Raw genomic sequence first — 72,089 nt, forward strand, 5'->3', positions numbered from 1 at the left:
ATTCACCCACGGCAGAAAAAAGAAAAGGGGGAAAAAAAAAAGAGTCCCAAATACACATCTTTTTAGCTGACTCTTGTACTAGGAAAGCACTGTTACATTATTTTTAAATGGGAGTTTACCTAACTATATCAGGAAAAATCTCCTTCTGGAGTGGAGGGAGGGGGTGTGCGTGTGTGGGGGGGGGCGGGAGGGGCGGGACGGCAGGGATACGCAGGGAATGGTGGTGATAAGCATTTTCCAAATTAGGAAACAGATATGCTTTTCTTCTTACTCGCTTACATAACTGATCTATTTTAGAAGACAACACTGGAAAACTGAAATGAAATACAAATCTCATGATTTTACTACTTTGTGAGCAAAGACACCAGCAAGTAACTCTTGAAGGAAAAGAGTGGAGAGTTCCCCACCCCATCCGAATCCCGCCGAGGAGGTGGTGGGGAGGTGGGCGGGGCGGGGGGGGGTCCGGCGGGGCTGTTTTGCAAGATTTCCCTTTTCTCCATCTGAGTCGGCTGGGCTGGGTGAGTCAGAGACCAAAGTCCACATTTTAGAAAATGAATGAAGAAGAAAGAGAGCCTAATTTTCCTCTCCTCTGAATTTAAAGAGCGGTTGCCTGGGAGTGCGTGTCCTCTTTTGCTGGCACAGAATGTCTAAAGTGGGACCTGTCCTAAAGCCTAGGATTGTTTTGCTCCAGACTTCCTGATTCAGAGGGAAACTGTGCACACAAAGGCCAGAGAGGCAGTTCAGCCTCTTACATAAATAAGTTACATAAATGAGAACCAGTTATGTAAATGTATAAACCAGCAAACATGAATTATAGCCATTCACAAATGCCAAGGAGAGCAAAGCAAGATTCCCTCCCATGCTCCATAGCCACCCCTCCCCCCAACCCCCCCACTGTCCTAATTGTACCATTTTTTTTTTTCCACCCCAGAATCAAGCGGTGATTGTCACATCAGGGAAAGGAGTGCCCAAGGACAAATGGTACTTCTTTGTTTCTGAACCATGCATTTTACTTTTGGAGACATGCCTTAAAACTTGACTTGAACTACTTGCTAAGAAATTTGTGCATGTCTATCAAAGATCAATATCTTATGTACTCCTAAACACGTTCAGAATTAACTATTTATGGTACAAGGCACTGTGATGGAAACATCTCTCAAGAGTTAATGTAATGGTATTATATCTGCATATGTGTTGTGCCGCTTGCTGTGGTTTCAAATTTCAAAGGAGCATCGAGACTTAGTCAAGGAAAGTAGTAATTTAGGAGGTTAGGGCTAGGTTTAAGGTGATGCTGGTAAATGAATTCAAATATTCCCCCCCCCCCCCCAATGATTAGAGCTTTGTCCTAGTCTTGGACCCAGTAAATCTCTTATCTTTTCTAAAGTAACACAATTTGCTCATTGCATAGTAACTAAAGCAATTTTGAGCCTAATGGTCTGTTTCGAATTATAAGGGAGATTAATTAAAAGTTAGCAAATTTCAGACAGAGCAAACTCAAGTTAACATTCCACTCACCAGTTTTTCTTTTGAAAATCCGTGTGTACTGTTTCTAATACAATAGTGTGATGCTTTACATGTAGGTATTCTGAACCCCCTGTAATATTGCTGTGTGGTTTGGGGCAAGTAGTTTTCTCCTTGGGGGCCGTTGTTCCTAATCTTTGAAATGAAGTTAAGTTACTTTTGTGTCCTGCATTTGTCTATAAATATTTTATTATACCGAGAGCCTTAAACTCAGCGCATCAAGTTTAAGGGAAATCTAATCCATCACACAACAAGTGGATCTGTTATTTCTTTTGACTGCACAACAGCAGACCCTGTGTGGGTGGGCGGGTCAGGGTGGTGAAATAAGCTCGGGGCAAATTATCGATTCTGGTGTTCTCGCTTTTAAAACGCTAGATCCAGATCTGAGCCAATGGCGGGGCAGTGACGGGCGGTGGCGAGTAGAGCTGACACCTCGAGAACCTGTGGGTGTCCTCACTCGTGCTGGAGGGGGGCGTGGGGGGGCGATGGCGCAGAATTTTAATTAGGCGATTCAGCTGTCACTTGCCCTCTAGGGATTCCCCTGGGAACCGTGGGGGGGGGGGGGAGGGGTGCTGTTCCTTAAGCTGATTAATTCTGGACTGAAGTCAGAATCGAGCCAGTCGCGGTGACTATCCTGAGGCCTCGGCTTCTGCAAAGTGCGCCAGCGATTTGGGTCAGAAGTTTGGGTCGGAAATCACGAAGCGGCAGGTTCCGCCGGGCCGGGAGGGGGCGGGTCCCCATTCAGCCGGGCGGGTGTGTCTCGGGGAGCGTGGACCAGCGGGACCACAGTTCCCGGAGGCCGCGCGTCCGGCCGCGGGGCGCTCACGACCCAGGATTTAGGGGCGGGGGGAAGACCCTGACAGGTAGGGGTGCTCGGGGGGAAGTTGCGGCGGGCGGGGGAGGGGGCGCGGGGACCGGGGGGGGGGGCGGAGGGCGCGTCTCTCTCGGGCTTTGTTCGCGACCGGGCCAGGCCCAGCTCCGAGAAGCCAATTAGATCCCCGCTGGGGGATCATCTGACTCCGCGTCCCTCGCCAGGAGGGGCTTCGGCGGGGCGGGGCGCGGCCGCCGGCTCCTGCGGGACCCGGCGGCGGGCGCTGCGGGGGAGTCCCGGGCTCGGCCGCCAGGCTCCGCCCCGCGGGGCTTCCCGGGCGCGCGCCGCCCCGCCGTGTCCGCGCGCCACGCCCCCCTGCTCGCGGGCCGCGTGCGGAGCCGCGCGCCCCGGAGGCTCGGGGACCGTGGCGGGCGGCGGCGGCGGCGGCGGCGGGCGGAGCAGCAGCAGCCCTCGCGGGCCATGTCTTCTCCGGCCGTGGCGAGGAACTCCGCGGGAGCGAGCCGGGCGACGGGTCCCCGGCCGCGGAGCCGGAGCCGCTTCTGGGAAGTGGGCGGCGGCGGCGGCGGCGGCCGCGGCGAGCGGCTGGAGCGCGCGGCCGCCGAGTCGGAGCGCTGGGAGCTGCTGCTCCGCCGGGGCGAACTGCTGGCGCTGGGCGGCCACCTGAAGGCAGCGCTGGAGGCGTACGCGGCGGCGCTGCGCCGCGGGGCCCCGGTCAGGCCCGAGTGCCTGGGCACCCTGGTGGACTGCCTGGTGTTCAACTACCGGCTCCGCCACGGGCTGGGCTGGAGCGCGCCGGCGGCCGCGGCGGAGCCGGGCGCGGGCGGGCTGCTCAGCTGCTCGGGCTGCCGGGGCTTCCTGAGCGAGCCGGTGACCGTGCCCTGCGGCCACAGCTACTGCCGCCGCTGCCTGCGCCGGGAGCTCCGCGCCCGCTGCCGCCTGTGCCGCGACCGGCTGCCGCCCGCCGCCGCCGCCGCCGAGGCGAGCGCCCCGCGGCCGCCGCCTCTGGCCGCCGCCATCGCCGCGTCGAGCTTCCGCACCAGCGTCGTGCTCAACCACCTGGCCGAGAAGTGGTTCCCGGGCCAGCGGGAGCGAGCCCGGGCCGCCGGCCGGCTCGGGGAGCTGCTGCACCAGGGCCGCTACCGGGAGGCCCTGGCCGCCGCCTGCGAGGCGCTGCGAGCAGGTGACGGCGCGGGATGCGGCGCGCGGGCCCGGCCCACCTCCCCCTCCCCCTCCCCCACCCCGCACCCGCGGCCCCGTCCGCGTCCCGCCACGCGCGACGCCCCCCGCCCTCCGCGGCTCGCCGCCGGGCGCCCGCGACCCCACCCCGGGACGCCGCCCGGGCGGCGGGGCTCGGGGTCCTCGACGGGCCGGGAAGGGGGGCGGCGCCCCGGGGTGCTTCGGTCACAATGGGGATCGCCCTTGGAGCCGGCGGTGACGCGGCGCGGGGAGGGGCGCCCCGGCGCGGGGTTCCCCCCGCTTTGAGGCCCCAGCCGCGGGCGGGCGGGAGCACCTGGAGCCGGGAGCGGGTGGCCCGGGCGAGCGAGGTGGGCAGCAGCGGCGCGGGCGCGGGTGGGAGTCGGGTGGCCCGAGCACCGCTCGCCGCCGCTTCCTCTTTCCGGGAAGGGGCCGCTCTCGGGGGGATCCGCCGCGGGGAAACTCCAGCCCGGGAAGGGGTTCGAGGATCGCCCCCCCCCCCCGCCGCTCCTCCCCGCCCCCCCTCCCCGAGCCGAGCCTCAAGGCGTGCAACGTCTCCCGACGTCTCCCATAAAAGTCACCGGGGCAATTGGAAGCGGCGGGAGGGCGGAATTGCATAAGCGGGGGGTGGGGGGGCGTTGTGTAACGGGTGACGTCCGGTGGGCGTGGCGGGAGCGCGGCGCCCGCACCCCGCGGGTCCCCGCGCCGCGCTCGGGGCTCGGAACTGCCCCGGGAGGTGCTGGGCTCTGCCCCGCGCCGGCCCGGCCCGCTGGGGCGCCACGCGCGCGCGGGTTGGTTTAACCTGCCCGTTTCGAATCGCGCTCCTGGCATCTGCGGTCGGGCGCTCACTTTCGAATGCCCCGGGTGCCCGGGGAAGGCAGGGCGGATCGGAGTTTTAGTCTTGATCCTGCCCTTGGGCCCGGGCCTTTGGAGAGGGGCTTTTAGCAGTGCCCCGGCGCCCCCCTCCCCCAGTTCATATCAGTTTGGGTCTCCTTGCCTACAAGTAACCCTTTGGTCCTAAGATGCTTTTTTTTTTTTTTTGAAAAAAAAAGACAGAGAAGCAGCATTGCCCAAACTCAAACTCTGGACCACGAGAAGCTGGATTTTCTTTCTTAGATCCGCGTTTCTCAACCGGGGGATTGTATTGCCCTTCTCCCCGCCGGTCTGGAACAATATCTGGAGACGTTTTTGGTTGGCACCCCCGTGGGGGTGGTTGCTAGTACATCTTGTGGGTAGAGGCCAGGGAAGCTGCTGAACGCCGTCCAATGCACAGGACAGTCGCCCACACAGTTATCAGGCTCCAAACGTCAGTAGTGGCCCTGTCACACGCCCGCGATAAATAAGCGGTCTATCAAGATGAGTGTGTTGCCATGGAATAATACTTGAGAAGAATCAAGGAAATGTCTAAAATAGAAACTGATGTTAGGTGTTAAGTAAATTTATGATCTCACTAACAAAGTCTCTTCTTGAGCTCTTTCATCCTAAGTGCTTAGTCATTTCCATCTAGTGACTATTGTTATTTAATAGAGGTAGGGTTGAAATCACAAACCAGGCATTTTTCATATCCTTTCAGTATCTGTGTGCGGAGGAGGCAGTTATAAAATGGACGTGAATGATCGCCCGGAGCAAAAGAGAACTTGGAAATAAAAAATTTTGGTACAGACAACTCTGGGTAATTCAAGTACCAGTAGGGAAGCCTGACTTGGCTGTGGCTTGTACCTTAGCTATGACCTAATTCTAAACCCATCTTCAAGGTAGGGCTGTGAAGTGACTTACCCAGGGCCAGGCAGCTAGAAGACTCCAGTTCTAAAGGTTGGAGGAATCAGTCTTGTCTTTCTCACTCACCCACTGAAGAGAACAGATTTTCAAGGAAGCTTTTTTTTTTTTTAAAAAAAAACTTAGAATAAAGGATTAAATTTACGAGAAGGCTTGAATAAGATGAATTACCATGGACTCAAGTTATTTGACCTTTGAAATTGTACTTTTCATAAGAATTCGGGGTGTAATCTGTGGACGAAGAACAGTGATTTTGCTCATTAGAGTCTACCTTGGGCTGGAGGGATAGCACAGCGGTAGGGCATTTGCCTTGCAAGCAGCTGACATGGCCGACCCGAGTTTGATTCCTCCGCTCCTCTCGGACAGCCTGGCAAGCTACCGAGAGCCTGGCAAGCTACCCGTAATGTATTCGATATGCCAAACACAGTAACAACAAAGTCTCCAATGGAGACGTTACTGGGCCCGCTCGAGCAAATCAATGAACAACGGGAGGACAGTGACAGAGTCTACCTTAACATTTCATAACCAATAATCTTTTTTGTGTGTGTGAGAGGAGAAGGGTTGGGCCACATCCCCAAGGCCAGGGATCACTCCTGGCAGTGCTCAGGGGATACTTTGTGGTACCATCAATGGGGTCCACTGCCTGCAAGGCAAGTAAGTGTCTTACCCCTGTTATCTCTCTGGCCCAGTGACCAGTAATTTTCTAATTAAGGAAGATTCTTGATATTATGTTGAAGATTTTATTATCTTTATTAGGAAAAGAAAAAACCCAAAATAGGCTTTCTGTATTTTCAGTTGGCATAGACAGCACATGGGAGTTGAGCTACTTTAATCAGCTTTTGCAGATCTAGAACCCAAGTCTTCCAATTTCTGGTTCATTAACCCATTTCTCCTCATTTTTAGGTTTTTAAAAAATACATAAATTCCCATACTGGAAAATGGGTCTAGTACTAATGAGGATAGTTCTTTTTAATTCCTTCAATTTGTAGTGCAAAGCAGGAGGGGAGTATTACATATTTATAAATTGAAAGGCATGCATAAAAATAACATAAGTACACTCAAATCTATAGGTAGCCAATAACTTTTGAGAGTTTGCTAGGCATTTGAAATGTTTTTTTATGTAATTGTACAACTATAGTTCTCAATGATGCTTTCATTATTGTTGACACGAAAAAACCTTCACTGTAATTTCTTCATATGATTCTTAAAATGAAACAAGTAAATACTATTAGCTAGAAAAATAGATCTAGTCTACAGTTAGCCCACACACATCCAAATTTATCCCTGTCAACAAGAAAGGAAAGCTTGGAAACCTTTGCCAAAACCAGAAGTTTCCCATTGAGATTACATAAGTTTCTGTTGAATTGAAATATATTTAGATAACATTTAATCCATTGATCTTTTGGTATTAACTTTCAGATGTTTCATAACTTTCTGTCTTTTTAGTATTTAAAGGTATTATGTAAAAGTCTTTTCTGTATTGAATCTTGAGTCTATTGAAATTATCCCACTTTGCCGTTTCCCTTTTATTTTTAATGAGTTTTTACACTGTTTTGCTGCCTCCCTGTGTACAACCCCCTTCCCGCAACGAAGACAACAGAACAACCTATTTAATTTATAGGTTGAACTGGTATAAAAAATAAAGGTTAGGAGGGGAGAACATTTTATTTAAAATAGTTCATTAGAAAAGAATGGTCTTGTCATTAATTATATAGTTTGGACTCTTACCAGGTATTTCTGCATTCATCCTGTCATTTGATCTTCATGAAGAATACTGTGGAATACTATTTTCCTCGGAAGTTAATGAAGGGAACTGGTTTTGCCTTTGATTTTAGATATTAAAATTGAAGAGAAAGGTGCATTGTGACCTAATGCTTAAAGCCAGGCATCCTGGCCGCTGAATGTGTGTGTGTTGACTGAATATGGATTCCACTGCTGCTCCATCTTCTGTTTAGGTTTTCTTGCTTGCAAAGTAAAAGTACCTACCACATAGTTAGAGCAATAAGAACAACCTCTTAGGCCTGTTGTGAGAATTATGTGAATCCAAACAGGTAAAGTGCTTTGAGTGGTACAGAGTAAATGCCCAATAATTATCAAGCTATTGAAAATGTAAAAGTTGTGCTACAGCCAGAAGATTTAGCTAGAATTGAAATCTTAACCATATAATTTTAAGTCCCAGTCTTTACTTTCTACGACACTAATAATGTATATTACCAAAGATAGGTTAAATCCTGATTTTAGCCCCACAAGTTAGTAACACTTTTGCGTAAGCTAAATAAATGAGATTATGTACTTCTGCAAAGTTTCGATTAAAAAGAGTACTCAAATTATATGTGAATACCAAAACCATTTAAAGAAAACTGGTGGTAGGGTTTTTAATATGTTCAACTCAACAAGGTTAACGTGAAGAGTTGTGAATCTAATTACTAAAAATTTATTTCCTAACTTATTCCAAAGAAAGAATTTGAAAGGTAAACATTGACATTTATTTAATTTTACAGTTTGCAAGATATTTTCACTTCTGTTATTGTAACTGACCCTTGTAAAGATCCTGTGAGATAGGAGGGCAAATATTAGGACTTCTAATGAATAGATGAAGAGCACCAAGAATTCTAAATAAATTTTTAAGGGGCTCCCGGAAAGCCAAGAGCCAGCTAGGTGACTTGGGGACTCACCTAGTCCCCAAGTCAGACTGGGAGTTCAGACTGGGAGCTTGTGCCTACAAAGCGTTCTCTGGGCTCCAGCCCTCTCTCTCCCTGGGGGACTTTGACGATAAGTAACCAGGTCAGAAATGAGAGTTAGAAACTCACAGCTAAGTGTAAAGTTGATTTTAGCTGTCACATAAAAGATATTGTAATATCAGCATCAGTAACAATAAGTGCATTTCTGTGAGTGTGTGTTCAGGCAGAGGACTGTTACTGTGTCCTATTCTCATGGCAGCCCTAAGATGTAGCCATCATCATGTGGCAGGTGAGGAGACAGGGGTTCAGAATTAGGATCAGAAGTCAGGCCTCTGGAATCTAGCAGTCACGCTCCTAGTTACTAGATCAGAGTAGTATTTGAGCTTCATTAACCAGTCAATAATTAGTGGCTTTTCGTTTAACATGCTAACCAAGCCCACAACATGTACGTTGAAGTAATCAAAGCAAAATAAGAGCAGAAAAAAAGTTGCTCTTTTGAAATTCCTGAGCTTCCTCAGTATTTTTTTTCCAGGCGGGGCGGGACAGGGGCGTGGGGGGTGTGGAGGTGTTTGGGCCATACCTGACTCAAGGATTACTCCTGGAGATGCTTGGGTACCATTTGTGGTGCTGAGGATCAAAGCCAGGTCACGTGTGCCCAGGACCAGTGCCTAATCCTCACAGTCCTGCTGTCTTTGTGGCCCTCAAAACAGGAAAGCGCAACTCTGGTGAATGCTTGCACCTCCACTCAGGAAGGCCTTGGGTAGCTCAAAATTAGTGTTCTCAGGTGGATGGGATTTTCTTTCAATTAATAAAAAAGCAAAAGTGCAAACAGCCCATAACTGTAGGTTCTAGGGGAGAAAACAGGAGCATGAATTGAGGAGTGTGAGGAGACAGGATCTTAATAAATTTCTTGTAGTTCAGCAAATATTTGTGAAAGCCAGGATTTGAGGACAGAAAAACAGGAAATAAAGGAGGAGCTCAGAAATAGATTTCAAAATTAACTGCTCTGAACACTGACTGGCCACATTCTAACACTTAAATTGTGCTCCCATTTAAAATTCACAATTTAAAAATTGGCTGAGCCCCGATCTAAGTACTTTGCATATGTTAACTTTCATCTCAGGTAACCTGTTAAAATGCCGAGCAGCAAGCACGCGGGAGCCAGACTGTCTGAGGGTCTGAGGGAGAATCGTGAATTCTCCTCTTACTAGTTTGATCTTGGCAAAGTTACTTTAAACTCTGCTCGGTTTCCTTGTCGATAAAAGTGTGGATGGTGTTAGACCCACGGAGGGCTATTCCAAAGGTCACCTGACAGTACTTAGTGATTTTTAAAACAATAAAATCCTTGACATTAGAGCTGAGTGACTGAGGTACAGAGGTGTTGAATAATTGGCCTCAGGTCACAGGAAGTAGAGGACCCAAAAACTGAACCCCGGGAGTATGACTTCCAGCCACAAATGGAAGGTAAATCAACTTCAGGCCATGAATTGAACTCAGGGGTATGACTCCTGGGGATGGGGAGTGGAGGGGAAGATCTTGGGAGTGGGGAGCTGAGGTAAGAAAACTTGACCCAGATGAGAGAGGTAGGTAGTGTGTAGGTAGGGGTAGGTAGAGGTAGGTCGTGTGATGATGGTGGGAGCAGGAGGTAGGCAGTGGGAACTGGTCTAGGGGAGGCGGGATCCTACTCGCTAGCTATTAGTTGGGTCTTCAGGGGGGAGACTGATCAGGAATAGGAGGTAGACTGGAGGGATGGGCAGGAGCCAGCATGGAAGAAACGGTGTTTTGTTTGTAGGTGGGAAGACCACAGGCAGGGGAAAGCTGAAGGCAGGAAAGATGAGTTAGCAAAGCTTACTTCAGTAGCATTACAGAGGCTTGGGGTGTGTGCGATGTCTAGGAGTTGGACAAGCGTGGGCAGACTTGAGAAACAGAACTGATAAAGTTGAAAGCTTGCTTGGGGGTCACTGAGATAATACTTTTTCTGGGCATTGAACAGTTTAGAAGTTTGATGAAACTGAATTTAGACTAAAAAAAATCAGGATGGAGCCTGAGCTGTAATACAGCAGGTAAGGTACTTATCAGCCACACATCCAACCGGGGTTCAATCTCTGGCACCCATATGGTCCCCCAAGCCCACCAGAAGTGATCCTGAGCACAGCTGGATATAGCCCTCAAACAGAATCAACAGTATCAGTGATTAAAGTCTGGGAGTTAAATCGGGTCTAGTACCATAGACCCAGATCACATCTTTTAACTCCTCTTCAGTACATGGAGTCTGTGTCAGGCATTGGCTAGGCACATTGGCTTACCTGACTGATGGAAGGGTGGGACTCGTCCACCCCTCAGGGGACACTAAGCCTAGAATAGATACTGTTGCTCCTTCAGACCCAAGACAATGACAGCCTAGGCTGATTGCTCTTTTTCACAGATGTCTTTTGCAAATGCTTCCGATGACTCAGAAGGGCCCCATTTGATTCATTTTGACCTCTCCCCCCTTTTTAAAAATAAAAGCCACAGGGGCTGGAGCAATAGCACAGTAGGTGGGGTGGTTGGTTGCCTTGCATGGGGCTGACCCTGGTTCGATTCCCAGCATCCCATATGGTCCCCTGAGCACTGCCTAGAGTAATTTCTGAGTGCAGAGCCAGGTGCGACCCAAAAGGCAAAAAAGTGAAAAATAAAAGCCACAGTCCAGAAGTGCTTGGTTGCTGGGGAGCACTGCTCCATGTGGCTGTGAGAGCCTGAGGGTTTGGTGCTTTCCGATGGTGCTGTGACCACGGGAGCTCTGGCCAGCTGCACTGTGTCGGGCGCAAGTGGGAGAGCAGGTGTGTATGATGCCCAAGCATTATCCCTGGGTCCATGCAGTTCCTTTTAAGCATTAAACGTCTGGAGTAAAAAAGTCAGGTGACTTGTGTTTTTCCCCTCCTAATATCCCATCGATGTCTGAAATTCTCAATGAATTTTAGGGAATTGGGGAGCAGAGGCTTAAAATATGACCATCTTATCACCACTATTCAGGGTATATTTCCCCTGTTCCTGTAGACACTAACTTTTTTGGTTTTGCTTTGGGGACATGGCTGGTGATGCTCTCGGCTCACTCCAGGCAGGGCTGGGGATTGAACCCAGGTCAGCTGTGTGCATGGCAAGTGCCTTGCCTGCTGTACTCACTCGGGCCCCTTCATTAACTTCTAAGGCTCCTCCTCCACCCTCTTTTGGGGGAGTCTCAATGACTTGATTGTTTCTGCATTGAGGAGGAGAGAGGATAGTGTCCTTTTTCACTTGGTGGTGGTGGAGACATTTGGTATAGATGGGCTGAATCTTCACACTCCCTTCAGTGTACCATAAAAATGACACTAATCCACAGCTGCTGTACTCACTGGTTCTGAATGGGTGCTGTGACAGGTGTGACACTGGGGGGAACTTGTGAGAGACAAAACCAGAAACAACCAGAAAGCCCAGTGTGGGGGGCGGGGGCAGGAGGAGAATGGGCTGGAGGAGAGGGAGACTGGCTGTCAGGGATGCTCCTGGAAGAACCCCAGCCGTGGGTGGAGAGGTGCCTGTCACGTCTAGAGCTACACACTTTTCTACCTTGAGGGTTTTCTCCCATTTGGGGTGGGAGCGGATTTCCCTGGGGCAGTTCAGTGTTCCCATGCCAGGGCCCTAGGGCATGGTCTGCACTGGGCGTTGCTCAGGGGGTGGAACTGAGGCAGGTTTTGTGTAGAGGTTTGCGCCTTAATGGACATCTCGTGCCCCTACAGCGTAAGGGTTTGGATTTGATGCCCGTAACTAACTACTCTTGGACGGTCCTACAATGCTGCTCTCCATTTTCTCATTTCCACGTGTGCTTACATGTTGCTATTTCACAGCACAATAGGCATTTCTCATTAGATTGTAAGTTCCTCAAAGGTAGGGGTAGTCATGGTTGAACACCTGTGAGCTCTACCATCTACCTTTGTACTAGGACTTTTAATTTTTTTTTCAAAGACTTTTTGAGTTTTTTGTTTGTTTGGGGGCCACACCCAGCGATTGTCAGAGCGTACTCCTGGCTCTGCTCACGGATCGCTCCTGGCAGGCTCAGGGAAGATGGGAATATGGCAGGCACTTTTTCTTTTTTCCTATTAGACACGGTGGTTTTACAGTACTGTTACAATAGGGCATCATACATACCATTTTACTTCCTTTCAGTACCCAGTTCTTGTGAGGATTTTTTATTTTTTGCTTTTTGGGTCACACCCGGCAATGCACAGGGGTTACTCCTGGTTCTGCACTCAGGAATTACTCCTGGCGGTGCTCAGGGGACCATATGGGGTGCTGGGAATCGAACTTCGGTCGGCCGCGTGCAAGGCAAATGCCCTACTCGCTGTGCTATTGCTCCAGCCCTTGTGAGGATTTTTTAAGGCAGGGTTTCTTTGTGTGTGTGTTGGGGGTGAGGGCTAGGGTGGCCACACCCAGCGGTGCTCAGGGGTTATTTTGACTCTGCACTCAAGAATTATTTCTGGCAGTGCTCTGGGGGGACTGACCATATGGGGTGCTGGGAATTAAACCCAGGTTGGCCCTGTGCAAGGACCTGGTGTCCTCTGGACTGTCGCTCCAATCCCAAAGGCTTTTTAATTTTATAGAACTTTCAGTTTCTCCTGTGTGTTTGTTCAAATATGATTTCCAGTTGCTTTAGAATAGAAGACAAAAGAGAACAATATTCTTTGTCTTTTTATTTAGAGAGTAAACATTTCTATGAAATACTAATTTTATTCTTTATTAATTTTCATTGGTATAAATTTTAAGAAGCAGAGTAAATCCAATTCTCAATTATCAGCAGATGACAACAGGCCAACAGGCCTTCCTAATTGTTGAATCACCTACGGGAAAGAAATAATTTAAAAACAGACTAAACTGGGGTATTACTCAAAGGTTTTATGTATTTATATGTATTTAAAGAAGGCTTTACATGTCTTGATGCTCTCCTCATAATGAATATTCTATAAGCATGCAATTTTACAGCTTCAAAGAACACAAGAGTCAATCTTATAAAAGTACTGAAAATTAGTTTGTTGCTTAGTCTAGTTCTTAGACTCTGTATACCTGTAGTAATTGCATGTAGGTGACCTAGCCACGTGTAGGCAGTTCTTAATGCCATTGGATTGTGATTTGGTTTCTTATGTAAAGATGTAGTAGATAGTGAGGTTACGAACATGGGTTTTTCCTTTCAGAAATATTTGAATGTAAATCTGTTTTGGAGCGATCCAATAGCATTCTTGCTAATGGCAGACATTAATTTTTGACCTCTTATAAATGCTGACTCTTACTAACCCATTTTCTCCAGAATCAGGACCATACCAATTAGGGCCTCAATTAGTCTTCTTTTTACCCTGGGAATTCTGTGTGCATACAGTTGTTTGTGAAGATTTGGAAATTAGAGAATAAAAGTTAAGATTTGTAATATAAAGACAGTTGCTAAGACTGGTATCATTAACTTTGTAAAATGCCGTATTTTGAGAAAATATTTTTAAAAATGTTTTTTTTTTTTAACTTTGGAGGCTTCCCAAGTGGTGCAAGAGCTTCTGAGGGCCACTTCCGTGATGTTTGGCTAACCATGCCAGATGGCCAAAAACTAAGTCCCAAGAGTAGGGTGCAGCTTGGGCCCTGAGGTGCTAGGGACCACCAGGCAGGGTCACTCCAGTAGTGCTCGGCCTTCAGGGCTCCATCGGGGGATGGAGGGAGGCCATGTGGTGCTAGGGATAGACTCCCCAGTATAATCTCCCCAGCTCCCAAACCTTATTTTTCAGGGGAGATTGTTTGTATTACGAAAATAGCTTCATTATATTGTTGTTGTAAACTTATTGTTGTTGTTGTTTTCTCAATCTAGGGACCAAATTCAGTCTCAGTACCCATATCCAGTTCCTGAGCCATTAGGGCTGTGTCCAGCAGTGTTGGGGTCGTGTGTTGTAAGGGATTGAACTCTGGGCTCTCACATGCTACTCTTGTGCCCTACCACTGGGACCCTGTTCTTGGACCTAGAAACTATTTTTTATAAGTGTCTCTTGTAATGATGTAGAGAAGATAAAATGTGTAATCGTGTTGTGCGTGCAGTGTTTGGTTTTCAGCTTTTACTTGAGGGATTATTGAGTCAGTGTAAAGTCAGTAGGATGTAGTTTGTGGATTATATGCAGTGCCCTTCTAAAAAATACTGAAATTTGTGTCAAATATTTCTTTCAGAGCCCAGCGACCTGACTCTGAAAATTTACAGAGCGGAATCATATGCTGGTCTCCAAGAGTTTAAAGCAGCTGTTGAGGATTTGAATGCAGTTCTCTTTCAACTGCCAAATTGGCCTGAGGTGAATTTATTGTCCTACATTTGCGTAAATTTTAATGTTTAAACTGTAGGGAACATTGTATGTTCAGTTATGGTTAAGGTTCTTAACAGAATAGATTGCTTTTCAGTTCAAAATATATTGAGCTGTAGAAATCTTAAGTTCAGTGTTTTAACCAATTGAACCCCTTGTGACAAGTTTTTAAATTATAACTTTACTTCTTAGGACTTAATAAGAACCTGAACTTAAGGGACAGAAGGAGTATTATACAAAGTTTCCTTCAAGAGACATGCTTGGCCGTGTTGTGAAGATGAACCCGGACTGGCCATAAATGGGAGAGGTTTATTAAAGGAGAGCCAGGAGGTCCTAGAGGTTGGGAAGGGGATGAGATGTTGCAGCAAGATGCAGATGAGATAGTGGCATCGGGGGTTGCCTTATTCATAGCACTGTAGCACTGTCCTCCCATTGTTCATCCATTTGCTCACCAGACCCAGTAGCATCTCCATTGTGAGAGTTGTTGTTACTGTATTTGGCATATCGAATACGTCACGGGAAGCTTGCTAGGCTTTGCCGTGCAGGGGAGATACTCTCGGTAGCTTGCCGGGCTCTCCGAGAGCGGCAGAGGAATCGAACCCGGGTCAGCCGGGTCAGCTGAGTGCAAGGCAAACACCCTACCCACTGTGCTATCGCTCCAGCCCTGCTTTATTCATAGTTGCTTAAAAAGACTAGAGATCCATATATAATAAATCCTACATTTCCGAATTCTCCCTTTTTCTTTTTTCAAATTGATAGAGCAAATCAGTCTGTCTCCATACATGTCTTTAAACCAGAATCTATTTTTTTTTTTTTTTTGCTTTTTGGGTCACACCTGGGGATGCTTAGGGATTACTCCTGGCTTTACACTCAGGAATCACTCCTGGCGGTGCTCAGGAGACCATACGGGATGCTGGGAATCAAACCCAGCTCAGCCGCGTGCAAAGCAAATGCCCTACCCGCTGTGCTATCGCTCCAGCCCCCCAGGATCTATTTTTTATGTAACTTTTTCTTCTGTTGAAAGCAGCATAGTAAGACTTTTAACATTAAATAAGATGGCCTGGGATGTGGTTCAAGTGGTTAAGTACGTGTCATTGTTGAGCAAGACCCTGGGTTCTACCCTAAGTACTGCATTTCTTCCCCCAAGCACCCTGCCAGTAGCCTTGGAATAGTGATGAGTTGGCCTACACAGTCACAGTAGAAATAAAAATGGGCTTAAAAATATTAATAAAGAAAGTGATATAGATTTCATGATGACATTACTGGTTAGAACTAAACCAGTTTTATTGTATTCCCGTGTGTGTGTGTGTGTGTGTGTGTGTGTGTGTGTGTGTGTGTGTCTGGTGCCATGATTGAACCCAGGGTCTCAAGCATATAAGCAGGTCCTATAATGCTGAGTTACATCCTTGAACACTACAAGGCAAAATCTGTCTTAAGAGTAAGAGGGGGTGGGGGGGAGGCGGGTCCTTGGGACGCTTGTGTAGGGAAGTGGGCTCCCTGGTGATAGATGTAGTGTTGGAATGATGTACATATGAAACGTAAAATTGACAGTATTGTAAAGCCCAACAGTATTGACAGTATTGTAAATACACAACGTTAAAACTGTTAAAAAGGGAAAAAAACCTCTGGACTTAGTGACATGATGCAATTTGAAATGTGGTTTTAAAGTGATCTTCTAGACCTCAGGAACCCCTTACGTGCTTCTTTGGGGGTATGCCTTTAAAACATGAGAGTTCAGACTCCCCAGGGAATCATAACGAGCATTTCTGAATTGACCATTTATTTTTCTGGTATTGATTATTTTAAGAACAATTGTATCAATAATAGTTGCATGCATGTACTTTTTTGCTTAAAGGTCTACTTCAGGAAAGGAAAAGTACTCCACGAGGCTGGCTTCTTAGGTGATGCCTTACAACTCTTTCTTCAGTGCTTAGCCCTTGATGAAGATTTTGCACCTGCAAAGCTAGAGGTAGAAAAGGTCGGTCTTTACTTCTGGGTCAAGAACCACTTTTAATTCTCATGGGTATCTTGTTTTTCTAGTAAATTTATTTTCCCTTTAATAAAAAAAGAAAAAAGTCGTTTATTATAAATAGCTTAAGGTAAGTCTGAGATACACGTCTTTTTAAAAATATGCTCATTAGAAAGTTGAAATAAGAATATATGGAGTACGTTGGTCAAATTTACTAGTGATTTGACAAGTGATTTTCAAGTTCATGTATTTAGTGTATGGACTTCTTACTGAAAATCAGAACAAATCATTCACAGATTTAAGTGTTATTTGTGCTAAGTTAAATTTAGATGTTCCCTAATAGTTTGTTTGATCCAAGACAGACTAATCATTCTTAATTAAACATGGTGTCATGATGTTCCTGCTTAGGAATTTTTATTGACTTTCTTCTCCTTTCATTTAAAGTCTAAACTTTGCTTGCTATCTATGATTGCCAATGTACACACACACACACACGCACACACACAAAGATATACCCTGATATAATTGTAATACCCAGGCACTATACTGTCTTCAGTAACCTCAAAACACCTATGTTACTACCTTATTTTGGTATTTCTTAAACTTTTTAAAAAATTTTTTTGCTCAGAATCACCTTTGGTGCATAGTATGATCCTAGGCTTAGCACAGGCCTTTGGAATCAGAATCTCTGGAATTGGGGCATTGTTTAACAGGCACCCCAGCAGAATCTTAGGCACCCTGATATATGAGAATGTTGAATTTTTTCTCATATCCCTAATTTTTTCTTTTTTCATCCTTGTGTGATGTATATGCATACATGCTCCCAAGCCCCCGGATAGTGCTCAGGGACCTCTGGTGCCCATTCCTGATCATACGCAGCCAAATGGACTGATGGCCCCATTCTTGGATTGGCCATGGGGTGTTGTCAGGCCAGTGGTACTGAGGGACGTAGGCACACATTTTACAGTGCTTGGAGACCTCTTGGGCTGCACCCGATTGTGCTAAGGGTAGCAAGGGGTCATGTGGTGTAGCGATTGAACTTGGGTCTCTGCATCAAACTCCTGACCATTTGTCAGTGTTCTTGCATTTTTTTTCTTTTTTCTTTTTTTTTTTTTTTGCTTTCTACTCCGGCTTTGCACTCAGGAATCACTCCTGGCAGTGCTCAGGGGACCATATGGGACACTGGGAATCGAACCCAGGTCGGTTGCGTGCAAGGCAAACGCCCTACCCTCTGTGCTATCACTCCAGCCCCTCAGCAGTGTCCTTGTCCCTCTGATGTCTTAGAATCCAGCTAATATTGGCACATCCTCCTGAGAGATGTGTTTGCGTGTATATCCTAGCCACTAATTTAACCAAAAGAAGTTGCTGTTGTTTTTCATGAGTCTTCTCTCTTCATGTTGTTTCCCTTGTGCTATTGCACATGTTTGAAAGTCACATTTTTGCATTTTCCTTGCTGCTGGATAGCCTTAATTTTTCTGAAAATAATGTTTTGGTTCACAAGGTGAGGTAAATGCAAAACAACTGGTGATTTGCGATACTTGCCTTTGGTAAATTGTGGTATTATTTTCTTTTTTAAATCTAATATAATACATAGATTTTTAGAATTTTGAGAAGTTGCACATCATGGTGCCTGCACCCCAGTCAGGATTTAGAGTATTTCCAATAACCAGGAGGAGTTTCCTTCTGATCCTCATGGGACGCCTCTGTCTGCATCCACGGGCAGTTGCTGTCCGAATTTCTATCACAGAGTCGTCTTGCCTAGTCTAGAAAATTAGAGATAAGGGATCATGTAAAATGTGTTCTTTTGTATCAGTTTTCTTTTCCTGCTTAAACATACTATTTTTGAGATGCAGCTCTCTAAAATAAGTAATTTTTATTTTTCACTGATAACTAAATTTTCCAGCAGATGAACATACCACGCTTTGTAGTTGATAGTGATTTTAATTTGCAGTGATTGAACATTCTTGTAGAATTCATTTTATAGACATGTTTTATGTCTGTTTGGATTCTGTGGGTGTGTGTCAAGTAGAATTTTTTTAAAATCAGATAATATGAAGACAAGCACATGTTTTTAAACGTTTGTTCACTAAATGGGGTATTGCTTGAATTCCAGCAGGGATGCTTACTTGCCTTTTTATTTTCATGTTGATGATTCATGAATAATTCTAGTTTTTTGTGTATATGAGAGATAGTATGGTTGAAAAACCAAATCTCTAAATTTAGACTTGAAGAAATACTCATTAAAATGTACATATTAATAAAGTTTATTTGACATCCTCCTCCAATTTGATTTCCTCTCATTTCCGTTTATACTTCGTGTATCTTAACTTCCTTGGTTTGAGAGTTTTCTATATATTCTTTTGCTGCTGTTGTTTTTGGTTTTGAGCTGCACCCAGCGATACTCAAGGATAACTTCTATCTCCGGACCCAGGAATGACTCCTGGTTGTGCTTGGGGTGCTGGGGATTGAGCCCAGGTCAGCCGTGTGCAAGACAGTCCTTGCCTTTGGTAAATTGTGGTATCGTTTTTTTAAAAATCTAATATAATACACGGATATTGAGTTTGGAGAAACTGTACACCCTGGTACATGCACCCCAGTCAAGATGTCCGCAGCACTGTTTTCTACATATTCTTGATAGAAGCATCCAAAAATTTGCAAACTACAGACGCCTGCAAGTTTTAACTCCCAACTGTGTGGGGAGCTTCTGGTTGGTGCTCCCAGCCCAGTGCTGGGCAGCAGCGACTGGGGATTAGTTGGTTAGTGGGAAGCAAAATGCAGTGTCATTATATGGAATTTTAGAGACTTGTACTTAGAATTCACATGAGCACTAAGTTCAGCCTTAAAATATTCATTGAGGTGAAGATAGGTAAATTATCGTAGGTTCAAATTTTCTTTCTCTTACCATCTCCTCTTTATATGATCTTTTTGTTAAAAAGTCACCCTCTACCAGGGTACATTCCCAGTCCACCAGTTTAATTATTGTCGGGGCTGCCTTTTGAATAATTTTTCTGAGGAGAATTTAGCCTCACCTTGGTTTTGCAAAGCTCTTTAATCCACTTGGCAGTTCTGCTCATCATGTCACTTAGTTCCTTTCCTACTCCTTATAAACAGTGTCTGCTGCCCATTTTCTAAAAACTTTTAAATGTTAAATGTAGATAATTATTCTTTTTGGGGTTGCTGTTGTTTTGGAACCACACCTGACAGTCCTCAGGGCTTACTCCTGGCTCTGTGCTCAGGGATCATTCTTGGGATTCAGCCCAGCTTGGTCACATGCAAGGTGAGTGCCCTATTTGCTGCTGTACTATGTCTCCAGCTCCAAGATAGTGTCTCATAATTTCTTCTTATTTCTTACAGATTTTATGTGATTTACTATCACCTGAAAACGTCAAAGAAGGCCTGAAGGACTCTTCCTGGAGTTCATTATCGTGTATTAAAAACAAACCTTGTGGCTTTCCTTCAGTAATGGAAGAGTCGAACTCTCCGAGTGAACTTAACCCAGAGCAGGTAAAGGTGGGTATAGTTTAGCGTATCTGTTTCCTTGGAGGTGAAGGTTCTTCACTTTCCTTGTTTCAAGGACTTAGAATCGCTGAGGTGCTTTTAACCTGTCAGGTCTTCTCTTCGTAGGATTTTGTCTGTTGCTTTTTGTTTTTATGCTAAAACAGTTTATGGAAAATATTTGTTCATTAAAATTTTAAGATGCCTGAGTGTCAGAAAATTTTCAGTCTCTTAGAAAATGTAGAACAGTTTATTTATTTTAGTTTTCTTTGAGTAGGAGCAACTATATTGGGCTAATTGCTTAAACCTCATTATAACATAAACCAGCTTTATAGGCTGGGTTATATAAATGCTGTCCAAAATTTAACTTGCCAGAGTTTTAATATTAGAATTTGGTGATGTTAAATGAACAATAAATATTGTGAGACATTGAAAACTCATTTTGGTTTATTCTTGTCACGCAATGAAGACTTGTTAAGTACATTTTTGTTTATTGTACTTTTGTAGAATGAAGAAATACTAGAGGTCACATCAGAGCCTGTCAAAGGAAGCTTAAACCGTGCTCTGTCAGCACAGGCTATAAATTCAACAGAAATGCCTGCCAAAGAGGATTGTCTAAAAAGAGTGTCCTCAGAACCTTTGCTCTCTGTTCAAGAAAAAGGTGCCCTGCTCAAGAGAAAGCTGTCTCTTGTTGAACAGGATATGATTATGAATGAAGATGGAAGAAATAAGCTTAAAAAGCAAGGAGGTAACAATTTTGCTCTTACCATTTAAATTATATTTACATATTTAGAATGGTCTTCATTTTTTTTTTTATTTCTAGAGGAGAAAACCTTGTTTTTTTTTTGTTTTAATAGAAACTCCCAAGGAACCCTGTACATTTTCACTATCTGATGGTGATATTCCTGAAGAATTAATAGATGTCTCAGATTTTGAGTGTTCTCTCTGCATGAGGTAAGTGTACATACTTTCATAAAAGGAATAAACTCTAAGCTGTAGATTAGGTAAAAGCATTAATAAGCTATGTACACTAACAATACAGGAGTAAAAAGTTAAAGAAATTTTACTCCTTGGGTTACTTTTTATAAATTGGACAAAGTTACAAAAAGTTTCTTTTTTAGAAAGTAGGGTCAGTATTTTCATAGTTTATATCAGTTGTTTTAAGAATCAGTGATTTAAATATAAAAAGTGTCTGGGGAGTTGTAAAAGACCGTAAAGTTTCTGTGTAATGTTATTGAAACATACACATTATTTTAGATTTAAATGTGCATTTCTTCATGGTTTGTTTTTTATGTATCGTGACTGCCTCAATTGGTCCAACTAATATTGGTATTCCCATAAAGGATTCTAATTGTGTATTGTATGTGTGCGACTTCTCTTTTTTATGTATCGTAACTATGAGATTCTATTTACTCATTAGCTAAGGATTTCATTAAGGAATTATCTGCTTAAAATTCTAGAAGGTTTGAAGGAACATTTTTCATTTCCATAAGTTGTAGTGAGTCAAAGGAAAGTGTAAGTAAGAGCTGGCCACACTTGGCTGGCCAGTACTTGCCATTTTCCCTAGTGAGTTCCTTTCCACGGAGCCTAGGCTGTTTCATCTCTGGAAGGATCCAGTTAGAACAGATCATTTTTAAAGTACCTGTACTTCCCATGGTAACTCTAGGAAATTCAGAAGAATCATGTTTCAGGAAAGAGAATGCCAGTCAAAAATTAATTTTTTCTATACTGTTTGCATATTACATATTAGATTAACACTAATGTTTTTTTAGAATCCAGCTATAAGTTTTACTGGATTTTTTTTTTTTGGTATTTTGGCCACACCTGGCAGTGCCCAGGGCTTTTTCTTGGCTCTGTGCTCGGAGGTCACTCCTGTTAGTTTGAGGGACCATACCTGGTGCTGGGGATCAAACCTGGGTCAGCCACAGGCAAGGCAAGTCCCCTACTCGCTGTTCTATCTCTCTATTAAGTCTTACTATTTTTTCATGCTTTTTTTGCCCGGGGGGGGGGGGGTGTGATGAGGGGACATACCCAGTTGTGCTCAGGGATTACATCTGACTCTGCATCAGGAATCACTCCTCGTGAGCTCTGGGGACCATATGAGGAAACAGAGGTCAAACCCAGGTCAGCCCTGTGGAAGGAAACTGCACTGTACTGTCCCTCCTGTTGTTCATTGATTTGCTGGCGTGGGCCCAGTAACGTCTCCATTGTGAGACTTGTTGTTACTGTGTTTGGCATATCGAATACATCACAGGTAGCTTGCCAGGCTTTGCCGTGCAGACTAGATACTCTCGGTAGCTTGCTGGGCTCTCCGAGAGGGCGGAGGAATTAACCCAGGGCGGTCGGGTTGGCTGTGCGCAAGGCAAGTGCTCTCCCGCTGTGCTGTGGAAGGAAAGTGCCTTAATATGCTGTACATCTCTCCAGTCCCTCGTCATGATTTTTAAATGAATATAGTAGAGTAAGGCTCTTATGCACTTAGCAAGAAAGCTAATTTTAAAAAGAGGATAAAATAGGAATTGATATGCTGGTAGCTATTAGTGATAAATTTTACGCTTCTTTTTGCATCAAGTATTTGAAATTGGTGCGTAGCTTAAATTTTGTGCACATCTTATTTTGGGCTATTCGGAGTTCTTAAGTGGTAAGTGATGATAGTATCAGTGCAGTTCTAGGCGCGAGGGTCCTTCTGTTGCTGAAGGACTTTCAGATGTTCAGGAGCGTAGGATCGTGTCCGTCACAGTCCTTTCCGTCTTCTCATGCATCCATCTCCTCTCTCCTGTAATAGAGATGATTCTTAGAGCTCAGTGATTTGTTTAGCTTTTTCCAGTGGAGTTTTTTCAGTGTGGAGGCTAACATGTACTTTGATTGGTTTCAGGTTGTTCTTTGAGCCAGTAACAACCCCTTGTGGACATTCATTCTGTAAGAACTGTCTTGAACGTTGCTTAGACCATACACCATATTGTCCCCTCTGCAAAGAAAGCCTGAAAGAGGTAAACCTTTGTGTCCTGTTCTGTTTATTGCTCTTATGTGTGACAGCATGGCTTGATTTCTCTTTATTTGTAGAAATAAGTGATCATCCTATTCAGTGTGGATTGCCTTTTATGTGCTGAGTGACCTAAGTGTAATAATTCATTAGCCATATGTCAGTGTTGGAGAAAAATGCTTCCCAAGTGAGAACTGGAGATTAAGTGCCCTGTATTTAACAATTTTAACCAAGAGATATGTTGTGGAGAGAAAGAGTTTCAGTTTTAATATTTTTGGGAAACCTTAACTGCCTTTTCTCCCACCCTCAGTAACAGGCCAGATTTCAGGCCTATTCCCATCCCTTTTACATCTAGAGCGACATTCCAGCTAGACTTTCTGCATCGGAAATACTCTGCGTCTACGCTGTCTCTTGACATGGCGACCTCTCATCACGTGTTGCTGTTAAGCACCTGAAATGTGGCCAGCGTGACTGAAATACTGTAATCTTCATTTTTATTAGTGTTAGTTTAAGTTCCAGTAGGTTACCATGACTAGTAGCTTTCATCAGTCAGCAAAGCAATAGAGAGTGGAGGAATGGAAAGGGGAGATTGGGAGGGACACTTCGTCCCGTGGCCCTTCCCAGCACTCATTACCTGAGAGGGTGATAATGCATCTTAGGTGCATGCCACCCCCAGCCCTCTGCATGACTCCTGCTGACGGAGAGCCACAGGAGGACGCCAGAGCCTCCGTCCCGGTCCCAACCGCGTGGAGCATTTCAGTCTGGGAAAGTGATTCTGTCTCTGGTGGCTCACTGGACATCTTAAAGATAAAGGTTTTTCCCAGATATGAATGAAAAATTACAAAATGTTTTACTAATGATCTATACAGGGTTATCTTCTATGTAGAAAACGCAACTCTACAGATAACGTAATAGTATATACGAATGGTGAACATTTAACATGGGTCTTATGTACAGTTAATAAATTACACTCAAATCTCTCTACAAATATTCAGACCTAGGAGGTAAATGATACTCTCATCTTAAAGTGTTTGTTACATTTTCAACTCATTACTTAGTGTTTTTATTTGAAGTTCTCTTTCCTGTGAATCCAGGGTTTTTAGATACAGGAATTTTTATAACGTTCAGATTAATAATTAGATACATTGCTCTAAATTTGAAGATGCTCATCTTGAAAATGCCTGAAGGTTGAAGAGGGGGAGATACATTATTTTAAAATATATTATTTAAAAAGAACTCTCCTGGGTTCTGACTCTGAAGATACCCTGTAAGATATACTTGGTAAATTCTAAGTTTATATTAAAAAATTGATAACAAAGTTTCACACTTGTCATTTTATTTTGTTCATTTTTCATTTTAATATCTCATAAAGCTATGATTTTTTTCATAGCAGCATAATAGTCCAATAATTTAAACATTTTCCTATTGTTGGGTATGTAAGTTGTTTTGTTCTCTCTCTCTCTTTTTTTTAAATATACCATACTTTGCATCCGTGACTACTAGGATAAATTCCTGGGAGGTGAACTACTGGATCAAAGGCCATGTATTTACAAAACTATGAAAACCAATTGCTATACTTCTTATTTCCCCCAGAAACAGAGTATAAGTTAGATTTCTGTTGATAGTGAAAGGTTATATTTTTCCAAATTTAACATATGAATATTAACTTTTAAAACATCTTACTATATAGAAAATGGTAATAAAATTATTTTTAAAATATCTAATGTAATTTGATTAGTTTTAGAATAAACTGTACATTAATATGTATATGTATTGTCTGCCTCTTATCTAGTCTCAAGCCCAATGATTCTCAGTGTGTTCCCCAACCAGCAACCTCTGGATTGCTGGGAGCTTGTTAGATAAATGAATTCTCATACCCTACTCCAGATCCACTAAATCAGAATTCTGGGGTAGGACTCAGCAGTCTGCATTTTCCATGTTCTGAGACATGTCGAAAGTGAAGAGCGCTGCTAGAATCAATTTCTCAGCCCCTGACATTTGTTACTCTTATTTATTTTTATTGCATAATGATAAAACCCTTGTTACTAGATTTCAATTTAAAGGATGGCTCCTTTTAATTTTATTTGTGATTGTCTCCCAAGAGTTTTTCCTCATTACTTTTTATTAAGTAAATACATAGTGGAACTTTTTTTTCTTTTTGTCCAAAGTTCTGTGGACACTCTGACCTAGCCCCTGGCCATGTGCTCCGTTCTGTTTAGTAGCAGAGAGATACTCCATGCCTGTCTATGTCACAGGACAGGCTGTGGTAAATGCCTCGCATATGGTAAAGGCAGTCAAGTATGGGGTTCTTGGGAGACGGAGGTATAATTAAGGGAGGCCTTATGAGAAAGATGAAATTGGCAGTAGACATTGAAGGAGGCATTGAGAGAGAGGGAATGAGGGATGCAGTTGGAATAGAAAATGGCACAGTGGCACAAGGGTATTGAGAGAGGGACATGTGTATCTTTTTATGTCGAATCAGGTAGTGGATCGTTCCTATAGGGTAAGCGGCAGCCACTGCAAAGGCTCAGAGGGCTCCAAGGCCAGAGGGAGGGACTATTACTTGGAGCCTCTGTCACTGAAATCGGAAACCAGAAGAATAGACAAACTTTTTCCCTTTTTCTTCTTATTATTTTGTTTTGTTTTGTTTTGGGGTCACACCCAGTGGTGTTTAGGATTTAATCCAGGCATTGCCCTCAGGGATCACCCCAGGTAGGGCTCCGGGGACCATATGGGATACTGGGGTTTCTGGGGATCTAAGCCAGGGCAGGAGCAGAAACTGATGGTACAGTGGGTGGGGCGCTGACCTGCATGCAGGGCAAGTGTCCCACCCACCGTATTATCGCTCCAACCCCAGTTGATGTACCAAAGGCCCTCCCGTTGATCATCGATTTGCTCGAGCGGGCCCAGTAACGTCTCCATTGGAGACTTTGTTGTTACTGTGTCTGTCATATTGAATTTAAACCTTTCTTAAATAAGGCAAATACATTGGTTTATTTGTTGCTTACCTTAAGTCTGTTTCTTAGCTAAAAGGCCGGTTTCGGGCACCTGTGAGCTGTCAGATAGAAACTGACCTTTGTAGCATGGACGAGAACAGGGCAAGACTGACTCTGACTATAAAGGGTTTGTGATACTAGCAGGACCCGGGGCTTCTCTCTGGTGCCAATTCAAGTTCCAGCCATGGGTTTTTTTGCTCTTGAGCAAAGCCTCAGATAGGTTGACCTGTCTAGCATCATCCATTGTAATGCTCCCCTTCATTAATTCAGTTGATTCAGAATGGATTGTATAAATATGTAATAAAGGCTTTCATATATCAGTTAAACTGTTTTACCTGTTTTATGCTGTAGGAAGAAAAACTACTGGAATGTAAAATAATATTGTCTTTTAGTATCTAGCAGATAGGAGGTACTGTGTCACACAGCTGTTGGAAGAATTAATAGTGAAGTATCTGCCTGATGAGCTGTCTGAGAGAAAAAAAATATATGATGAAGAAACTGCTGAACTCTCACAGTAAGTTTCTTCTCATAAAAATGAACATAATCAAATTATGAACTACCATCCCTTAAAATAGAAAGGGGGAAAAAAACCTCACAGCAGGCTGGATCCTACTTGTGGTTCCTCTTAGTCTAGCCAGAGCCTTAATTTCAGTAAATGTTGGTCAGCTTTCTTTCGTCTTCAACACAGGAAGTTTTGAAAGTTCACTTGGGCGGGGGATGTGACCCAGTGGTAGAACACATGCCTAGCGAGTGTGAGACACCGGTTTGATACCCCACACCATCACCTAGGAAAAAATCAGTTTAGTCATTTCAGGTGTTGTATTGGGAGTTATCAATCAGCTCTTTGTAGTGAAGCAGAATTCAGGGTGGTAGAGGGATTCCTGCAGTGACGTCAGGCAGGACAACGTGGAGCTGGAGAATGAAACTGGTACCTGCGTGCTGGAGCCGCAGCCTCAGGTATTCGGACGGGAGCAGAGTTGAGGACCTGAGCGGGAAACGGGGCTGCGGGGGTTGAGACCTGAAGCCTGAGACCAAACTGGATGACTTGAAGGGCCGGATTCTCAACTAATGAGAGTGGACTGATCGTCGCATTGATTTAGTGTCAGGAACTTGGGAAAGCTGGAGGGACTGTCGACTTCAGCTACGCAGTCCTCTAGGAAGAGCACGTAGTGGGGCTGGGGCTACAGAGGAGCTTGGACTCGGTTTTGTTGTTTCTGGATGTCTTTGTTTTTGTGTGGTTTTCCTATTCCTTTCTTTTCCCTCTTGTCTCCCTTTTCACCGCTCAAGTCTTTTTTTTTTTTTGGTAGATTTTTGACTTCTTAATTTCTGTTCTTTCACTTTTACCTGAATACATTACACAACAAAATTGTAATTTTTATAGTTTCTATTATTTTTCAAAATTTAAATGGAATATTTTCTGTTGATCATTTCCTAAGAAAAAAATGAACCATGAACCGTGCTTGCAGACATTTTTTTTTCCCCATACGTGTTCATGTTTTCATTTGGCCAGTGGCCTTCTAGAGAAAAAAATTATCCGATACTCTTATTACAGAAATTGCTCTTTGATCCAAAGGCTTGACTGTTGTGTCACTTTTTGGATAGAAAATATTCTGATGTGAGTATTATGAATCTGATTAGTACTGAGAAACACCGAATGTAAGCCACAGATACACTTTTCAAATTTTAATGGCATGAGAAGGTTCTTGTCCCGTGTCCCTGTTTCCCTCCCCCAGCACACACAGACGCACACAAACACACACACGAGAGGCAGATGCATGCAGATAGAATAGCAGTGTGAGGGGAACCGAGTTGTGCTGAGTTCCAGCGGACTGCTGCAGGTTCATTTTTGGCAGAACGGTCGGCTTTTCCTGTGGCTATTTTGCTAATTAATACAATGTTGGGGGGCCAGAGTATAGTCCAGCAGGTCGGGCATTTGCAGTGCACTCAGCATGGCATCCCATGTGGACCCCCCAAGCACAGCCAGGAGTGATTCTTTTTTTTTTGTGAACATAATTTATTGTTACTTTATTTATTGTTACTTACCACCTTTTAAAAAAATTCCCTGTACATGATTATTACCATAATGAAATCCACGTACAAAATAAAATGTAATATAATTTGCTCGAGCGGGCCCAGTAACATCTCCATTGGAGACTTTCTTGTTACTGTGTCTGGCATATCGAATACTCTCGGTAGCTTGCCGGGCTCTCCGAGAGGGGCGGAGGAATCGAACTCGGGTCGGCCATGTTGGCCGCTTGTAAGGCGAACGCCCTACCCGCTGTGCTATCGCTCCACTTTAGATTCCTGAGTTGAAAACTTATATGCATAAATGAGAATAAGCATTTTATTATAGTGTATCAAATGATTTTAGTTTTACATTTTATTTACATAGGCCAAAATCATAAGATAATCACAAATTGGTTCTTACTGATTTATTCTTGAGCACAGAGGAAGTAATCCCTGAGCAGAGCCAGGTAGGGCCACCCCAAAACCAAAACTGATAAAACAAATAGCACTGTTGGTTTTTTGTTTACTTTATAAGTGCTCAATTACGGACTCTAGCCCATAATGTAGTCACACTTTTAAAAGGAGTGATATTTAAACCTCTAAACACTTTCCTTATTCAATATTTTATATAAGTAGTTTGTGGTTTTCTTGAAGAAAAACTAGAAAATACAAATGGAATAGGGTGGAAAGAAGTTGATAACACAAAGGAGATCACTGTTGAATTTGGATGTGTAGCATCGTAGCACTGTTCTCCTGTTGTTCATCGATTTGCTCGAGCAGGCACCAGTAATGTCTCCATTGTGAGACTTGTTACTGTTTTTAGTATATTGGACACGCCACAGGGAGCTAGCCAGGCTCTCCGAGAGGGACGGAGGAATCGAACCTGGGTCGGCCGTGTACAAGGCAAATGCCCTGCCCGCTGTGCTATGGCTCCATGGATGTGTATCCTTCTAAGTTTTAAAATGCATACATATATTTTAAACAAAGATGGGATCATTCTTTTGTTCTATAATCTCTTTTTTCTTGTAACTATGAATTTTTCCTAAGTCACTATGCATTCATCGTCTTTTAATGGAAACATAATAATATCTCATGTAATGATTCATTTCATCAATACCCTCTTTTTGCTTCTAAGTTTTGGCCACTACAGTTCACATTCTTAAAACTCTAGCTGTGATTTCTAAAAGTGAGCCTGCTGCTTCAAATATGAACATTTGAGAAGCTTTTGGATGCACACAGTCCAATTCTTCGTTTGGCTATGCTATTTCCAGCTCCCCACTCCCCACCACCACTACCCCCAGCCTCACATTGCCAGCTTTTCTCCTTCCCCTTGTCCAAAATGGGCATTCCTTTTGTCTTTATTTCCTGCCTCTCTGGAAATAAAAAAATTGTGGGATCATTTTAATAGGAATGTATCATTTATCTGAGAAAGTGATGTAAAGGTGTTTTTTTTTTCTGTAGTGTATTTGAAAATGTGTAGTGCCAAGAATTTTGGTAATTTGCCTTTTGTATGTTGTGGGAGACGATTTTAATATTACCTAAGAATAATTATTAATTAAATATATTAACTCATAAGTACTTTAAATAGATTTTTAATAGGAAACACTCGCAGTAATCCTTGCCTTTTGATTGGTATATTTGGCTCTCTGTGATAATCTGGTTTCTAAAATTCACATTTACGCAAAAATAAGATCACTGATACAGTTTTAGTATTAATAATACATTAATACTAATGAAGGGCATTAATGAAGAGGGTGTTAATTGTTTTTTTTCCCACGAATAAAAATCACCTTAGAGCTAATTCCTTTTTGTTTCATGTTAATTTAATGTTGCAAACATACCTCAGTTTTGCTGTACCTTTCATTATATAATAGTAAAACCTTTTTCTTCTTCAGCTTGACCAAGAATGTTCCAATATTTGTTTGCACTATGGCCTACCCCACTGTGCCTTGTCCTCTTCATGTATTTGAGCCAAGATATAGACTGATGATTCGAAGAAGTATACAAACTGGAACTAAGCAGTTCGGGATGTGTGTCAGTGATACACAAAATAGGTAGGATTTTGTGTGCATAAATATTTTAATATTGGAATTCACTTTGATTGTGGGTTAGCTTGCATTCTTGCTGCAACTGTGATACTAATCAGAGTCTTTCCTTTAGTTTTGCAGATTACGGTTGTATGTTACAAATTAGAAATGTACATTTCTTACCTGATGGAAGGTCTGTGGTTGACACAGTTGGAGGAAAGCGATTTCGGGTTTTACGAAGAGGAATGAAAGATGGATATTGCACTGCGGACATTGAATATCTGGAAGATATTAAGGTATTAAGACATTCTCTTTCAGCACACATTGGAGTCATTTGTCCCAGGCATTGTACAGGCACACTGGATATTATTTTTCAGATACATAAATCGATTTCTTCCTATTAGAGAGCCTCATTGATAGATTCAGTAATAAATTCCAAGTTACTTTTTAAAAGTCTAGTTCTTTATAACTATGAGTTCCAAGAGCGCTTAGGAGAACAGACCTTGCTCTTAATTCTACAGATTGAAATGAACTGGCCCCTGGCCAGGATGGATGGATACGTGTGCATCTTGTAGGAACGAAGCAGTAGCACTTGAATCAATTGACTTTCCATCCCGTTAGAGTTACAAAGCCTGCTCCTAATACCAGCCCTTTTAAAAATGATATGACTAGTTGGTTAAATTTGATTCAAGGAAAGCACATAAAATCCTTTAAAATTATACTCTATAGAAAGGCCTGCCAAAGAGGATAAAATCGATAGTTGAGTGCTATGTTCAAAGTCTAAGATGCCACCTGTGTAAAGCACTATTGAGTATACTTGCTGGTGATAACCTGGCTGAGGATTATAAAAACTGTAGACAGTGTTAAAATGGTCCTTTTAAAGTGTCCTGTACCTAATTTATTGCCTGCAGTCATTTTATTGTCCCAGGAGAAAAGTGCCGTAAATATCAAATTAAAGCTTATTTCTTCTGGAAGTACACAGTTAAACAGATTTTATACTATCACTTCTTTATTGATCTAATTTGAACTTTCATTTCAGTCACCTTCTTGGCATTAGGTATTTCTGAAAATCATAACTTTTGAGTTTTCACAGCTTCAGGAAATCACAGGTGTGGGAATTGAGATGCAGATGTGTTCATTAACTTTGTCCAAGTGTCTGTCCTATAGGAAGCATGATAAAAATAATTGCATCAACTTTCTGATTCCATGTTCTATCCTTTATCATCCTGCTTTTTGAGTCCATGCTAATCATGCTTGATTACCCTGACTAATGCCTGTCTTGTTTCACTGTGGAAAGATTCTGTGGAAATACCTTTCTTTCTGTATTGTGCCAGATGTGTCAGAGGGGTTGACATTTTCAGTTGATATAAACTAAGCCTATTTCAGTTTTATGTTCCAAATTCATATATCAGATTTGTGACAATTTTTCGAATATAGCTAAATATTACTATATACATATAAGCAAGGCAATAGAACAGCATATTGAAAGCATTATGAATTTTGTTTGGAAAACTGTCTTCTTTGTCTTGGTGGTCTTACAAATGTCTGATAATTTTTCTGACTTGAATGACTTTATCTGTATAACTACTCCATTTATAGAAACTTCCTCTTTTTTTTAAGTATAAGACTTCTTTTAGCATAGTATTTTTTATGACTTATAGTGAACATTTTAAATTTGTTATACAATGAAGTTTCTTTAAAGAAGCTTGCTTTGAGAATTTCTTCCTGGTGCTTTGCCAGCTTCATTTTTCAACTTAAACGAGATTATCACTCGTTGTGTACTAATGTTTATGATACGGTTTCTTGAATTTTGTATGGAGGCACAGCAGTATTTGTTAACTTTAACAAGACAGAACTATGTGCTGCTCAGATTAAGTCCAGTGTGTGTTAGCTGGGGCCTGAGTCTTGTAGAGTCATTCTCAGACCTGAATTTTTCTATCATATGTCTGTCTGTCCTTTTAAAAAATTGTCATGATTGTGGTAAACGATATGCAGCATGTAAATCTTAAATGTATAGTTCAGTGGCAGTAAGTGTATTCATATTGTGCAAAAAATAACCCAAATGCATTTTGAAACTTTTTTTAGCTTTAAAAATATTTTTTAGAGTGTTTTCAGAGTCCCTACATTGTTTTTATAGTTAGCCTTGAAGGGTGTTCGGTATAACCTTGAGTAAGTTTAATACGTATGGAATAGAGTTCTCCCAGCTAGGGAGCAAGAGGGACGTAAGGCATGTTAAAGAAATCAGTGTTGATGGATGAGTTAGCTTTCAGTCTTCCCACCTGTTTCTGAAACAGCTCCTGCTCTTGGTTTGGAAGGTTGATGCATTTACTTTGACCTTTGCAGTTCAGTGAATTAGTAGTCTGAAGGCTGGTTGGAGACAGCAGTTGGCTTTGGCCTTTCACAGCAGATCCTCACTGCATAACTTATTTCCTAACTTTTTTAATAGTCTTTTTTTTTTTTTACTGTTTTTGTTGTTGTTGCATTTTGTTTTTTGTTTTTTGATCAACAAGTTCCCTGTTAAAGATGCAATTATGTTTATTCTCCTTCCTGTTACAATTTTCTATGTCCTTTTCATTTTAAACCACTTCAGTCTTACATTACAACTGTATTATTCTGCTTTTTTGCTCCCTGTTGTCAAATATCATTGGTCTCATAGACTTAATGGGGTTTTCCATTCATGTCGAGTTTGAGGACTCTCAATCATAGCCCTCCCAATTGGAATACTGATACTAGTGATCTGCAATGTCACATTGATAACTCGGCAAGCCTAGGTAGAGGTCAGGCCTTGTAACCTTGAATTTAGCTCATTTGCACTATGTGAAGAAGAAGGAGATGATAATATGTGGCATAAAAATCATGCTCCCTCTTTAATAACTGAGAGAGTTTAGTGCCTATTTTATGGTGATTTTTTTTCTTCCCATTTTGATAGAGTCGGTGGTATGTTAGACCACCAGGAGAGGTAGAAGTCTTACTGAATATTGTATTTCTAGGTTGAGACTGAAGATGAAGTAAAGAACCTCAGAGAGCTTCATGATATGGTATACTCTCAAGCCTGCAGCTGGTTTCAGAATTTACGGGACAGATTTCGAAGCCAAATTCTTCAGCATTTTGGATCAATGCCCGGGAGGGAAGAAAATCTCCAGGTATGATGTCTTTGATACTGTTTAATTCTCCATTTTGTACGAATTCAGATTAGTAGACTGTTTTCTTTTTTGGCATCCTTTTTTGCCCAGTTTTTTTTTTTTATTGTTTGTTTGTTTGTTTGTTTTTAAGCTTTCATCTTTAGAATTCTATTATCTAGAGCAGTGGTATCCACTACATATTATAGAAGCAGGGGGTGGAAGTAGTGGGCAGCAGAGATCCAATAGGAGTGAATGCCAGATAAAGAGAGAGTCTTTAACTGAGATTTTTCTACAGGGAGACATGCAATTAAAATCAGAATGTGTTTCTGTTCAACAAATTGTGTCTGTGCGACAGCCATGCCTGTGATCAGCTGTTGCTGTGATTATTTGGTCACGGAGAAATGCAGTATATTCTGTATGTTCCAAAAACATATTTTTTTCTTTTATCCCTGACCATTTTACTCGACCGTTTTGCGCCTCATGAAATTATTATTATGGTTTTGCTCAGGTACTTAGCATTTGCATTTAAGGTCAATGTAATCAGAGGTACTTTCTGTGAAAGCAGATGCGGGCAGTAACCTGCTACGTGAAGCACAAAAGACACAGCCCGTTCTCAGAAAACCTGATTTTAGACTCCTCCACCTCCAGCTTCGAGCAGCCAGCATTATTTTACGTTGAATAAAATGTTGCTTGTGGTCAGTTACATCATAGATTTCCTAAAGGGAGAGCTGTAAATAAGAATAAGGACATTGAGCAGTAATAAATGTGACTGTAAGGACACTGTGCTGCCTCTCACTCTGCTCTCCAAAGATTGACCTAAGTCTCTGAATTCCAGGAATCTTTCACCAGACCATCTCCAAATTAAGTCCTCACTTTGTATCTAGCATTGTATCACGTCCCACATGTTGTATTTACTGTGGCTACCTGAACTGTTTTAAACTTGATATAGATTTTGGTATAATACAAAATTGAGTAAGTAAATCTTAAACAAATCAATTTAGAGAAAAACCTTGACCTTCCTTCCCCATTGCCTTTACCACCCTTTCCTTTATCACCCAGTCTTCTCCCCCTGCTTTCTCTCAGTAACTTTATATTGGTCAGGAAAAAAAGCTACTCAGTGTATGGGAATGAAGGATGTGATACCAACTTAGAGTTGGCACAACCCATGGGCAAGCTGAAGACATCAAGAGAGACACCACCAGTAAGGTTGGGGCTCTGCTGTCACAGCCTCTGACACAACAAAGAAACTGCTGTTAATCTTAGAAATCTTGGGAAGTCCCACCGGTATCTCAGTCAGCAGTAGAGCAAAAGGTTTTCAAGAAGTCTCTGGAAAACCTTTATGAAATTTACATCTGTCCATACTTCACAGTACTCCCTGGAGAACCAGGGCATCTGTCTTCCAACTCAGCTTTGTATGGTGTCTCTGTATTGGCCAGGTCTGACTCAGAATCCTGTGGGTCCTCCCCCACCCCCCAGAATCCTGGGAAATGTAATTTCTGATGCTATGATACACAGAGGAGGTGCTGGCAATGCTGAGTTAGGGATACAGAATAGATAAGAAATCTAGTCTGATTTTAAAAGAAGCTTATTGAAGTTTCAGTATTGACGTGATAGCTCCTTTTAGCATTCTGTGACTTCATGTTTCATGTTTTAATAAAAAGCAATTAAACGTGTAGTAAAAATAAATTTTTTTTTTTATATACAACCTTCACTCTCCAGTTCTGGTAACATCAGAGGAACTACTTGGTTGGAGATAATCTGGATGCGTAGACCATTTTCTTATACCTTTCCTGGGATTCCACAACTCTTCAAAGAAAAATTTACTTTGTAATATTTTAAGTGGATATTTTAAGAAAACACTTTCTCAACTAGGGATAATTTTACCCTCTTGGGGTGTTGGCCATGCCGAAAAGCAGTTTTGACTGTCACATATGGGTATGATGCTGCTGGCTGCTGGCAGTCTAGTTCAGAGAGGTCACAGATGCTGCTTCACATGACACTTCACAGGACAGTCCCCCAGATAGGCAGTGGAGCCCCAAGAGTCAATAGGAAGAGGTTGAGAAATTCGTGTTGTGGCAGTGTGAGGCAGAGCAAAGACTGTTGACTCCAGAGGGGCCAGGTCTGGGTTTGAACCTTGACTCTGCCACCTGTGAGCTGGGGGATCTTGGACAATGAATGGGCATGTTATGTTCCTGAGCTTCAGTTTTCCTATTTTCCAAAGGCAGAATAAAGCGAAACCTTTGTATGGTTGTTGAAAGAATTTGAGATAGGACCTCACACATGAAAGTACTCACCAAAGATGAACTTGTTCTTGCCTGGTTACAGTTGTTACCTAAATATTTGTTTTATCTTGTTTCTTTTGTTGTTGTTGTTTTTTAAGGCAACCCCTAATGGACCTGCATGGTGTTGGTGGCTCCTGGCAGTTCTTCCTGTAGATCCCCGGTATCAGCTGTCAGTTTTGTCAATGAAGTCTTTGAAAGAACGGTTGACAAAGATACAGCATATACTGACCTATTTTTCTAGAGACCAATCTAAGTAACCAACAGCTTGGATCTTCCTCTGAAGTTTCCCTAATCTGGCTGTGTTAATGGCCAGATTGTCTGCTGCCTTTGCACATCCAGTGCTGGTTTGAGAAATGTAACAGAACTGGTTTTTTTTTTTCTTCCTTCAACCTCCTGAATCATGTGGTTCTGCAAATGAATACCTTCAACTAGGATTTAGACCACTAAGAACTTGCACAGAAAAACACGCACTGAATGTGTGTTAAACCTCTACATTGTGATGAAGTTGCACTATGTACCATATTCTAAAATGAAATGACAACTCTGTATGTATGTCTGAATGTGTGTGTGTGTGTGTGTGTGTGCGTGTGTGTGTGAGAGAGAGAGAGAGAGTGAGAGAGAGAACGAGAGAGAGTAGTATGTGTGCATTTTCTCTGGCTTTAACATTTTAAAAGAAAAAAAAAGCCATAGAGAGCAGAACTTGCCCGAGGGTTATTTATTGCCCAAGTTTACAACGGTAGTGTTCAAGTTTTTGCAAATTCAATTTGCCTCAGATTTATCTATCCTAAGCTTATATTTGCACAAGTATGTAAACTATGGTATTGAGTATCACTCTTCGTTGGGAATACTGCTCTTGCTGAACTGTCTTGACCATTGACTATGACACAGTTTCTTATTTATGTAAATACTTGCATCCCAGTGGCCAACAGGCGTTGGATGCAGAACCTAGAGCCAGTTTTCAGGAACAATTGCAAACCTGACATGGTACTGTGCATCTATTCATAAAACACTTAAAACTGTGAAAATATGGTTTACATTCAATTGTACATAAAGGTAAATGGAAAACTCAATTCAGTACCAGTTAGTTTGTACATTTAGGGGGGCTTTTCACATTAACTGCCCATCTCTAATGTATAGTTTAACACGATGTATTGTTTAAAACAATTACATAGTATACGCCCATTAAGGATCTGGGGGAAGAGAAGAAGCTTAATATAGAACGAAGCTTTTAAAGTATGTTTTATTTTTAAATTCTGGTCTTGGTGCAAATGTTAGTTATGCCTTATTCATATCACAATTAGATCACCATGCTGTGACATGGTTTATATTCATGCTGCCCTAGATACTTTTGTAATTATTTGTTGCAAACTTGTGACTGTCCTTATTAACTTTCTTTTATGTAAGTAATTTGTAAAAGTTTCTTAAAATTTTTGCTTTTGCTTATTTAATTTTGAATAAAAGCTAAATTCATAATAATTTTTTTCCCTTGAGTTTCAGGCCACTGTCAGAAAGAGATCAGTGCTGGAATCCTAGTGCATCTAGTCAAGAACAGCTGAATTCCACTTACTAGTTGATGACCCAAGATGGCAGCTGTAGCTTTCCTAATACTGTTTTGGGTGTTGTTTTGACCAGAGTTTGACGGAGGATTTAGGCCTTAGAACCATTCTTTAAAACATGACTTTTCAGCTTCTTAAAAATCAGTGATCCCTCCCTGGCCAGAGAGACACCGCCAGGGTGTGGCTGCCTGCTCGTACGCAGTGGACTCTTCTCCCACTGTGTGGCCTCTCAGTCACCTGGGGGGCCCAGGTAATCCCTGGCACCATGTCCTCGGACCCTTGCATCAAATTGCTGGCTGGTTGGCCAGGAATCAGCAAGAGTTTCCCCAGACCCACTGAGCACTTCTTGGGAGCCCCTTTTTACCCCCTCTCCCCGGAATTTATCATCTTTTATTAAAAAGGTAAGATTCTGACATACTACCACCTATTTGAGATCCCTCCTGGGGAAATAGACCTAACCATTTCAACCTCTAATTTCCCAGCTCAAATTTTTCAAAGAAATAAAAATGTTCATGATAACTCCCCTGAGAGCACCCTCTTCACCTACAGATAGTACTAATTGAGAATCTATCCAGGGGTCTTGCAGTAAACATCTGAAGAGCAGACCCTGCTCCGTCAGTGCCCAGAGTGTCAGATAAAATTTTCTTAAATACATTTTTGCTCAGTAGTGCTGAGTTGTTTACCTACATAGTCCTCAAAATGACATACAGATGACAGGAGCTGACCTGGTGCTAAGGTCAGCTCTGAAATGTGCTCACACACCACTGGCCGTGATGTGCTCCGTGTGTACATACACACACTGATGGAAATTCGGGAGTTTATTATTTGACACTGATAAATTATTAAAATATTTTTTAAAATATTTGAACCTTTTCTCCCCTACTGTGCTTTCCATTAGGCTTATTTTAAAGGATGCTGGAGAAAGTACTGGGGTTAAAGTCCCTCCCTTCACACACACGCTTGAGCCCTAAACCACTACTTTGGGTGATCCAGGGTGAGCTCTGAACACTGCCCTAAAACCAAAAAAATCAAAATGTATGGCAGATTTTTTGTCTTGTCTATTGAAATAATTAAATTCTGTCATGAGGGGCCGGAGCGATAGTCCAGTGGGTAGAGTGCTTGCCTTGCACGCGGCTGACCCAGGCTCGATCCCCAGCATCCCATGTGGTCCTCACGCACCGTCAGGAGTAATTCCTGAGTGCAGAACCGGAGTAACTCTTGAGCATTGCTGGGTGTGACACGCCCCCCCCAACAAAAGGATGAAAATAAATAAATACGTTCTGTCATGAGTTCAGCATTTTAAGCCTAAGTAGTGAGCTCTGTGCCTTTTATCTTGCAGGCCTCTCTGCACTGTCCGATTCTTGATGAGTTTTAAGGTCACCCAGGATGTGTTCACTGAGTACAACTCTGAACTAGGTGGCACTTGTCTTTTCCTTTATGGTACATTGGGAGGCCACAAGTAACTTGGAACCTCTCCTTATATACATATAAGCTGCGTCTAAAGTTTCAGAATTAAGCTGCAAGACACAGGCTGACCACTGATGGGAATTTAGATCAGTGCTAGCTATAAAGGGAGATGGCGACTAGACCCAGAGAAGGCTAAAGATGGCTAGACCCAGAAAATTCCTGACCTTCCTTTCTTTCTTACCCTACCTCCACATACACGCACAAACACACACAAAATATAATGGTACTGTGGAACCGAAAGTATTGATTGACAAATAGTGATGAATAATTTCTGAGCTTTGGAAATGCAGTCAAATACAGAAGCACAGAAGAAAACATAGATTTACAGAAATAGTAAGGCTTTTGGACAGCCCCAGAATAGGAGAGGTTCCCTTGGGGAGTATATACACTTGACACTTTGGATTTTTCTGTCTCGTTCATGGGAGCTGGGCATCAGGCAACAACAGTAGTTGTCCTCAGTCCAAAACGCTGAGTATGTGTGCCCAGGGATCTAGTCAGAACCCACAGAACCTCACTACAGATCCTCATGAGAATGTCAAGCCTCACAGACAACTGGCCACTGGCCTGCCTCAGGTAGCAGTGTGTATCGGCATTCAGCAAGAAGCATCCTCTCTGAAACAGCCCCCAAATGACCCAGATGAATGAATAGACAGTCATCCTAGAAATTTTAGGGAAAAACTAAAAAACTAAATTCATCCTTAAAGTTGAGGGTGTGTAATTCCAAAAGGATCTGGGAATTAATAAAACCAGAAACAGCACCCCGACCCCCACCCCAACCAACGTGCTAAGAGACCGGTATAGAAATGCCGATAGAAGTCCGTTCTGTCAACGAGTGAAGGATGAAATTAGTGAATAAGCTAAGTAAGAGTGGATGCAGATAAAGAGTAAATGTGCAGGTGTGAGTTAGGACACTTTCCAGAACGAATGCAGAGATCAGTGAAGTATGAGGGAGAAATAGACATGGAAGAAATTGAAGTTTAAATACCTAACGCGTTTCTTAGGAAGTGGGCTGGAGAGATGGAAGGTAAGGCATTGCTTTGCTTGTGACTGATTTGATGGTCCCTTGAGCACTGTCAGCCAGAAAACATTCCTGAGCACTGCAGGGTACGTTCCAGAAACAACGTTGTAGATAATGCAAGTAACTTTCGCCATAGCTCAAGACTGATGAAACATTCTTCCTTTCTCAGAACTAAATTCATCCAGGTGAAGGGACAATAAAGCAAGCAACAGGATGCCTAGGGCCAAAAGAGCAATGACTTCATGAGGGAATGGGTTCAATGAGATAGATCCAGTGATAGGAATTAATTTTTTTCTTTGTTTGGGGGCCACACCTGATGGTCCTCAGGGCTTATCCTGGCTCTGTACCTAGGATACAGAGTACAGATGCTTGGGGGAGCTGAGAAAGACGGTCACTTTCTCCCCATCTGCCTCTGCCACCTGGGAACTCAGGGTTACTGCATTCTTGTCTCGCCTCGCAGAATAGAATTTCAGGAGTAGACAAGCAGTGAAGTAAAAACGATTTTATTTGGAGGTTTTGAAGGGAAGGGAGAAAGTGGGAGAGAGTGGAGAATAACGTGCTCAAGAGAAAACCAGGTTTCTTCAAGGGCAGAGAGAGTCCCATGCACTTCCCAGCATTAGACTGGAAAGTGTGAAAGTACACATCTCAGGAGGGGAGAAGCAGGTAACACGTGCTCAGGCACCATGGGCCACGTGGGCACAAGCAGTACAGGGGCTCGGGCAGCATAAGCACCCCCTTCCTTTGTTCAAGGTGACTTTTATAGGTTTTTTCCAACCTGCTCCCAAGTGCGGCATCTATCTAGGTAAAAGTCCATTGCTAAGGAGGTTACCAAGGGGGTTGGGAGTGGTAATGGTTTTCTTTGAAATTTCTTTCCTGACCTTTTGTTTCTGCTGGAACTTCTCCAGGTCGGTTGCTGGTGATAGGTGAGGGTCTTATCAGACCTTAGTTCCTATTTTCTGCAAGATTGACCTTTGCAACTTCCCAGAAAATTGACTGCCATTGCCTTGAGAGGAGCCTTCCCTATCTGCCTGCCTGCCCACATCATGTCTAGGCCAGAAAAAACCTTAAAAACAATGTCTGCTATTGATAAGAAAAAGAATTGTTCAGTTATTAAAAAATAACAGAAGAGACTAATATGTGAAGAAGAATTTAAAATTGTGTTGATATAGCCCAGTTACCAGTGTATTAAAGACTAAAGATGTTGTGTAGTAGAGAGTAAGATTCACTAGTGAGATACGGTTGACCTTTGAAGAGCTTAGTGTTAGGGGCATTGCCTTTGTGCTCCTGAAAATTCTTTTTTTTTTTCTTTTTGTTTTTGGGTCACACCTGGCAATGTACAGGGGTTACTCCTGGCTCAGCACTCAGGAATTACTCCTGGCGGTGCTCAGGGGATCATATGGGATGCTTGGAATCGAACCCAGGTCAGCCATGTGCAAGGCCCTACCCTCTGTGCTGTTGCTCCAGGCCCAGCTCCTGAAAATTCTTGCACAAGTTTTTTTCTCCCTTCAAACTTAACTACGTAATAGCTGTTGACCCAGTGCCTTACTAACAACATAAAAAGTTGCTGTCACATATTTTGTGTCAACCAGTAAACAGATTTCTGTGTGGATTCAGTAGAATACAGGGTGCAGTTGAAGTTGTGAATGCTGACCCTCTGTCAATAGGGTGCTACTCCGAGGACTTGGAACCTCTGTGTTTTGGGACATCTCTGGTGTCAGACAGGGGATACCAGAATTGTTTAACCCCAATCATTCAAGAGTCAACTACACTTTGCAAACTGAAGCCATTTATACCTTCAAGCTTGGGGGTGGGAGGGTGGGGAGGAGGATTCTTATGAGGACAATCACTGTCTCTTAAGAACTTGGTTGAGGTACTCTTCAACACTAGCTACATTTTTTAAAAAGTGATAGTGCCTAGGTTCCATTGTCTCCATCTCAGTCATTATGGTGTGCGTGTGAAGGCTAAAAGTTGACTGAAAAGATGAAGGCAGTTGCAGACCTGTGCAGCCCTTTGAGAAGCATACGGGATACCCACACCCGCATCTTCTTGGAAGGTTAAGTGTGACACCTGCACGGAGCTGCCCTTGTTGCCTCTGTTTCCTGAGTGCGCACCTAATCTCTCATTTCCTTGCCTCCCATCAGGAACGATGTCCAAGCTGGTAGCCCAGAGATGTATCTATTCTTGGTTCTGGAAATCAGATACTCAAAACCCATTTCACGAAGATAAAATTGTAGACTCTCCACAGGGCCACACACACTGTGTCTAGAGATTGGGGGAATGTCTGTTTCTGACTTCTTTTAGTCCCTGGTGGCTGCTAACACCCCTGGTGGAACCCACAGGTGACTTATGTGGAGCGGGGAGGAGAAAGACGGCCACTTTCTCCCCATCCGCCTCTGCCACCCGGGACCCAGGGTAACTGGGTTCTTATCTCACCTTGCAGAAAGGAATTTCAGGAGTAGACAAGCAGTGAAATAAATAGATTTTATTTGGAGGGTTTTTAAGGTATGCAAGGGGAGAGAGTGAGAGAGAGTAACACACTCAAGAGAGAACATGGGCTTCTCCACGGGTGGAGAGAGCCCCTACACGCATCCTAGCATTAGACGCGAAAACATGAAAGTACACATCTCAAAGGGGAGATGTGGGTAACACGTGCTCAGGCGCCATGTGCTCGGCCATGTGGGCACAAAAGCACATGGGCTCATGCAGCATATGCGCACCCTTCCTTTGTTCAAGGTGGCTTTTACAGGCTCTTCTCGGGGCTGGATCACATTTTAATCAGATTAAGGGAGAGTCTGAGCATTTGAGGAACTTCATGGGGAGGGGTCCAACTCCTCAGAGTCTGCTGGAGGTCTTACCAGGTCTGTTTTCTGTATCCACAGGGTGGGTCAGTTTTAGGAGTTTCCTCCCAGAAGTTCCGTTGCCTAAGTTTCATTGCCGAGGGCCTTTTCCTATCTACCTGCCTACATCACTTTGTCTGTGGCCACCTCACTCCAACATCTGACTTGGTTTTCACATCACGTATTTGTATGAGTATGTGTGCTACACACAGACCTGTGCATCTGTGCACACACACCTTCAGGAGAGAGGGACAATCCCCCCTCTCCTCAAAATTACTCATCAGAGAACTAAAATTCATGAGGCTTCTTGCTGTCTCTTACTGATCCAGTCTGTTACTGATGTGCCTTGGGGTCAATGCATTTGATGCAAATGATTTATAATTGTATTTAAAACAGAGGAAGTCAGCTCTTTCATACACAATGAAAATTCCCTGAAGTTCTTACTCTACCTCTTCTTTCTGTTCGTCTGTCTTCCTTTCATATGTATTTAACTCCTATTGTAAATAAACTTTAAAAAACCAAAAAACAATGAAAATGAAACCCAAGAGGAGCTGAGGAGGCAAGACGCTGGCCTACAGCCCCTAGATACTTACAGTTCCACCCCCCACTCCCAGTGTGTTATGAGAATTAATTCACATAATCTATGAGAGTCTCAGTGTGGGACATCATAACCTGCTTGTGAGCTCATAGTAGTTGCTCAATAAACACAGTATTGCTGAATATGTACTCAGGGTTATCAAAATAGGTACTTAATTAGGTATTTGGGTTATCCAAGTAGGTATTTGCCTTTACTATCCTTCTAAAATCTTTAAAGTGCCATCGGAGCATGTGGTCCTTCTGGGTGATTGGGGAGGGATGGGGCAGGAGTCTTCGCTGAAACCCAGAGTAGTAGTTAACACTATGGTAAGGAGCTCAGGTGAGCTCAGGTGTCTGCTTTCTCTCTGTATGATGTTGGTGGGCCCCACTGGTGGCTCATGTGAAGTGGGGAAGAGAAAGACTGTCACTTTCTTCTGATCCATCTCTGCCACTTGAGACCCAAGGTTACTGACTTCTTGTCTCACCCCACAGAGAGAAATTTCAGGAGTAGATGGGCAGTGAAATTACAGTTTTATTTGGAGGTTTTGAAGGGAAAGAGGGAGAAAAAAGTGGGAGAGTAGAGAGTAATGTGCTCAAGAGGGCCGAGAAAGCCCTCACACACTTCCCAGCATTAGACAGGAAAGTGTGAAAGTACACACTTCAAGAGGCGAAATGCGGGCAACACATGTGCTCAGGAACCTACAAGTGTTCAACCACGTGGGCACAAGCAGCACAGGGGCTCGGGCAGCATGAGTGTTCCCTTTCTTTGTTCACGGTGGTCTTTATAGGGTTCTTCCAACATGCCCCAGTGGGGTTTCTACCTAGGTCAAAGTCCATTGCTAAAGTTACCAAGAGAGTAGAGTTGGGAGTGGTGTTGGTCTTCTTTGAAATTCCTTTCCTAGCCTTTTGTTCCTGATGGAGCTTCTGTCGGAGTGGGGGTCCAGCCTCCTCAGGGTCTGTTACAGACTGGCACTGGCACCAGTTCTCCAGGAGGTCAGGGCTATTACTTCCCAGGGAATTTACTGCCATTGCCTTGGGAGGGGTCTTCCCTACCTGACTGCCTGCCTACATCATGGAGAAGCAGCCCAGAAAAGCAGCATCAGTTCCAAGAAGAGCTTGTTGATGCCAAACCTGCAGAGTCACAGTATCTTTAATGGACAATGAATACTCTGAAACAGAAACTCCTTAAATGCTCAGCCCAGGTTGCAGTAAATAGTGTTTTCAGAGCTTGGTCACCTATGCCGGCCCCTGCCCCAGCCCATCCCATATATTTTCTGCCTCTGATGTTTTTGTGGGAGCAAATTTGTATCAACAACCCTCCGCCCCTCACCCTGCACACCCCGATCATCACAGTTTGTGCTTGTTGGTCTGGGTTCGTGCACAGACCAGATGAGGCTGAGGTGAGGCCAGGAGAGTTGAGAGACCTGAATACAAGGCGGTAGCAGAGCTGCTCTGGGTGGTTTATAGGGAAGTTTGGGGGTGTCCACATTCTCCTTGGGAGCACCTGAGGAAGGGGAGGGCGAGGTGCACAGATCACCTTTCAGGGCAGAGACCCTGTCCCTGGGTCTCTGAGACCAGGGTTGGAGAGAGGGAGGAGTAGGGAGGAGCTCTGCTGATACTGGATCTTGTGCTGGAATCTTCCAAGAAAATTCCAGAGCAGGAGGAAGAGGAGCACAGGGCTTGTTCTCAGGGAAACATCCATACTGGGAAGGGGCTTGTGTCTTCTTTCCTTCCCCAAATCCACATATTTAGAACTTCCAGCCTATATAATCTTTGCCTCTGATGACTCTATGGTTGCAGGTTTGTATCAGCCAGTTCTTTGTGGCTCTCCTTTTATGGACAAAGGCTCTCTCCTCAGAGCATGTGAGCCTTCTATTCCAGTCTGTTCTCTGATTCAAGAATTCTATGTGGCATGACAATTTCTCAGCATGAAAGACCTCTAATTATTCAAAAATCTTCCCTTTGTGGCAGATGAACAGGAGAATGCATTGGTAGCCAAGATTCCTGTGGAAATGCTACAGGTGCTCGGATAAGGAAGAGGAGATGGAAAGTGGTTTTCTATGGATGATACAATTCTGACTGCACCACATGATAGAAATCCACTCTTAAATAGGATGATACAATGGCCCAGAGTCACTCAGAAAGTTCTGGAAAAGAGTAATTAAAAGGAGATGCTCGCTATATTGCTCATAGAATATTCCTTTGGTACACTATCAGAGATTACAATTAGTGATTACATATCCTAGAGAAATGGCATTGAAACGCGCATAAAACTGATATATATATATATATTTTGACTTTTTGGCTTTTCAGGTCACACTGGCGATGCTCAGGGGTTACTCCTGACTCTGCATTTAGAATCACTCCAGGTAGAGCTCGGGGATGCCAGGGACCAAACCCAGGTGGGCCACGTGGGAGGCGAACACTCTCTCTGCTGTACTATTGCTCCAGTCCCAAAACTGATATTCTTTCATGGTCAGATATGGATCAAAAAGGACTGATTCGGTGGCCAGAGAGAGTACAGCAGGTAGGGCCTTGCCATGCACGCAGCCACCCCGGGTTCAATCCCTGGTACCCCACTATATGGTCTGTAAGTCCCTCCAGGAGTGATCCCTGAGAGAATATTCTATGAGCGGAGTCAGGAGTTAGGTCTTAGTACCACTGGGCATGGGCCCCCCTAAAAAAATAGACTGGATTTGCTGGTAACCTTATGTGGATCACGCACCCCATATCACTTGTCCTGTTTAGCTTCTATTAGCTTTGTTCATTTGGTTCAGGTGTTTGATGACTACTATAAAGCTGAGAATTTACCAGGTATTATTAATATAAAGTGATCTTTGAGGAATTTAATGTAATATAAAGTGGTTTTGGAGAAATTTACTAAGAGATGCACATAAACCATCACGTTTATATACATAAGCCAATTGGAAATGTCCCTCTCAGTGTTTCTTTCGTAACCTTTGTTTTGGAAAGTGAAGGCCTTTGTTTGCTTGAAGATCAAGATCTTCGTTTATTGGAGATGATGACTTTTACAAGTGGAGATTTGAATCTCAGGCTTTGACCCTGAAAATTGTCATTATATTCCACAGTAATTTTACAACATATTCTTTTTCATTCCTTCTTTTTACTTTCAGGAAAGAAAAATAGTTGTTATCAATGCATGATTTGGTGTCTTAAAATGATCAAATATAGACCAGCACAAATGAGCAAAAATCATCAAGGAACTGGATGATTTCAAGTCATTCTCACTTAACTGATGACCTGTGTTTGCTCCCATGGTGTGTTTAAGAAACAGCATTGCACACAAAGAATTGGACATCTCACAAATTGAAACAATATGATCTTTGATATAAGTTTTGTTTATTCACTTTTAATGTGCATATGGCTCCCACATTCATTTAGTGTGTGAACAAAATGTTAATATTAACTAATTCTATAATCTTCTAGTTTCCTTTCTTTTCAGTTATGAGAATTGTTATGAAACTTTTTTTAGGGGAGTTAGGGAAGGGTGCAATATTGCCTACATACTAGTCTGTGCTTTTTTTTTTTTTAATTTTTGGGTCAGATAAGCTGGAAAATCCCAGGATTTACTATTTGCCAGTGATTTGACAAATAATCCTCACAAAAGAGAAAGAATGATAATCTAATTAGTGGTATCTAGTATTTATTGATTTTTATATATGATTATTTTGAATATTTTTTGAATATTTTATCTTGTTCTATTTAGTATTCTATTAGAATCCAATTTCTATAGACTTATACAGTTTAAAATGAACTATGAAATCTGATGAACTATAATCTCTTTGTTAATTTAAATATGTGGCCCGGTTCAGAGGCATTGATGATATCAGATGTTATTTTGCTTGGTTTTTTAAGGAGCGGGGAGTTGCCCAATAGTGTACAGGACTTATTCCTGACTCTGCATTCAGGGATCACTCATGGTGGACTCTAAGGGATTCCAGGGATTAAACTCAAGTGCCCTATGGCTCTGGCCCCCTAATGTTAAAAATGAGTTTGGGGTAGCAGGAGAGTTGCTCAGTGGGCTGGAGATCATGCTTGTATGCAAGATGCCCAGACCACTGAGTCAGGAGTATCCTCTGAATACTATCTGGTAAGGGCCCAACATACAAATAAACAGGAAAATAAATAGGAAAAAAGGAGCTTGTTTATTTTTTTTTGAGTTTTTAAAAAAATTTGTTAATGAAACACTTTGAGATACAATCATAGGCTTACATACTTTTGTGGTTGCTTTCATTCATACAATGGTTGAATACCCATCTCTTCACCAGTGCCCATTCTCCACCACCAGTGTTCCCAGTATTCCTCCCGCCACCTCCCATCCCCTACCCCCGTGACAGGCACAGGCACATTCCCTTTCACTCTCTCTCTTTTTGGATGTTATGGTCAGCAATGCAGGTAATAAGTGGCCATAATATTCAGTTTATAGTCTTTCAGCATGCATAAAAGGAGCTTGGTTAAAATGTAGACACTTTGTCCCCATTCCAGAATGCCTGAATCCAAATCTATATTTTAACAATCTATATTTTAACATGTATATTCTTGGACATACTAAACCTTATAAGATCCACTTTTTTATACATAAATAAGTTTTTAATTTATGTCACTACTTTTAATGGCATGACACTAAATAAATAATATACTTTTTACTGTAACAAACTTTACAATAGATATAAAGGGATACTATAATATATAAAAATCATCTTTGTGAGTGGCAGTTTTGTTACTTTTATTTATTTAGAATTATTTTCAGTAGTATCTCTTTTTATTTACTTATTTTTAATTGGATCACCATGAGATACAGTTACAAGCTTTCATGATTACATTTCAGTCATACAATAATCGAGCACCCATCACTCTGAGAACCATTTCTAATATAACATAACTTATTTTTTTTGTCAGAGAAACACACACAGTTTGTTGCATTACGTAAACACAGCACTTTAAAAAATATATGGGGCTGGAACAATAGCACAGCAGGTAGGGCATTTGCCTTGCACACAGCCAACCCGGGTTTGATTCCCAGCATTTCATATGGTCCCCTGAGCACCGCCAAGGGTTAATTCCTGAGTGCAGAGCCATGAGTAACCCCTGTGCATCAACAGGTGTGACCCAAAAAGCAATATATATATATATATATATATATATATATATATATATATATGCCTATATTGTTGCATATTTTTTCTTCTAGAAAAAATATAATTCATTTTTATTTTATATTGAGGTAGCACTGTAGCACTGTCCTTCCGTTGTTCAATTTGCTCAAGCAGGCACCAGTAATTTCTCCATTGTGAGACTTGTGTTAGTGTTTTTGGCATATCAAATACGCCACGGGGAGCTTGCCAGGCTCTGCCATGCGGGTGGAATACTCTCGGTAGCTTGCCAGGCTCTCCAAGAGGGGTGGAGGAATCAGGTCAGCTGTGTGCAAGGCAAACACCCTACCCTCTGTGCTATAGCTCCAGCCCTTATATTAAAGTAGCACTGTAAAATCCTTATTTGCATTTGGAGATGGCAGAGAATTTTGCATTTGGTGCCTTGGTATTATTGTGCTTTTTATTATTATAATAGCTTAGACTGAATGAAATCTTTGAGATTTTCTACATATTTCTCAAGATATTTAGTGACAGTTTTCTTCTTCCTTCCCAATTTCAATTCTTTGTTTTTCTCTTTGAAGTTTTTCCAGCACTAATGAGTACTGGTGAGAGTGAATGTTTTTTTTCCTGCTCTTAAAGGAAAGCTTTCACATTTGCCACTGGGTACTATTTTGATTGCACACTTATCACATATAGGCCTGGCCTTCATTATTATGAGATATAGTTACTTGATATATTTGACCCTTTTTTGCTTTAAAAATCATAATAGAGTGTTGAATCTCATTAAATGTGCTCTTTTTAAAGGATATATTTCACTGTCACTGTCACTGTCCTCCCGTTGTTCATCGATTTGCTCGAGTGGGCCCAGTAATGTCTCCATTCTGAGACTTTGTTGTTACTGTGTTTAGCATATTGAATAAGTCATGGTTAGCTTGCCAGGCTTTGCCATGCGGGCAAGATACTCTCAGTAGCTTGCCAGACTCTCCGAGAGGGGCGGAGGAATCGAACTCGGGTCGGCCATGTTGGCTGCATGCAAGGCAAACGCCTTACCCGCTGTGCTATAGCTCAGATGATGATTTTTTTTATCTTAGTGCTAATGTGATGTTATCATTTTTATTGATTCAAGTATGTTACACCAAACTTGCATCACTGGAATAAATCCCACTTGATCCTGCGGATCAAGTATTGTTGATTGAAATTGTCCTTTTTTTTTTCTACACCCAGTGGTTCTCAGGGCTTACTCCTGACTCATTGCTCAGGGACCATTCCTAGAAAGGTTTGGGGGACCAGATGGGGTTCCAGGGATCCACTCGGGTTGGCAGAATGCAAGACAAGTTTCATACCTGCTGTCTCTGGCCCCAAGTACTATTGATTTCGGTTTCAATGCATTATTGAGACCAGCTTGCTAATATTTTGTTGAAGATTAGCCCATTGGTGCTCACTGGAGACAATGGACTTTTATGTGATCTTCTTGCCTAGATTCAGAATCAAGGTGATATTAGAACTATAGAATATGTTTGGACTTTTCCCCTCCTTTTCAATTTTATAGAAGAGTTTGTAAAGGGTAGGTGTTAAATCCTTTGGAAAATTGTAGATTTCAAAATTCTATCGTAAATTTTGTAGTGAAGTCATTGGTTCTAGTTTGTTTTTTTAGGGGTGGGGGGGAATTTGATCACTTTTCATTCTGTTCCTGGTGGTGGTTCTGTTTAGTTTCTCTATTCTTCCTGATTGGGTCTTGAACTGTTCTTTTTTTTTCAGATCACGATCACGATCATCCTGTTGTTCGTCGATTACCTCGAGCAGGCACCAGTAACATCTCCTTCGTCCTAGCCCTGAGATTTTTTTTTTTCCCCCTTTATTTTATTTTATTTTTTTTAAAGTTGTAGATTTACAATTTTTTGTGCTTTGGTTTCAATTATACAATGATCAGATACCCATCCCTCCACCAGTGCCCATTTTCCACCACCATGGATAATATCCCTCCCACCCCCATCCCCCCATCCCCCCGTCTCTGTGGCAGGGCAATCCCCTGTGTTCTCTCTCTCCTTTTGGGTGTTGTGGTCTGCAAAAGAGGCATTGAGTGGCAAACATGTTCAGTCCATAGTCTACTTTCGACATGCATCTCCCCTCCTGGGAGGATCCTCCAAACATCCTTTATTTGGTGCTCCCTTCTCTATCTGAATAGCCCTTTCCTCTAGGATACCCGGCTGGCCTCTAAGTTATGGAGTAATCCTCCTGGTGCTGATCTCAGCTATTCTTGGGTATTAATCTCATACTTTGTTACTTTATATCCCCCAGATGAATGCAATCTTTCTATGTCTATCCCTCTCTTTCTGACTCATTTCGCTTAGCATGATACTTTCCATATTGTACCACTTGTATGTAAATTTCATGACTTCATCTTTTCTAAGAGCTACATAGTACTCCATTGTGTAGATGTACCAAAGTTTCTTTAACCAGTCATCTGTTCTTGCTAGCCCTGAGATTTTAAAAAGTGCCATATTCAAGGCTCTTTCAGGGTTAGGAGAATGAGACTCATCATTGTTACTGGTATTTGGCATATTGGGTACTCCACGGGGAGTTTGCCAGACTCTGCCATGTGGGTAGCTTGCCAAGTTGTCCAATGTAAGAACAAGATAATAATATGTCGTGCGACCGCAAATGCGGCTGCGTGCTTCCAGGAGCTGGGTTTTATAGTCTCTGGGTCTTGGCTGTTGATGGAATTAACTTTTCAGAATTAATGCATTTTTTCCTAGATTGCTCAATTGCCATAGAATTGTGCATAGTGCTTTCTTATGGTCTTGGTCGTTCTGCAGAATCTGTTGGGGCCTCTCTTGCTTCTGATTTTTATTTGTGTTTTTTTCTCTTTGTAAATCTCCTTTCCCTCCCCTCCCCTCACTTTTCCCTCTATTTTTTGGCCACACCTAGCAGTGTTCAGGGATTATTTCTAGTTCAGTGCTTGCAGGTCACTTCTGATGGTGCTCAGGGAACCTTGGTACTGGGGGGTTGAACTTGGGGCCTCCTGCAAAGCTTGTGTTCCAGCTCTCTCTCTCTCTCTCTCTCTCTGGTTTCAGCCTAGTGGTTTTTGCTTGTTTCTATTTTTGTGGTGAGAAGATGGAAGTGCACCTGAGCAGAGCTCAGGGAACTCAGTAAGACTCAGTAAGAAGATCTGGGGCACTGCTGGTAATAATCAACTCTGCTATACAGGTCTGACATTCAGTGTTCGGTTCTGATGATGCAGTGCTGCTTAGAAGACCGTGCTGGGACAACCAGAGCCATTCCTGGAGGTCCTGTGGGGGTGATGAGGGGGCAGGAAGGAGGGATGCAGTGCAAGGATGGAACTCTCTCAGGTTTCTGCATGCAGGCATGTGTTCAACCCTTTGAGCTATCTTCCTGGCCCTGGTTTAGCTTTTTACATCTCTGATCCTTGTCTTTCTTTAGGTATGTCTGTATTATCCTAGATTTCTCTCTTAATCTCACATTTTCTGCATCCTATAGCATCTGGTAAGTCACATCTTCATTTGAGTTCATTACTAGATATCCTTTTTAATGATTTTTGCTTGTTTTGTTTGGGGGCCATACCCAGTGATGCTCAGGGGCTATTCCAGGCTTTGTGTTCAGGAGTACTTTGATATTACTTGTGGTGGAGAGATGCAGCGCCAGGAATTTGAATCAGGGTCAGCCACAAGCAAGGCAAAAGCCTTAACTGGAGCCAGAGTTATAGTATAATAGGGTAGGGCACTTGCCTTGCATGTGGCCGACCTGGATTCTATCCTCAGCATCCCATATGGTCCCCTGAGCACTACCAGTAGTGATTCCTGAGTACAGAACCAGGAGTTACCCCTGAGCACTGTCAGGTGTTGCACACCCTACTTCCTAAACACACATACACACACACACACAACACACACACACAAAGGCCAAATGCCTTAACTGTCTTTTCTGACACCGTCTTACCCACAAGCAACCAAGTCTTTTAATTTCTCTTATTTCCTCATTGATCTCACAGTTGTTTTGTAGCATGCTTTTGTTTGCACACCTTGTAATTTTCCACCCTTTCTTTCTTGTTTTGATTTTTTCATTTCTTTGTTTTGTTTTTGAGCCACACTGACAGTGCTCAGGAGATACTCCCAGCCCCGTGCTTAGAAGTAACCGCGGACAGTGCTCAGAGGACTAGATGTGGTACCTCTGTTTTGAACTGCAGACCAGCACATGCAAGGCAGGCACCTCCCACTCTCTCTCTCTCTGGCCACCACCTCCCTTTCTTTCAGTTTTGGCTGATTTCTAGTGTCAAGAAATCAGCCGCAAAACAACAAACAAACCCCAAAACAGTGCTTTTTATTTTATTTATTTATTTATTTATTTTGCTTTTTGGGTCACACCCAGCGATGCTCAGGGGTTATTCCTGGCTCTGCACTCAGGAATTACTCCTGGCGGTGCTTGGGGGACCATATGGGATGCCGGGGATTGGACCCAGGTCGGCCACGTGCCAGGCAAACGCCCTACCCGCTGTGCTACCACTCCCGCCCCCAACAGTGCTTTATTTTTTAGCTCTTGCTCAGAAATCACTCCTGGTGGTACTTGGGGGACCATATTGGATGCCAGGAATTGAACTCACATTGGCCACTTGCAAGGCAAGGCTACCTGGAGATGAACACAAATGGAGACATGACTTACCAAATCCTATGGGATGCAGAAAAAGTGATATTAAGAAAGAAATCTAGGGCTGGAGTGATAGCACAGTGGGTAGGACATTTACCTTGCACACGGCCAACCTGGGTTCAATTCTCAGCATCCCATATAGTCCCCCGAGCACAGAGCACAGCCAGGAGTAATTCCTGAGTGCATGAGCCAGGAGTAACTCCTGTGCATCGTCAGCTGTGACCGAAAAAGAGAAAGAAAGAAAGAAAGAAAGAAAGAAAGAAAGAAAGAAAGAAAGAAAGAAAGAAAGAAATCTGTAGCAATACAGACATACTACATCTTGGGGTTGCGATGTTGGATGCATATATATTAGTAATTGGTATGTCTTCCTGGTGTATTCAATCATTTATCATTTGTTTCTGTCTGCAGTGTTGAGTGAACCCAGAGCATCACACATGCAAAGCTTTATTATTGAGCCATAGGTCTGATTCCTTTATTATTGTATCATGTCCTTTGTTTCTTACTAAATCATTTTTGGCTGAAAGTTTATTTGATATAAATATAGCAGTTCATGCATTTCTAAGTTTTCCATTAGCTTGGAGTATCAGTCTGCATCTGTTTAGGCATCTTGCCTCTATATATTAAGTAACTCTTTTATTGACAGCATAGAATTGGATTTTGCATTTTAATCCATCTGTGTCTTTTGGCTGGTGAGTTCGGTCTATTTACATTAAAGGTGATTAATGATATATGAAGGTTTGCTACTGCTATTATGTCTTTGTGTAATTAGACTTTTTATTGATTTCCTTGTTAATTTTTTGTTGGTTTATTAATCTTTCTGCATTTTTTAATTTTTTAGGGGTGAGCTAGGTTTACATATTCAGTTTTTGTTGATCTTTGAGGGGCTTTATTTCTGCCTTATCTCTGAAAGACAGTTTTGTCAGATTATTGATTAAGAATTTTTATCTTTGAGTGTTTTGTATGTCATTCCATTTCAGTGTTTTTTGTTGAGTTTTTGCTTAAAAGTCTGCCCAAAGCCTCATAGGAGTATCTGTATAAGTGACCTGCCTTTAAATAACCTGCCTTTAAAAAAAAAAACTGTAGCACTGTAGCATTGTCCTCCCATTATTCATCGATTTGCTCGAGGAGGCACCAGTAATGTCTCCATTGTGAGACTTATTGTTACTGTTTTTTGCATATTGAATATGCCACAGGGAGCTTGCCAGACTCTGCCGTGCAGGCAGGATACTCTCAGCAGTTTGCCAGGCTCTTCAAGAGGGATGGAGGAATCAAACCCGGGTCGGCCGTGTGCAAGGCAAATGTCCTACCCGCTGTGCTATCGCTTCAGCCTCCTCCTTTAAAAAAAAAACTGCACTGTAGCATTGTCCTCCAGTTGTTCATTGATTTGCTTGAGCGGGCACCAGTAATGTCTCCATTGTGAGACTTGTTGTTATTGTCTTTGGCGTATCGAATATGCCATGGGGATCTTGCCAGGCTCTGCGGTGTGGACGGGATACTCTTGGTAGCTTTCCGGGCTCTCCGAGAGGGACGGGACAGAGGAATTGAACCTGGGTCAGCCACGTGCAAGGCAAATGCCCTATGGGCTGTGCTATTGCTCCATTTCACTTCTGACAAAGCTTCAACTTTATTTATTTATTTTTGTTTTCTTTTTTTTTTTTTAAATTTTTTTATTAGTGAAACACCATGAGGTATAGTTATAGACTTACAAATTTTTGTGCTTGGGTTTCAGTTATACAATGATCAAGTGCCCATCCCTCCACCAGTGCCCGTCATCCATCCCCACGGGTCCCAGCACTCCCCCCACCCCGTCCCACCCTGCCTCTGTGGCAGGGTATTCCCCCTTGTTCTCTCTCTCTTCTTTTGGGTACTGTGTTTTGCAAGAGAGGCTTTGAGTGGCAATCATGTTTGGTCTATAGACTACTTTTAGCATGCTTCTCCCACCCTGGGAGGGTCATCACAACACCCTTTATTTGGTGCTCTCTTCTCTATCTGAGCTTCCTTTTCACCTAGCACGTGTGGCTGGCCTTCAAGTCATGGAGCAAAATTCCTGGTACTAATCTCAGCCATTCCTGGGTGTTAGTCTCCCTTTTTGTTGCTTTATGTTCCCCAGATGAATGCAATCTTTCTGTGTCTATCCCACTCTTTCTGACTCATTTTGCTTAACATGATACTTTCCATGTAGTACCACTTGTATGTAAATTTCATGACTTCGTCTTTTCTAACAGCTACATAGTACTCCATTGTGTAAATGTACCAAAGTTTCTTTAACCAGTCATCTGTTCTCAGGCACTCAGGTTTTTTCCAGATTCTGGCTATTGTAAAGAGTGCTGCAATGAACAAACAAGTGCAGATGTCACTTCGACTATACTTTTTTGCCTCTCTGGGATATATTCCCAGGAGTGCTATAGCTGGGTCAAATGGGAGATCAAATTCTAATTTTTTGAGAATCGTCCATACTGTTTTCCAAAAGGGTTGGACCAGCCGGCATTCCCACCAGCAGTGAAGGAGGGTCCCTTTCTTGCCACATCCGTGCCAGCATTGGTTGCTTTTGTTCTTGTGGATGTGGGCCATTCTCTGTGGTGTGAAATGATATCTCATTGTTGTTTTGATCTGCATCTCTCTGATGATTAGTGATGTAGAGCATTTTCTCATGTGCCTTTTTGCCATTTGGATTTCTTCTTTGCGAAAGTTTCTGTTCATTTCCTCACCCCATTTTTTGATGGTGTTGGGTGATTTCTCCTTTTGGAGTTCAACCAGTACCTTGTATATCCTTGATATCAACCCCTTGTTGGATGTGTATTTGGTGAATATCCTTTCCCATTCTGTAGGCTGTCTTTGTATTTTGGTCACTGTTTCTTTTGAGGTGCAGAAGCTTCTTAGTTTAAAATAGTCCCATTTGTCTATCTCTGTTTTCACTTGCTCGGCCAGTGGCGTGACATCTTTGAAGATACCATTAGCTTCAATATCATGGAGAGTTTTGCCGACTTTGTCTTCAATAAACATTATGGATTCCGGTCTGATAGCTTCAACTTTATTTTAACTATTCCTAATTATTTAAAATAGTCTTTCTTTGTCTTAAAATCTTGATAGTTTCATAGCTATGTGTCTTGGCATAGGCATTTTTTTTCATTATATAACTAAGTACTCAGTAAACTTCATGGATTTATATATTCAGTTCCTTTTCTAAGTTTGGGGCATTCATTTTTTTCTGCTATTTCTTTGAATATCCTCTTACCTATTTTTCCTCTTTCTTTTTTCTTTAGGGATCCTCCTTATATATTTATTGTCTTTCCTATGGAAGTCATACAGTTCTCACAGTTTCTTCAATTTTTTTTTCTCTTCTTTCTTCTGTTACCCTAATCATTTGTGCACGGCTGTTTTCAGGTTCACTGGTTTGAACCTCTATTTGGTAATCTGTTTCCATAGTTTTCTGCAGAGCTCTTGCCTCTAGGTCGACTCTTCATATCCTGTATCAGTTATTTTCTTATTTTAAACTTAAATTTCTACCACATCTATTCCTTTATTTACAATTTTTACTGATACCAGGATTTGCAATATGGTTAATTGTAGTTTTTGTGCACACATCATTCCAGCCTTGCACCCATCGGAGTGTTCTCTTCCCTCCGCCAGTGTCCCGTGGACCCCTTCCAGCCACCCCATCACATGTAAGCTCAATTCCATAGACCTTGGGCATTTGTTGTGCCCTTACTATGTGATTTTTATTTTTTGAACTCATTGATTTGCTTTTGTAAATTTTATTGTATCTCTTTGATGAGCTCTTGAGTCACTTTGATTTGACTTTGAGTTTTCTTCTACCTCTATTTTGTTTGTTAAGGGCATTTTGAACTCTCCGATAGGTAGAGTGCACCTATTTTCAAGATCTCTCAGGCTGAATTTTGATGAGTTCTTCTCCCCCTCCTGATTATAGTGTCCTGAATGCCCAAGTTGCCCTGTGTTATATTTTTCTGTCTGTCATTTAAAAATTCTTCCTTTAAAAAAAATCTGAAGCTGTAACTTAGAGAGTTGAAGCATTTTTCCTCTCCAGAAGGTGGCACTTTGCTTTTCAAAGTTTGATTTGATTTGATTACCCCCTCTCCCCCAGCTGGTGCCTATAGATACCTGAGTAGCAGGTTATACTCACACAAACATTGATGCTGAGGTAATGAGTAGTAATGCACATGAACAATGGTGCAGTTGAAAGATGAGTCTTTCTCAATTGCTGTCAGAGTTTTAGCTGCACTAAGAAAATTGAGCTTTTTAGCTATACTAGAGCAGTATAATTTAAACCATAATTTAAAAATAGCATCTAGTCTTTATTGTTGCATCATTTAAAACATGAGGTTAGAATCTTTCTCCCAAAATCATAAAAATCCCATCACATTTGCTAGCTCTGGTTCAACTTTGCTTCATCTCAAGTAACTTTCCTTATTTTTCCTTATATACAAAGTGCCTAGGTAAAATGACACACTGATAAAATAACTATAGCAGTATATTACACATTATTCATTTCTTCTTTAAATATTGTCTACATGTAGATATTCACTTTTATTTCCTCTTGACCTCAAGATGATAGCCACTGTGCCAGATATCAAACTAAGTTCCAGGCCTCATTAGAAGGAAATATAAATTTGATAGGGTATAGGGAGTTTAATCTTAAGCCAATGAGTTTTAATCGAGACAAAGTTATTACCTCAAATACTTTTCTTTACATTTCATTGGCTAGAACTCTGGCATGTAGTACCCCTAGTGAATGCATGTGAGTTACACAGAGGACCTGTTAAAGAGTCATTGAAATGGCTTTATCTGAACCAGTTCACAGAATCTTAGATGAAGGTCATCATCCTGATACATCACAGATTAAAAATAATGTCATACACTGTAAAAGCGGATTGCTTATTCTGTAAGGTAATCGGGAAAGGATGTTAAAACATGCAAAGTATATTTATGAAATAATGATAGAAATTAGTATGAGAGTGTGATTGGTGCAATTAATCCTATTTAACATAGCAACTGGTAATGTCTCTCTATCTGGTTATTTTGTAAAGTGTGTAAGTGTCATTCCACTTTGTGTTATAATATGGTGATGCCAAAGTATTAGGGAAAGTAGAATATTTGGGAGTTACCATGGGAAGCACAGGAGGGCAGAAACACTGAGGATGAGAAAAGCAAGAAATGTGGTTTTTAGAGCAGCGTTGTTATTTTTTTAAATAATTTTATGTTTTTGAATTCTAACACTACCATCACCAAAACCTATTTTGCTTCCAAGAGTGACTTATCTGATTTTAGCTCAAGGATGAACTGTGACTTAGTTATTGCAGAGGCAGCCAAATTTAGTATATGTCAAAATCCCTTGGAGGATTTATGAAATCCTTCCCTCATGTTTTGGATTTGATCATTTTGGGTTGCAGCCCAACAATTTTCCCTTTTTGCAAGTTCTCAGAAAACACTGGTGCCTATCCAGGGAGCCTGCTTTGAGAATCAAAGTCTGGGGAATACTTATGATGATCATCACCAATAAGATATTAGTCTATAAGGATGCTATGAGACTTTCATGTGCCTTGAACTATTTAAAGTTAATTCTGGTCTTGCTTTCCCAGATGTGGAGGTGGACTCATGTGTGGGGCTTGGAAACTAGAGCTTCTCCCTGGTTTCTAGCAATAATGTCTATTCAGGATACAAGTGCATGGTCTGAGCTGTAATTTAAACTCTCACGTATTAGAGGTCCTGATCTGTGTGAAAGTTGGGCTTGCCACTGAGCGTTGAAGAGTGAGAAAGGTCAAGATCAATCTCCTTTTAGAAGGTCATTTGACAAAGAAATACCAAAGCCTGAAACTTTGCTTATTCTCAGTCAGCAACCTTATTTAAACTGAATTTTCTGTTGGCACCCAACTTTCTGAGACTCTCTTGGCAAGTGGTGAAATTGTTTGCACATTTCCCTATTGTATCTGAACCAATCACAGTCCTTGTAGCTAGAACTGCTGTTCAAATTGTCTATTCACTACTGCACAGTACTGGAAACATTTCAATCTTTGGTCTGTCTTTGAGGAAGACCAACCTATAACTCTTGGATTGTTGAGAATCACTCCCACAATGGGTGTCCCAGATGGCATTCTAATGGACCTGCAGGACTGTGCCCTTCCTCCTGTCCTGAGAGATGGTTTCACCACACATAAAGAAGGGCTTGTCTTCAAAGACCTGGAAATCGCCATTTGGGTGGACTTTATGCCAACAAGAGAGGGTATGGAGAGAAAAGATTGACTCAGAGCCAATGTAAAAGTCTTCAGGTGCTAGGGCACACCATTGGACAAATGGAAGTCAGTTAAGGTTATTGTGGAGGGAAACCTAGCCAGTACCAACTGCCTTGCTGCTTCCAAGTTGACGTCCACCCCCAGGGAAAACGTCTGTTGCTTGACTCATCTTGATCACCACTGAACGGAAGCTCAGGCTGCTCTTGAACTTGGTGTGATTTCTTTCTTTCTTTTTTTAATTTTTATTAGTGAGACACCATGAGGTACAGTTGTAGACTTACAAATTTTTGTGCTTGGGTTTCAATTATACAATGATCAAATACCCATCTCTCCACCAGTGCCCATTTCCCACCACCACGGACCCCAGTATCCCTCCCACCCCCCATCCCCCCATCCCCCCTGCCTCTGTGTGATTTCTAATGATGTGAAGAATGTCATTATTTGAGAGAACCACACCTCAATTCAGTATCTAGCGGTTAGCCATGCCAAGGTGAAACTGCAAGGAAAGGAAGTGGATGTGGAGAGAGCCTTGAAGCTAGCTCAAGGGAGAGTTTAGCTCAAGTGTGCGGTAAATGTGCTGTTTTGAAACTGCCCTGTGTGAGGGCCACTACAAAAGCCATATGTGGGCATGTCTGAGACATCTGGTCTGGAACACCAGAGAGAGAATTTTTATCCTTGGATTTGGGAAATAGTTCCCTTTAAAAAAGCCCTAGATCAGGATAGTCACCTGGGCAAATCAGTCTATGTCTTTTATATAATAGGGCAATAAATGTGTCCCCAGGAAAGAATAGAAAAAGAAATTACCATGACTTTAATATTATTAAGGTGTTTGGACACAAATGATGGCCACAGCTATGTAAATATCCCAGTCCTTGCTCTTAACATACCTGCTGTCACTGTCACTGTCCTCTCCTTGTTCATCGATTTGCTCGAGCGGGCCCAGTAACATCTCCATTGTGAGACGTCTTTTTACTGTGTTTGGCATATCGAATACGCCACGAGTAGCTTGCCAGGCTTCGCTGTGTGGGCGAGATACTCTCCTCGGTAGCTTGCTGGGCTCTCCGAGAGGGGTGAAGGAATCAAACCTGGCTCAGCCAAGGCAAATTCCCTACCATTGTGCTATCGCTCCAGCCCTTAACATGCCTGCTAACTGTTCTTAATGCCCCTGTTAAACAAAAACAATGGCTCTTGTTTTTCTTTAGAGGCAGGAAATCAGGGTGGAGGAATAAATTTTGTGTTTAGGAAATGGCCGAACTATTCCCTTGTTTGGGGCTCTTGAGGTTGGGCCTGAGAGAGTCCATCTGGTCTCCCTCACTCTGTGACTTACTCTGCTGGCTAGAGGTCAATGGTGCCAATCCAAGTGGCTTCATTGGCTTTATTACTTGTGTACTTGTGTCCTCAGGAAGAGTCAACCTTTAAGCTGAATATATCTCTTATTGTATTCATACAAAATGACTAGAAATATTTTAAGGAGTAAATTTACTATGATTGTTTTAATGGATTACTAGCTGAGGAAAGGAGAAAGCAATACACCCTAGATGGAAACCCTTGAACATATTTCCTAGTAATCTGTAATGCTGAACCCTCAGATGAAATTTTGTCCTTGAGTTAATCTCCTAGAAATTCCCCTGAAGGATTGGCTTTACCTTTGTTTGTTGTTATGACAATGTTCAACCCCACCAATGTGTACCCCAACCCTTCGTGATTTCTATATAACTATGCTGTAAGATAGAGAGTGGGGACTATGACGAAGAGAAGGACTAGAGAACTAGTTGACGACTATGACGAGGACAAGGATGAGGGAGCTATGTTGACTGATGACTGGGAATATGACCGAAACTATGACTATGATTATGCTCTAAGGGAGAGATCAGACCAGGCTAAGGAGGAGAAAGAAATACACCGACTACCAATAAGCCTGGGTCCAGTTCCCCTGTTTCTCCATTCCCGGGTCTTTTGTCCATCCATTGCTGTGGGCCAGCCAGGAGAACAGCTCTCAGCCACCAAACACTCTTGCCATCCATTGGCACATGTACTTTCCTTTGAAACTCACAATGCTAGTTAAGTTACTTGTGAAAAACAGTATAGTCCAAAGTTTGTTAACTTCCAGATACAAATTTGTGACAGTGTATCATCACTATCACTGTTGTTGTTCTCCCGTTGTTCATCGATTTTCTCGAGCGGGCACCAGTAATGTCTCCATTGTGAGACTTCTTGTTACTGTTTTTGGCATATCGAATATGCCACAGGAAGCTTTCCAGGCTCTGCTGTGCAGGCGGGATACTCTTGGTAGCTTGCCGGGCTCTCCGAGAGGGATGGAGGAATCAAACCCAGGTTGACCATGTGCAAGGCAAAGGCCCTACCCGCTGTGCTATCACTCCAGCCCTACTGTATCATCATGCCAATAAAATATCCTTTGAAATATAAACAAAAGTTATTCTTTTTAGTGATCATGAGGAAATCATGAAGGTCTTGAATATTTTTTTATCACTTTGGACACAGATTTTTTTGTTTTTTTGGTCATGTTGACTTGGAGTCCAGAACTGGTTCCATTGATTACATTGGTTCCGCAAGAGTCTTCCAAGCCTTACCACATGTTCTATGGTCAGGTGAGACTGATCATGCTCAGGGACTGGGTAGTAACCTTCCTGGGTGAGTGTGCAAGTTAGGCTGAGCAATTGGGCAGGCATGTGGGCTGGTGACTGTCATAGAACACATTCAGAAGCTGGGCTCTGAGCTTTCCTCCGTTCACAGTGCTGGGCTCCCTGCTGGAGTAGAGCCAGAGTCAAAGCTTAATAGTTGGGCAATGTTATTGACTTGGCTCTCAGCCCAAGTGGGGCAGTAGGACAGGTGGTGTGACGGCTCAGATTGTCAGGCCAGGGATTTGGGACTGGAGGCTGTGATCAGCAAGTAGGCAGGGCCTCCAACATGTTCTCAGTCCAATGGCATCATGGCATGGGTTCCATATTTGCCTATTGGCTGACTCTAAATCAGGAATACTTGGTGACTAAGCTGGGGGGAGGGGGAGGGTTAGAGGGAGAGAGAAAGGGAAGAGGAAGTGAGGGAGGGGGAGAGATAGAGGGGGAGGGAGAGGAAGTGGGAGAGAGTGGGAAAGAGAGAGAGGGAGAGAAAGAGGGAGAGAGTGGGAGAGGGAGAGAGGGAGAGAGTGGGAGAGGGAGAGAGGGAGAGAGAGGGAGAGAAAGAGGGAGAGAGTGGGAGAGGGAGAGAGGAAGAGATGGGGAGAGGGAGAGGGAGAGATGGGGAGAGGGAGAGGGAGAGATGGGGAGAGGGAGAGAGGAGAGAGAGAGAGAGAGAGAGAGAGAGAGAGAGAACCTCCCATCCTCCAGTTCAGAGAGTCAGGGGTTCTTCTTTATTCTTGGCCCCCTGGACGAGTGGTTCAGTGCAAGTCCCTGAGGATGCAGTGCCCCTTAGTGCCAGGGATTGCTGGGAGACTTCAGACCTCTACCCAGTGATCACTTGGATTATCTGGTCCCTATTGACCAACTCCTGACCAGATTGATGCATCGCATTGACTTTGTCAATGAACAAAACTGATGACTGTAATTTCTGATTGGGGTCACTAAGAGCAAAGCACAGGCGTGCAGTCAGGGGAGAGCTGAGCTCTGTGTGCCTCCCCTCTCCTTCATTTCCCTCAGATTCCCAGGAGGCCAGGCTCAAAAATTCTTCTTTAGGATAACTATGAGGAAAGACACAAGTAGTTTTACCAGCAAATAGTCAGAAAAGCTTGGCTAGCTGGATGTCCAGTTTGGGGTTTCTTTATACAACATGAGTAATCCTTATCCTAGGTGGATCCTGTTAGTTGAGTGGAGGCACTGTGTTAGCCGGAGCTCTGGCATTTTGATCAGGGGGAAAACATCCCTCTCTTTTCTCATGCTATTTTTCTGTCCAAGGGGGACCCTCAAGTCCCAGATTTTTTAAAATTTCAGTCTTGTGCTGTCTAGGGATAGTTCTAGGTGACTTTATTGAAAAGAAATGAAGGTGGGGATAACCTATTTTACCATCTGGATGATATTATACATAAGAAAATACTCTTGTCATATGTATCACTGTCATCCTGTTGTTCATCAATTTGCTAGACCGGGCACAAACGTCTCTATTCCTCCCAGCCCTGAGATTTTAGCAGCCTCTCCTTACTTTTCTTTCCCAATGCTGCTGTCTTGGAGACTCTTTCAGGGTCAGGGGAATGTGACCCGTTATTGTTCCTGTTTTTGGCCTATCGAATATGCCACAGGGAGCTTGCCAGGCTCTGCAATGCAGGTGGGGTACTATTGGTAGCTTGCTGGGCTCTCTGATATATATATATATATATATATATATATATATATATATAAATTTTCACACAAAAATACACAGATTATTATTGACCAAGCAAGAGTATTAAATTGTGATTTGAAAAACTGAAACACATCACCATTAAAATCAGTGAAAACCTCTTCCTTTAATCTTCAAATATATTCTGGGTTAGGGGAATGAGACTCATTGTATTTACTGGTTTTGGCATATTGAATATGCCACGGATAGTTTGCCAAGCTCTGCCATACAGGCGGGATATTCTCGGTAGCTTGCCAGGCTCTCCAAGAGAGACAGAAGCTTTTAGGGTGGCCTCTAATCACCCTTGCAGGTGTTCCCATGGTTCAAACCATATTTGAGCCCTATCAAATATGGTGCGGTAATCTTGGAAGATGGGTATTAAGTGTCTTATGATGTGTCGTGCAGCCGCACAGTGGAGAAAGCATCCTGGAGCCTGGCGGCAGCTGGGTAGTGGAGGTAGTGGAGGTAGTGGAGGTCGGTACCGGTAGGGTAGATCTTCTGTGTGTAGATGAGGTATTTATCTGGTACCGGTAGGGTAGATCTTCTGTGTGTAGTTCCTATGTCACCCCCGAGGTTTGGTGGAAGCAGAGAGGGCAAGGTAGGGTAGGGCTTCTGGTTTTAAACCCTTGGTCGCTGGAGATTGGTGGGAGTAAGCAGAGGATTTCTGTTCCTGGGTCCCTTGAGCCTGGAGTCCAAGGTCACAGAGTTCCACTTACCTGGTTCTGGGGGCTTCACTCGTGCCTGAGTCTCGGCCAAAGAGTCCGGAAAGCATCCTGGAACGGGGTGGTAGCTGAGTAGTGGAGTTAGTGGAGGACCCTGAGGGAGCCACCAACACAGCAGTGTTAAGAAGGATGAGGAAGGAAAGGCTGATAAAATCTCAAGGCCGAACTAGGCTGCCAAAATGGAGAAGGACACTTGCATCAGATGCATTCATTGAGGGCCTGATGGTATAAGCACGAAAGATCAAGTATGACATCATTGGTCTGACCGAGAGGAGAAGGCACCAATCACATCACTCCATTTTCAACACTGGAGAAGAAGTGTTCCTCAGAACATGTGACAAAAGAGGCATCGGTGGTGTCGGTGTCCTTGTCAACACGAACTTTGCCATGAGCATTGATTCATTCTAACGCCTAACAACCTGAATCGGACAATTATACTTGAATAGATGTGGCTCACTGCCAGCAGTTTCTATCTTCGTTGTCTATGCACCAACATCCAATTATGATGAAGAAGAAATTGAGAAGTTCTACATGGAGCTGGAGAAGTCTATGAAGAAGACCACACCTTCTACAAGATCATTGTCTGTGATTTTAGAGCCAAGATAGGACCAAGACGATCAGCTGAAGAACTCCACATCGGGACCCATGGCCTAGAATGGAAAGAACAGGATGAGAGACTGTCTGAGTTCATCATGTCGACCAAGACCATCCATGGAAACTCACAATTCCAAAAGGCCGAATCTAAACGTTGGACATGGTGGACGGTTCCACAACAAAATTGATCACATCATATTCAATCGACGGTTTTGCATGACCGATGTCGCTGTTGTCCCAAAATTCCAAACAGGATAGGACCACCATCTCCTTCATGCAAAATTCTACTTCATGGAGTGAGGAGAAAGGTCTGAAAAGTTTAAGAAGAGAACTCCCAGAACGACCACCAAAAACTGGGAGCTCTGGCACTACTGCAACAAGATGAAAGATGCTGTTGTTGACAACATTGATGAGGAATATGATCAACTGGTTCAGCACCTCCATGATTATGCGAGGAATGCAAAGAGAGAGATAGCCACAAAAAAGACACCTGTCTTCAAAAACTCTCAAGCTCATTTGCCAATGTGGCTTGGCGCAAGCCTCAGGCAACCACAAGTGAACGTCCGAGCTTGCAAAGCAGTGAAGATAAGTGATAAAAGAAGACTTCAAAGAGAGAATAGCAGCAGTGCTGGCAGATGCAGCAGAAGCCAGGAAAAGCATTCTCAATGCCTGCCTGTCCTTCACCAACTACAAGACCAAGATGACTGCCCTCCGATGTCCTGATAGATCTATCACATCTTCCAGAAGGACAATAGAGAAGATTATCCATGACTTCTACTCGGATCTCTTTGATAGCCACGTCTACCTACTAAATTCTGCAGGATGGATATGTCGTTCCGAGCATTCTCCCTTCTGAAATCCGACACGCCATTTCCTCAGCAAAGAAGCGAACAGCACACGGCCTAGACAAGGTCAGACCCAAACATCTGAAGAACCTGCCATCAGTACTCATCAATACACTGGCGTGACTCTTCACACACCACCTTTCTGAATGCAAGGTTCAGTCCCAATGGAAAACCAGCAGGACTGTTCTACCGTACAAGAAGAAAGACATCCACAACATTGGAAACTATTGCCTGATCTGCCTGTTGTCTGTGATCTACAAGCTGTTCACTCAAGTCATCCTGAATAGGATTGGAAGAAAACTAGATGAAGGACAACCATGCGAGCAAGCTGGGTTCCGAAAAGGATTCAGCACGATCGACCATATCCACATGATAACCAACCTCATTGAGGTTTCTCGGGAGTTCAAGATGACTCTCTGTCTAACGTTCATTGATTTAAAGAAGGCCTTTGATTCTGTTGAAGCAGTTATCAAAGCCCTAGTCAAACAGGACGTTCCAATTCAATACACCAGGATCTTCTGTGAGCTGTATTATGAATTCACTACCATTCTCACCATTCTACAAGGAAGTGATCATCCATGTCAAGAGAGGGGTTCCGCAGGGTGATACCATTTCACCGAAACTCTTCAGTACCACCCTCGAGAACATCATGTGATGACTGGAATGGGAAGGGATGGGAGTGAAGATAGATAGTCGGCAACTATACCACCTCCGCTTTGCTGATGACATTGTTTTAATAACACCAAACATTAGTCAAGTGGCACAAAAGCTGGTTGACTTTGACCATGAATGTGGAAAGGTTGGACTACAACTGAATCTCACAAAGACAATGTTCATGAGAAATAGTCTCATTCCTGATGTTCCATTCACTCTCAATGGAATGAACATCTCCGAATGCAAAGTTATGTGTACTTAGGTCAAGAAGTCAACATGACAAGTGACCTGGCACCTGAGTTGCGCAGGGGGAAGAAAGTGGCATGGAATGCCTTCAAGAGAATCGAAAAAATAGCCAAGAAGAGGAAGAACCTCCAGCTCCAGGCACATCTCTTTGATTCCACTGTTCTTCCTGCATTAACATGCACCTCAGAGACATGGGCCCTACGAAGACAGGATGAGAACACTATTCGGGTCTCCCAAAGAGGAATAGAAAGAGCTGTTCTTGGAGTATCATGCTTCACTCAAGTGAGAGAAGGAATCCGGAGTTTTGACCTCTGTCGATGGTCAAGAATCAGGAACACTGTCTCATTTGCCAAGGCATCGAAAATCAGATGGGCTGAACATGTAATGAGATTTGGAGATGACAGCTGGACTAGAGCCATTACCGACTGAATTCCACGGGATGTCAAAAGATTGCGTGGCCGCCCACCTACGAGATGATCAGACTTCTTTGTCAAGGCCCTATATGATCAGTTTGAGTCTCTACGTGTTCCTAGAATGAGCAGACACCATTGGGCTACACTAGCACATAACAGGGACAATGGAGACGTTACTGGAGCCCGCTCAAGCAAATTGATAAGTAACAGAATGTCAACTGACCAAGTGATCAAGTGATATTCTGGAGGGTTTTATGTCATCATATTAGTTCATTATGATTGGTCATATTTCTATGAATTATATCTTTAAGTATAAAGATATAGTAAAACATGCTGCCCACATGTCAGAGCCTGACAAGCTACCTGTGGCATATTTGATATGCCAAAAACAGTAACAAAAATGGGCCTCATTCTCCTGACTGTGGAAGAGCCTCCAATACAGCAGCATTGAGAAGGACGAGCATGGAGAGACTGCTAAAATCTTAGGGCCGAACTAGGCTGCCAAAATGAAGAAGGACTAAAATGACTGTCTGCACTTTTAATGCATGTGCACTGGCATTGGAAGCATCCATCGAGGACCTGATAGTGCAAGCACAGAAGATTAAGTACAATGTCATTGAATTGACCAAGATGAGAAGGCTTCGACCACATTATGCTGTTTTCAACACTGGAGAAGAAGTGTTCCTTGGAACATGCGACAAAAGAGGTGTCGGAAATGGGACTATCTTAAACTAAGAAGCTTCTGCACCTCAAAAGAAACAGTGACCAAAATACAAAGACAGTCGACAGAATGGGAAAGGATATTCACCAAATACACATCCACTAAGGGGTTAATGTCAAGGATATACAAAGTACTGGTTGAACTCCACAACAAGAAAACATTCAACCTCATCAAAAAATGGGGAGATGAAATGAATAGAAACTTTCACAAAGAAGAAATCCGAAGGGCTAAAAGGCACATGAGAAAATGCTCCACATCATTAATCATCAGGGAGATGCAGATCAAAACCACAATGAGATACCATCTCACACCACAGAGACTGGCCCATATCCACAAGAACAAAAGCAACCAATGCTGGCGCAGATGTGACGAGAAAAGGACACTCCTTCACTGTTGGTGGGAATGCTGACTGGTTCAGCCCTTTTGTAAAACAGTATGGACGATTCTCAAAAAATTAGAAATTGAGCTCCCATTTGATCCAGCAATACCACTCCTGGGAATATTTCCCAGAAAGGCAAAAAAGTACAGTCGAAGTGACATCTGAAATTGTCTGTTCATTGCAGCACTCTTTACACTAGCCAGAATCTGGAAAAAACCTGAGTGCCCGAGAACAGATGATTGGTTAAAGAAACTTTGGTACATTTACACAATGGAGTACTATGTAGCTGTTAGAAAAGACAAAGTCACGAAATTTACATACAAGTGGTACTACATGGAAAGTATCATGTTACACGAAATGACTCAGAAAGAAAGGGATATACATAGAAAGATTGCATTCATCTGGGGAACATAAAGTAACAAAATAGGAGACTAACACCCAAGAGTGGCCAAGATTAGTACCAGGAATTTTACTCCATGGCTTGGAGGCCAACCACACATACTAGGGGAAAAGGGAGCTCAGTTGGAGAAGGGAACACCAAATAAAGGTGTTGGGAGGATCCTCCCAGGATGGGAGAAGCATGTGGAAAGTAGACTATAGACTAAACATGATTGTCACCCATTGCCTCTTTTGCAAACCACAACACGCAATAAGAGAGAGAGAACAAAAAGGAATACCCTACCACAGAAGCAGGGTGGGATGGGGGGGATGAGGGGTGGGAGGGATACTGGGATCTGTGGTGGTGGGAAATGGGCACTGGTGAAGGGATGGGTATTTGATCATTGTATAATTGAAACCCAAGAACAAAAATGCATAAGTCTGCAACTGTACCTCATGATGTCTCACTATAAAAAAAAAAAGTAAGCAAAGACATAATGTAAAAAAAAAAAAGAGGCGTCGGTGGTGTCCGTGTCCTTGTCAACATGAACTTGGCCATGAGCATTGATTCATTTAAATGTCTAACAACCTGAATCTGACACTTACGTTTGAATAGATGTGGCTCATTGCCGGCAGTTTCTATCTTCATCATCTACGCACCAACAACCAACTATGATGAAGAAGAAATTGAGAAGTTGTACATGGAACTGGAGAGGTTCTGTAAAGAAGACCACACCTTTTACAAGTCATTGTTGGTGATTTTAACAGCAAGATAGGACTGAGAAAGTCACCTGAAGAACTCCACATCGGGACCCATGGCCTAGAATGGAATGAACAGGATGAGAGACTGAGGTCATCATGTTGAACCAAGATCATCCATGCTAACTCACAGTTCCAGAAGGCCGGATCTAAACGTTGGACATGGGAGTCTCCTGGTGGACAGTTCCACAACAAAATTGACCACATCATATTCAATCGAGGGTTTTGCCTGACCGATGTCGCTGTTGTCCCAAAATTCCAAACAGGATCGGACCACTGTCTCCTTCGTGCAAAATCCTACTTCATGGAGTGGGGAGAAAGGTCTGCAAAGTTTAAGAAGAGAACTCCCAGAACAACCACCAACTGGGAGCTCTTTGGCAGTACTGTGGCAATATGGGAAGATGCTGTCGTTGACAACATCGACGAGGAATATGATTGACTGGTTCAGCACCTACATGATTGTGCAAGGAATGCTGAAAGTGAGAAAGCCACAAAAAGATGCCTGTCTTCGGAAACCCTCAAGCTCATTCGCTTGGTTTAGCTTGAGCCTCAGGCAATCACAAGCTAATGTCCAAGCTCGAAAAGTTGAGCAGAGAAGTGATAAAGGAACACCTCAAAGACAGAAGAGCAGCAGATGCAGCAGAAGCCAAGAAAATTATTAGTAATGCCCGCCTGTCCTTTGCCAACAAGACCAAGATGACTGCCCTTCAACGTCCTGATGGATCTATCACATTTTCCAGAAAGACAATGGAGAAAGTTATCCACGACTTCTACTCGGATCTCTTTGATAGCCATGTCCACTTGCTCAAATATCAAATTCCACAGGATGGATATGTCATTCCCAGTGTTCTCCCTTCTAAAATCCAACATGCCATTTTGTTAGTAAAGAAGTTTATAGCACCCGGTCCAGACAAGGTCAGACTCAAACACTGAAGAATCTGCCGCCAGTACTCGTCAATACACTGGCTTGGCTCTTCACATGCTACCTGTCTGAATGCAAGATTCTGTCCCAATGGAAAACCAGCAGGACCATTCTGTTGTACTAGAAGGGAAACATCCACAACATCAGGAACTATCACCTTATCTGCCTGCGTCCATCGGTTACAATTCACTCGAGTCATCCTGAATAGGATTGGCAGAACACTAGATAAGGACAACCATCTAGATGAAGGAGCAAGCTGGGTTCCAAAAAAACGATTGACCATATCCACACATGACCAAGCTCATTGAGGTTTCTTGAGAGTTCAAGATGCCGCTCTGTCTAACATTCATTGATTTAAAGAAGGTCTTTGATTCTGTTGAGACTGAAGCGTTCATCAAAGCCCTAGCCAAACAGGGCATTCAAACTCAGTACATCAGGCTCCTCCATGAGCTGTATTATGGATTCACTACCAGGAGCTCACCATTCTACAAGGAAGTGATCATCGACGTCAGGAGAGGGGTTTAACACAGCAATACCATTTCACCGAAATTCTTCAGTGCCACCCTCGAGAACGTCATGGGATGACTGGAATGGGAAGGAATGGGAGTGAAGATAGACAGTCGGCAACTACACCACCTCTGCTTCACTGATGAAGGACATCGTTCTAATAACATCAAACATGGGCGCAAATGATTGCCGACTTCAACGGAGCATGAGTGTGGAAAGGTCAGACTGCAGCTGAATCTCACGAAGACCATTGTCATGAGAAACGAGCTAGTTCCTGATGTTCCATTTGCTCTCAACAGAATGAACATCTCCAAATTCAGCAATTATATGTACGTAGGTCGAGAACTCAACATGACAAATGACCTGGCACCTGAGCTGCATAGGAGGAAGAGAGCAGTGTGGAATGCCTTCAAGCAGGTCGAAGAAGTTGTTAAAAGAATGAAGAAACTCCGGCTCCAGTCACATCTTTTTGAGTTCACTGTCCCTCCTGCACTAACATGCCTCAGAGACCTGGGCCCTACGAAAACAGGATGAGAACGCTAACAGATCTCCCAAAGAGGAAACGAAAGAGCTTTGCTTGGAATATCATGTTTCACTCAAGTGAGAGAAGGAATCTGGAGTTCCAACCTCCACTAATGAACAAGAATCGGGGATGCTGTCTCATTTGTCAAGATGTCGAAAATCAGATGGGCCGGACACGTAATGCAGTTTAGAGACAACCACTGGACTATAGCTGATACCGACTAGATTCCATGAGACGTCAAAATAACAGCTGGTCACCCATCTATGAGATGGTCAGACTTCTTCGTCAAAACCCTGAATGAGGGGTTGGAATGGTAGCACAGCGGGTAGGGCACTTACCTTGCACACGGCCGACCTGGGTTCAATTCCCAGCATCCCATAAGGTCCCTTGAGCACCACCAGGAATGATTCCTGATTGCAGAGCCAGAAGTGACCCCTGAGCATTGCCAGGTGTGACCCAAAAAAGCAAAGCAAAAAAAAAAAAATTAAAATCTGAACGAACGGTTTGAGGTTCTTCTTGTTCCTGGAGCGAGCAGATGCCATTGGGGTACACTAGCACAGGACAGGGGTGAATGGAGATGTTATTGTTGCCTGCTCCAGCAAATCCTTGAGTAATGGTATGACAAGTGATATCTTTAAGTTTTCTATTTAAGATTTCTCCCCCTATATCTCTTGAAAATATCCTGTTGACTGTATTAAAATTTAATTTTAATTAAAAACATTTGGTTTATTTTTGGTTATTATGAGAACAACTATATAGGATTTTGGATTTACCTATTTGTTTTGTACTTGTCATAATACTGAATTCACTTAAAAATATTTTTTCTTAATTTCTCCCTTGTGGAGTTTAAAAAGGATTCCCGTTTATATTTAAGCATTAGAGACTCTGTTCTCTGAACTTCATATTGTTTAAAACTAACCAGTGTGTGGAGTTATTTATGTCCTATAATGTATCATCTAGGGACATTATAACTACTAAAAGCTATTTGCCATCTTATAATAGTTTCTTCTAGAGATAACATTTTTTAAAAATTTATAATATGTACACAGATTATAAGTAACTCATTAAAATTTTAAAAACTGAATACATTTATATAAATCACTGAATTTTTCTTTTTAAAGTAGAATAGAGGTAGTCTTCAGAAATTCCCACTAGTACTTCAATAACTGTTCCCAAAGGTTGACAATGTGTAAATAATAGGCAAATGATTTTTTTAAAAAACCTTCATATTTATTTATTTATTTATTTGCTTTTTGGATCACACCCGGCAATGCACAGGGTTTATTTCTGGCTCATGCACTCAGGAATTATTCTTGGCAGCACTCGGAGGACAATATGGGATGCTAGGAATTGAACCCGAGTTGGCCGCGTGAAAGGCAAGTGCCCTACCCACTGTGCT

The 72,089-nt window shown here is 42.7% G+C and overlaps 1 protein-coding gene and 1 pseudogene across 1 annotated transcript; both read left to right on the forward strand.

The window, feature by feature from the left end:
- Positions 1-2,595: 2,595 nt before the first annotated feature.
- Positions 2,596-36,687, forward strand: LONRF1 (LON peptidase N-terminal domain and ring finger 1). The gene is made up of 12 exons (XM_056114165.1): positions 2,596-3,533; positions 14,212-14,330; positions 16,195-16,317; positions 19,663-19,812; positions 20,311-20,551; positions 20,661-20,757; positions 22,676-22,790; positions 26,172-26,293; positions 29,682-29,840; positions 29,947-30,109; positions 32,804-32,956; positions 35,316-36,687. The coding sequence occupies exons 1-12, from the start codon at positions 2,813-2,815 to the stop codon at positions 35,472-35,474; spliced, it is 2,322 nt and encodes a 773-aa protein (XP_055970140.1). The 5' UTR covers positions 2,596-2,812; the 3' UTR covers positions 35,475-36,687.
- Positions 36,688-38,714: 2,027 nt separating this feature from the next.
- LOC130023703 (malate dehydrogenase, cytoplasmic-like) lies at positions 38,715-59,397 on the forward strand (annotated as a pseudogene).
- The last annotated feature ends 12,692 nt before the right edge of the window (positions 59,398-72,089 follow it).

The sequence above is a fragment of the Sorex fumeus genome, unplaced genomic scaffold (genome assembly GCF_029834395.1).
Source record: "Sorex fumeus unplaced genomic scaffold, SorFum_2.1 ptg000024l, whole genome shotgun sequence".
Lineage (NCBI taxonomy): Eukaryota > Metazoa > Chordata > Mammalia > Eulipotyphla > Soricidae > Sorex > Sorex fumeus.

Coding starts and splice junctions, on each gene's coding strand:
- LONRF1 (XM_056114165.1), top strand. CDS start 2,813: ATGTCTTCTCCGGCCGTGGCGAGGAACTCCGCGGGAGCGAGCCGGGCG. Junction 3,534..14,211: donor CTGCGAGGCGCTGCGAGCAG/GTGACGGCGCGG, acceptor TATTTCTTTCAG/AGCCCAGCGACCTGACTCTG. Junction 26,294..29,681: donor GAAACTGCTGAACTCTCACA/GTAAGTTTCTTC, acceptor TTTCTTCTTCAG/CTTGACCAAGAATGTTCCAA.